This window comes from Ixodes scapularis, unplaced genomic scaffold, assembly GCF_016920785.2.
Source record: "Ixodes scapularis isolate PalLabHiFi unplaced genomic scaffold, ASM1692078v2 PGA_scaffold12__126_contigs__length_90152505, whole genome shotgun sequence".
Classification (NCBI taxonomy): domain Eukaryota; kingdom Metazoa; phylum Arthropoda; class Arachnida; order Ixodida; family Ixodidae; genus Ixodes; species Ixodes scapularis.
The window spans coordinates 62,254,285-62,326,373 of NW_024609838.1; the positions used below are offsets into that span (position 1 = coordinate 62,254,285).

Consider the following 72,089-nt stretch of genomic DNA (forward strand, 5'->3'; position numbering starts at 1 on the left):
TGGAATATGCCGCCCGCGGAGTGACTCGCTGGTTACCAACCAATCTCCATTTTGGTGTTTTGTATTAGGTAATTTGCATAAGTGAGCCTCGAGTGTAATCGTACAGGGGGTATATTTTTTAGGCTTTGCAAAATTTTTCGAAAAAAACCTCGAAAGCTGCACTGAGGCAATCTTGTGCAGGCGAGGTTTATTGCAAAAGAGAAATAATACATGGGGGTTAATCGTTATAAGTAAGATAATTAACCAAAATGTGTCGATTAACTTTTTAGTAAGTGAAAATAAACAAGGTATCAATTAGAAACTTGATAGGCGTCATTGAACACCACTAAAATAGCCAACTGTAGGAAAAGTTTGGGGACGCGTGAAGCGCGGTAATGGCCTCAAGTTACCATTCGTGCAATGGGCACAATGCTGGCAGTGCGAAAACACGAAGAACGATAAGAAATGGACAAACCGCACGGGCGCATCCATGTCACCAGCCTTACGCCCATCGCACAAGACCTTAGGGCACCACCACAATTCCTGCGTGACCCAAGTCTTTCTGAAATTTATTTATTTAGTAGTGCTTTTCGAGGACGTTCAGCAGCTTCTCGTTGGAACCAGATCTTTATCGTCAATGATTAAAAACTTTGTCAACAAACATGAGCTAATTAACCAATTTATCGTGACGATTATTCCCCTAAAGTCTCCCTGGCCGTATGACCCACCTGCATAGCCACATTTGTCTAGCTTTGATGGAATTTTTAAGACAAATCTATGAAGCCCTAGAAAAACACCCCATGTACCATATTATAGTATTATATAATAATATAATATGGTATTCATATTATTATATAGGTAATAACATTACTAACACCCGATATATTATATACCATTACTAACATGTTCCAAACTTGGGAATTCTTCAAATTATACGCTGAGCGCCTGATTTGACTGGACAAGTGCCTATGTCAACATTAATCCAGTTTCCAGTAAAGTAGGATGGGCGGTCCTCTAGTATTTTGCGGTATATATTCTTGTTTCTCACTTAGCGGAGGTGTACATATAAAAAAACCAATGTGGTTGTTTTGGAGAAATTTACATTTACTTATGAGCACTTGCTTTGAGACACATTGTAACACTAACTTGTCCTTGGTTTTGAATAAGCAGTACCCTTCAGCCAGCTTGAATGCCTCCTTATACTTTCGTAATGATGATATTTTTCTAAATGCTGGTGCGTCACTGTTGTGACTATCCTCTGCACTTGCGACACATTCTCGAGTTCTAGTGACTGGAAAATAAATCCATGAAACTTCCATCTGCACCACTTTATCTTCCAACGTATTCGTGCAACAACCATTCTATTTTTGACCGAAAAATATTATTTTCAGAAACAGTACTAATTGCTTTGAAATCAAACTCCACAATTCACAAATGCCTTTCAAAAGGTTTGCCATAACACACCTTGATTACTAGCCATCTAATGTCCTTGATATTGGATTCAAAATATGAAATTAATATTTTGCATACATTTTTCCGCATGTCAACAACTGGCGGTTTTGCCGTCTCATAAAAATGAGGCTCATCACTACATGTTCAGTAACACAAATCAAACAAAACTGTGCACAGGCACAAACATTCTATTCCTTCTGTAACTCATTGGTTCTCAAAAGGGGGTCCACAATGGCATTCTAGGGTTCTGCGAAGCTGTGCTTCATCGGTCAAGCCCGGCAATAAAAGACGTCTTTTTTTCAGATTGACAAGAAACGTTCCAATTTTTGGGTGAAATTTCTCTTCTGCACGTCAATGGGAGAACTCTATTTCACACTAGCCCTTAGTTATAACCATTTATTCAATCATTATCTTAATTAACCTAAACCTCCCACCATCGCCTCCGTCGATCCACAAAAGGTCCGGAAAACAATAACCATTGAGAATCACGGTCATAACTAATTACCCATCCATATCTCTTTCATCTAGATGCATACTAATTGGTCATCTGCTGTTGTCCTTTGCTAGAGCGAACGCAAGCTGCGCATCGTTAGCAACAAGGACTCACGTTGTGCTCGGGGTTCTTCTGGTTGCGCATCATGGAGATGACGCAGTTGTGGATGAAGAAGGACAGGCACAGCACCCCCGTCAGGGCAGGGAAGGTGGTCCTGAACACTGCAGGGAAGGAATACACCCAGGGCCAGGGGTGGATTCATGGGTCAGGCATGGGGTTTGCATGGTAGGCATTCGGCTAGCGGACGGGAGGCAGGAGGAGTCTGCTGAGATGTGACGTTACGGTGGAAACATTGTCCAGATCTATTTTGTTGACCCAATATTTGCTATGTCACCAAAAACTAAACTTTTGGCTGGTGTAATTTTAATAAAACAAAGTTGATCTTCAGGAGCTTAGGGAGGGGCGGTCCGTTGCAGTTTTTCCCACCCAATAAAAAACATTTGGTGACCGCTAGTATTTCATTTTTATCCGTCATTGAAACTGCTCATGGTTGCTCGACTAGAGTGCTTGTCAAAGCTAGGCGTTCTGAGATTTCAATCCGACATTTGTGGTCATCTCATACAAAAAGATTGGCAACACGGTGACAAACATATTTTGGAAAAAAAAAGCTCCCCAACGGCTATTTCGGAAACCATTGAATCTAACATCGTACGTCGTATACCACACATAGTCTACTACAGCCACACCGTTCATGGACAAAGCTAGCGCGTCCATCTCCTACAGAGTATGCAGAGAGCAAATCACAGTGATCAACATCAAGAGGCCAGAGACTTATGGTAGGAGACAACATTCTCATGCGAGACGCAAAGGATTCTTTTTGTTGACCTCAGTACCTGGTGTGCTCTTTATGTGTAATGCCATGACTGGCTGCATGGGTGCTCTGTGGAAGCGTAGGAGCACAAGCTCTGTTTACGCACAGTGTGTCCATTACTCGTGTAAGGAGGGTAGACACGAGAGGAGTTGGAAGAGTTCCCCCCAGTGTTTGTTGGAGGCGTGGGCATCCACCACAGCATTCCTTCCAAACCCCTAAAACCACAGGAATAAACGAGCAATTTACATCACGGAGTTAAAGGCGGAAACAAAACGCGGCAGATACCAAGTAAGCGCCGGCGTTGGTGGCCCCGAGAGAAGGAACGCAAAAGAGAGCACCAGAAGAGCGGAGAAAGGAAGCAGACGACAAGTTAAGCGTGCTCGTTTTGCCACGACGAGCTGAATGTCTTCGAGGGGTTGTCAACTCAATGTATTTTAGAGCGCAGCTCTTAGGTGCCCGTTTCCGGGTTGAGCGACGGTGCTGTTGCTGTCAGCGTCGACGTAACCACAACATAACCCACTAAACATGGAGGGAAAATTTTCCCACTAAATTAAACAAAAAAATGTCGGTAAATTTCCTGATAAGTTTAGCAGGAATATTTCCCTGCTAAATTTAACGGGGAACTTTTTGTTAAATGTAGTGGGAAATTTAGCGAAAATTTCCCACTAAGTGGGAGGGGAGCGGGAGAGGAGGGGCATACCCTCCCCTCCTCAAGAGCTGCGCTCTAATTCGGCATTACAGAGAACTGTAAACGTCTTTCATTTTTATATAATGTTTCAACACCATAGTTTTCCTGCAAAATTGAATGGGAAAACGACTCGATACAGGCCCTATAAGTGATGATTTGTTGCTTCTCTGTGCCTATTAAATCGTCAGCAGCAAAATGAGACACTTGGGACCATCAATTTCCACGCCTATTCCTCACTATTTTGAGGTGGCCGCAACGCATAGGACCTTTCCCCCCTTGCCTACTAATAATGAGCTACTAATAATTGTTTCACAGATAATGATCTACTAATAATTGTTTCACACCCTACGGACCATAAAGCCCGACCACGAGTGACTTGTGTTTTGGTTTCTGCGCTTGTTAAGCGCGCACTCTGGCAGATGGCAAAACCACCCCCGTTGCTCCATTTACCTTGGGTAGTTTGTTCGTTTGCTTTGCCGTTTGACAGAGAGAAGACGCTCCATTTAGCCGAGAAAAAATAAAACCGTCGCTCATAAGCGCGTGCACCAAAACAATGTGGCTTTGACATGGAGGCGGCTTTAACCAAGGAAGAGTTACAAGAGCTTCTTTTTTATAGTGATTAATGCTTGAGCATGTGTGATGACGAATCCTTCAGCCTTTCAAACTTTTTGGAATCAGACGACAGTTTGATAGACGGTGACAGGCGCGATGAAAAGGGTGCGAGTCCTGCGAGCATTCTATCGACTTTGGCGTCTGCACGTCAGTGTGGCTCAGTCCTGACTTAGAGCAAGACACACTGTGCGTGTGAAATTGAGCAAAATAAAAATTTGCTGTACAATCCTTAAACAAAAAAAAAAACAAAAATGAGTAGGCAAGGGGTTAACTCTATGACTTACATGGAACATACGAGGTGCTGGTCTCATCCACAAAGTCCACGTTGATGCCCCAGGTAAAAGCATTGATGAGGATGTAGATGAGGAGGTAGAACACCGAAACCGTCCCTGAGGCATGAGAGAGAAAAATACGGGCATCGGATCACACAGTCGGTCAGGGTGGTCCGTAGGAGCACTCTGGTGCCACACCACAATCAGGGACCGGCTGTTTCATTTCAAGAAGAATTGATGAAGGAAAAGATCAGTCAGATATATCCAAGAGAAAACATATAGATCACATATAAACAAGGGCATCTTTTAGTGACGGCAATCCGCTAGAATTGCAACATCCCTTGTAGTCGGTTACATGTAGGATTCCGTGTTTTCTGAGTTTATTTTCTGTCAAATTCTGAGTGTTCTTCGGAGTTTGTTCTTTTGCCAAAAATTCAGAGTTTATTTTTGTTCAATTCTCAATTTTTCCAAAATTCTAGGCTTAATTTTAGCGTTTGATATTTCTTGAATATAAAAATAAATGATATCCGGGTGTAAATGTGTGCTAGATTCAAAAGAATGCGGTTGTATCAAATGATCTTTGTTCAGCCGGATTCAGCGTTGGCACCATTGCAACAGGCAATACTAATTTGTCCCACGACAACCGTTGCAAACAAGTGTTGCTTCGATAAAAGTCAATAGCTTAAAATCAATAAACTGGTCATAATCAATAGATCAAGTTGCTGGGAAGCCAGTATTCATCCCATCCCATCCATCAACCTACCTACGCGGGGTGAAGTGGTAAAGGGTAAAATATAGAAGCTTAAACTGCTCACCCCTCTTCCCCCTTTTATGCTATCTCTATGGTTCATAGCTTTCACTGCTACAAAAACACAACCTTTCTTTCCTCTAAAAAACAAAAATAGTATGGCCCGAACTGGAAGACAGAACAGTGACTTCTGTCATGACCAGAAAGTACAATGACCTTTTGTCCCGAATGAACCTTGACGAGATAAGCGGGAAGATCCCTTCTGTTAATCGTCTGAAATTTGAAAGAAAGCTGGGTTGGCATTTTCTCAAGACCACCATCGACCCTGTGCGCTGACCAAACTTTAAAATACTGTCATTTTCTTTCGTATTTTTTTTTTTTTTGCATTGATACATTAAAATTTGGAGTTTTATCAGATAAATCCAAATTGATGAAAACTTTACCGGCGGGTGCTGTTCGGATTTATCAGAAAGCATAGAACTCAGGTTATGTGATAGAAACATATGCAGACGTAACAAATATTACATCTTGTGAAAAAGACTTTCAGTTCAGTTTTATTTTCCTCATAGGTACACTCTAGAGGGAGGTAGAAAACCAACAGCATTACAACTTTTTACAAACCATCACCAACTGGAAAAAAAAGAAAAGAAAAGTGTTTAGAAATGTACCAGATGGAAGAAAAGAAAACTGTGTTTTCACCGCAAAGGTAAACAGTACGTTGCCGAACGCATTTTCTCCACCCAACTGTAGCGCTAGTGGACACAATTTCAAAACATTTCTTGTTATCAGGTTTAAAAGTTATAAAAAATTAAAAAAATGTGGAATTAGAAAATGTAGTTTGTCCACAGTGGCAGATGTCATTCATCGCCATGTCCATTGGACCACTGCTGGTCGAAACTTTCCCGTAAAAAAAGTTGCTGAAAATTGCTTGCCGTAAAACATTAAGCATTCAACCATTCCACAATAAGCGCACACCCCTCAATTTTGTAACATCTGGAAAATACACAAAGGACATATCTTTGCACATTCTTGACCTAAGGGGCGCTCGTCATTTTACATGGTTGTCTTTAAATTTTTGAGTGGGCGCTTGCTTGTGATTTTACGGCATAAGTTTGAATCAGAGAAGGGTAAGTTCTGAAACTTTGGCATCTGGTCCTAACCAATAAAACCACATTTAACAGAGAGTAAGCATTCGGCGACGCATAGTTTAACCCTTGCGTGAAAGAAACAAAGCTCTTTTTGCTCCCAAACGGCCGGTACTCGTTGAATACAGCTCAGGATGCCAAATGTAATTTTAAGTAGTTAGTCAAACATAATTAATTAGTCATTTTGATACGCAATGTTGGTTCTACTTCTCTGAGTGGTGAGACTACAGATCTCTTGCAGAACCGGCTCAACTTCAGGTGCCACAGGTTACACTGAGGGACGTTGCCTCACCGAGTGCGTTGAACTTGTAGAAGAAAGAGGGAGACTTGAGGTTGATGACCGGGAAGAGCAACACCACCAGGGCCAGGGGCATGGTGTACTTGCTCTCCAGCACCGAGGAGGGTGACAGTTCGACACCAAGGGTCCCGTTGAATGCGTGCCGGCAGATGAGGTCCTCCCCTGGAATCAGACTCCCTACATTTACTGACCAGACTTCCCTAGTTCGGGACTTTTCGCTAGCCAGAGAAAATTTCACAACATAAGAGTTTTTTCTAACGAGAAACAATACCCGCAAACAGAAAATTTACCCTCATTCCCAAATGAGAGACATCTGTTTTAACAACATTTCCTATGTTTCCTAACTGTCTTCTCTAGTGTGGGACTTTTCTTTGGCAAGAGAAAACTCTCTAATGTTAAGCTACACAACAAGAGAGTACTTCCTCATGAGAAATAATACTGATGACCAGGGAAACGATCCTCGTTCCCAGATGAGCAACGTCTGCTGCAACAACATTCCCTATATTCTCTGATTGTCTTCTCTAGTTGAGTACCATATTTTCCAGTGTATAAGTCGCGTATTTTTTTCCAAATATTTTTCTTGGTGCGTCTTATAGACCATTCCATTTAGCGCTCCCTGGGCGGCACTATTTTGTTCGACCGCAGCGCCCTCTCCACATATCCGGGAAGTTCAGCGGGTTCGGCGGGTAAAACGAGAGAAAGGGCACGCGCCCGACTCCGCTAGCAGACGACAAACTGGGAGGTTGCCGTTCTCCATCTTTGGGCTGTATCGGCGGGCTCTACCGAACATCGAACTCTCGCTCGTGGCTGCCGTTGTGAAGTGGTTCACGTTCTTAGAATAGTTGTGGCTACTCCAAAATCAGCCTACAGCTCTCTGTTGTTCTATTTTGCTAAATGATCAACTAGCATATCTTTTTTCCGTTACTTAAATAGCAGTTGAGTCAGTCGGCAGTACTATCCTCAACTACTGCTTGTATTGCGGCAGGACAGCACGTTTTCTTTATTATTTCAGACTTCCACTCATGGTCGCTAAAGGCCTGCGCCACTACAAACTTTTGTATAGTAAAAAAAGGTTTACTATACAATTTACTTTTTGCCAAAGAGACCGGCCAATCTGACACAGTTTTCCCTATTTCTTTTTTTTTTATTTGCACGCAGGTAACAGCGCAATTGGACCCTGTGAGTCTTTTTATCTAGCATAATATTACACGACAACTGGCATACCAAAATCTGCGCATCTGCGCTTGAAAGTTCCAAAATGACGCGATTTTAAACAGAGTTTGCACGCCAGCCGGACGCTAGCTACAGCCCACTCGGCGGAGCGGACGACATGCGGGGTGAGAGGGGGAGTGCATTTTTTTCTCTTTTACCCTCTCTGCTATGACCCTAATGGAACGGTCTATACAATAATGCAACTTTCTGCATTTTTTTTTTTAAATTCAAGGTGCGACGAAATTTTTTTTATGCGCCGTGTCCCATTTTTTGTGGGGCAACGTGACCACGTAGCCATAGGTGGTGTTGCCCTTTCCAGGAGGCACTGCCGTCAACGCATTCTGCTACACTTTCCACAACTGACTCGGAAAGCGAGAAATTTTACAGTTTCCCCGAAGCGGCTCAGTGTAGATAGGCAAGACAGTGAGAATAAAGCTTTTACAGCGTGTGAGCGACGTTGCCTAATTCAGCCTTGGTTCCGTATTCTTTTGCTTCACTCCAGTAACACTGAAAGGTAAGTGGGCTAGTATACATGCATTGCAGAAAGTTCTTTCGCGTCTGTCTAAGTTTCTATTTGATGAGCAGTTTTTATCTGCCATGCTACAGCTGTGTTGCTACATGTAAAAGGAAGGATTGCGGCTAGCCTTCTTTTAGCAGCACCGAAAGAAGCTTGTCAAGATCTATTTATCTGTCGGCGCATTGATGCTTGCGTCGTCTCCGCGACTTGGCCTAGGCTAGGCCTAGTGGCCCAACGCATGGCTCACGAGTGTCTGGCATGTTAAACTTTCATGCTTTCGGTATGCGAACGCTCGAATAAAGCAGACTACCTTCTTATTTTGGGCGCTTTACATCCTTTTGCTGCGAAAAACTTGATTGCCCCCGTCAGACAGCGCCATGCTACAGGCATTTCTCGCGAGTCGAAACGTCAAAGTTGTGTGCCAAACGGTATGTGCGATCTAGCTGATTGTGTTAAACTCTGATTTCGCAACACCAATGCGCGTAAAACGGAAAAAGCTCATCGCGTGAGCCGTGCAAGGAGAGGCGACTTATACAAAGGTGCGACTTATATCCCAACTTTTCCGCGAAAACGGCTCAATATACGGAAGTGCAACTTATGCAAGGGTGCAACTTATAGTGTGGAAAATACGGTACTTTCTTTTTTTTTGGCGGAAAATATTGTAAAGCAATTCCACAACCAACACACTTTTCCCATTGGGGAAGAATATGTCTTTGAAACAGAGCTGCAAAGCAAGTGATGATGAGGTAGCGCAACAGTCTGATCTTGACAACCATTCAGCGCATGCAAAAACTTGAGCAGGCACTTTTGGGTGCCACCTTCACTTAACGGACATATGCAAAGGAAAGATTTTTTTTTTTTTTTTAATACAGCCTGGATAGGAAAAGGAAGTCATAAAACAAATTGAAAAAAAGCAAGAAAAATTTTTAGAGCTATATTTACAGTGCGAAATGAATTTGTAGTTGGCGCTCGCGGGCACCCGCGAAAAAGTGGCCGCTATTTATCACGTGACTGGCTGCTATTTATCACGTGGTGCTTGCGCTCTTTCGGAAGCTTCCTATGGTTTCTAAAAGTTGCTTATTCATCTTCGTTTGAAGTGCAACAAAAAACAAAGATTAATAAGTAACCTTTAGAGCCCAAAGGAAGCTCCTGAAAAAATGCAAACACCACGTGATAGACCTGCGCGTTGGTCAGAAATTGACGGCGACGGCGCGCTGGAGTGTTTTCTTCCGGTGGCGGCGGCGTACGAGGAACGCCTTGAGCCGGCGGCGCACCATGCTTAGCGTGCGGCGGCGGTGACTTTGCTGTGGCGGCGCACAAGTCCACCACGTGACCAGGGGCGGCTCCCGCGGGCACCAACTACAAATTCGTTTTGCGCCGTAAATATAGCTCTCAAAATTGTTTTCTTTGTTGAAAATAAATTTGTTTTATGACATTCATTTTCCATCTAGGTTGTTTAAAAATAATTAAAAATAATGTTTTTTTTCCTTTGCATGTGCTCCATGGATGCGACGGATGTGGTGGAAGCGTGGAGGTTTCGCGTACACGCAGGTCCAATGCTTAGCTGTCGCCGTCCCCCTGTTGGTGCATGACACTACCACAACAAGCAGAAGTGTTCCGCTCTTTCTCACTCTAAGGAAGTGGGATTATTCTGTCCAACTTTTTTTCGGTCACTGGCATTTGAACCCACTCAAAGGGACACCGGCTTGTCTCGTGCTTTTGCTGAAAAGTTCATTTGCAGTGTATAGGAGGGAATATTGCAGAATGTCACCACGGGTTCATTGAATCCCTTTTTGAGCAACAAATCACGGGTTAATTAGGCCCTTTTTTGAGCCGCGATGCTGTTCAGCGGCACGGATGTTAGTGGCGGGTTTGATCTGCATGTGCGTGTGGTTTTGTATGTAAACATGCTTCAGAAAGGTACAATCGATGTTGCAAAATCATTAGTGCTACACATTCGTCGATGTAACTAGGGATTTCCACCATACTGTTGCTTAAAGATAACTCTAGTGTTTAGTGTAAGCTCTCATAACATAAATACTTGGATGGTTTGCTGACAGACATAAGCAACATTTGCCCGTGTGAACATTCAGATTACGCTTGTTACCATATGTGAATATTGTCGGTTTCGGTTTACGTTAGTTTCAATTTGAAGACAATCATCATCATCATCAACATATGATGAAGGTGCAACAAAAAATGGAGCATCATGAATGGCGGCGACCAACACTTTCTCAGCCTCCTTGCAGCTCGTATCGCAAATGCAGCCGACAAACCAGGCGACGCCGATTGAGCAGTCAAAAACACTCTAAATTCTAGGCCCACTAGTCAGCCCACCCTCACCTCCCATTAAATCTGCACAACAAAACCCCGATGACAAGAGCTCACCATTCTCGTCTCCAACCGTCCCAGCGATGTGACCTGAAACGAAACAATTCACCAAATGGGAAAAAAAAAAGCTCCAGTATGCTGTGAAGTCTGGAAATTCTGTACAGAATAGACTGAGCGTTCATATAATGCCCAAGACCAGAAGGGCAAAGAAACAAGACTCTGCCCATTTTATTCCTCCTAGAAATCGCCTTGTATTTGTTCAAAAGGATTTGTGTTTTTTCTATGAACCGAAATAAACCGATAAAAGTAATCCCAAATTCATTTTGACAAATTCGGTTTTTTGTTAATAAGAATTTTTGAGGAGTACTCTGAAGATGAAGATGATTGCCCATCCGGAAGATATAGCGCAAACAATTTGAATGTCCAAAGCAATGCAAATAGATGCCTGGGCTTCTAAATGTATAGAAATTGAATAAATGTGCAATGTGCTATCCAGTAAATTTCCTTTTTCAACACACCAGTCCATAAAGCTCCGAGTTCCACAATTATGACTTGTCAAAAACCTTCTTGATAACATCTTTCTCTTTATCACACTTGCATATGGTAAGAAGGAAACTCGAAGAACTATTATAACTGATCAGAAATCACAAGAAAGTAAAGAAATTGAATAATGCAAGCACGCAATTGCAATATTCATACTTTTCCAAGTGTTGATTGCGGCAGGTTACCCCGTTGAGACCGCTTTTTACCAAGCGCTCATGTAATACAGAAAGCAATACCCGCAGAGCTCGCTTCCGCAGGTACTGCTTCTTCGCAGTGCATCGGTGCTCGGTAAGAAGCGCTCTCAACGGGGCTAACCCACCGCAATCAACACTTCGAAAAATGCAAATAGTGCAGTTCTTCACGAAGCAAATATCAAATAGCGTATTATTCGAAACTACTATTCGAAATTTCGAATATTCGCACAGCCTTAATGCATAGCCTGTGGTTGTTATGACAGCAGAAGGGTAGGGGCAGACAGTTTTGCCTAATGGGGGCATGTCACACGCTCTCTCCCCTACCCCCTCTCTAACACCACTTTTTCTTGCCTTTTCACTTCCCACCCTCATGCCCTTAGCACTTTAAGGCTAAAAAACCTTGCAGTAAAGGCAACTTTCGAAGCTACCCTTTTGCCAAATCAGGTGCAAGCACCTGTGTTTGAGCACTTCTACAGAAAATAAAACAAAAAGGGGGGGGGGGGGGGGGGGGTAACTGATTAAGCCGACAGAAAGTTAACATTATTGGAGACAGTAAAAAATATGAGAGAAAGAATATGATTTTTTTTAATAAAGCGGGTTCAAATAATGGCTAAATTTATTTTTTGACAAATTTTAAACTTTATTTAAATTATTTCGCAAAAATAAATTAAACTAAAGCGGTACTAGCCTGTAGGACATGTAGAGGCCTACATGTGTATAGTATTTGATAAGCAAAAGCTGTGGTGAATACTGAGATACAAGGCTCAAAATATGTCACCAAAACGTCAAAGAAGCAATGTTTGGCATTTTTTTATTTCTGGCATAAAGCGGTTTAACTTAAAGAGAAAAAAAAAAAGGTCATCCATCATACACTTACAAGAAGAGTTACTGCGAGTGTATTTTTTTTACCTATTTATAACAACCTACAGAACTGGGTAAGAGTAGCATGCAGCCTAAATGTAGCATTTCACCCTGCTAGGGTGACCAGACGTCCTGTTTTGGCCGGGACAGTCACGTTTTTGAGGTCCGTTTCTGCCGTCCCGTCTTTTTGTCCCAATAAAGAATCATGTCCCGTTTTTGCAGGGGTTCACAGTTTCGAAATTGGCACCAAGCGAGCAGAAGCAAACCGAAACTATGCTTACTCGTTACAAGTATCTTTTACAAAAATAATCGCAACTACTTTAAAATATGAGTTAAAGACCGAAGACCAGTTCGCGTTTTCCACTTTTTCCCTGCTCCCTCCTTTCCCCCCTTCTACCCTGCCCAGCGTTGCATGTTTCCTCATCCCCCAGGGTGAGGAGGATCTTCTGCCTTGCAGAATCTTGTGTGTGGTCGTCGGCCTTCAAGCAATACGCACAAACACGTCCACCTCGACTGGAAACTGCTATACGCACGATGCGGAACTTGGTGGGTCTCGTATAAAACTAGTGGTTACCAAAAACTTCAGTTTGCAATACAGAAAAAAAAAAGTTAGCTTAGTGGAAAAGGGCCCGCTTCATACGCAGCGGATCCAGATTCAATCCATAGAGTGTGCCTACTTTTTTTTTTTGTAGGGCATTTGGCGATATTTACAATTCTTGTTTACAATTAACACACACAAAAAAAGAAAACGAATGTTGTTGACGAAACTTTGCTGAACTAAATAGTATGCGACTCCCTTTCCGGCGGCTTGGATTAGCTTGGGTTGCTGGTTGTACGGTGGGGCCAAGTGGATTAATAGTTTCGTAACGAGCAGCTGCATACTGTCGCCGAGAAGCAGTGTGAACGCAGGCGGGAAATATTCACCCAGAGAGTAAAATTTAGTGCAATACGGTGACATTTTAAAATGACAGCAGTTATTTCATTCAATTTTTTCTCCCAATCTCAATCTCTTGTACAAACACTCCCCCCTCCCTTCCCGCTCTGGGATGTCCCGTTTTCTACTTTAAAGGGCAACTCCGGTCCATACTTTCGATTTTGGGATTATGACTGTTTTTAGTGCAGTCAGCATCCCTGAATTGCAAGATGTCATTTTTTTTCTCATTATTGTGCGTAGCCTTAAAGATATCGACGCCTGAAAGTTTTGTTTGGGGCACGGCCAACAAAACCGAAACTAGCCGCTCGAGGCCCCGGCAACACTAGAAATCAGCCACTATGTGAATGCGACGTCAGGATCGTTCTCGTTCGACGAGTACGCAGGCCGAGCGCCACCTACCTCTGTTGCGCTAGCCGTCTAAAGATAGGAAGTAAGCTGATTTTATTTTAATTCTGTATACGTGGTAGTTATCGAGCATATGTAGCAAGAGTTAGTGTGTATACCCAAAAGCTAGCGACTGGAAAACCCGTGAACTCGTTCGGTGCCGTACTCGGTGGCTGTCGCCGTGTGTGTAGTCTTCCGTACTCGTCGCTAGGCCTAAATTGTCACCTGAGCTCCGTGGATGGAGCGGCGTTGCTTTACACCGCGCTGCCAGTGACATACAGTACTGGGGACCCTCTCGCTTTCGCGCTGCGGGTCAGTCCCAGACACGAAGGTTTGAGGCCCCCCGGCGCGGGCCGCGGCGCCCGAACATACGTGTGCTGGGCTGTACTCGACTGCTTTTCGTTCTTTTTTCCTTGGGCGCGTAAATGCCGAAATCCAAAGTCCACTCGTCGAACAGCGTTCACCCACACCTTCTCCAATTTCCGGTCCGTCGGACACTTGTGAAAAAGCACCTCCGTGTTGCGCAGCCCACAGTGCTACGAATTGCACTCGGCATCTTTTGAGGAACAGCTGGGCAGTCTTGGGCGAACCGAGTTGCTCGCTAAAAGGAGTCTTGGAGTCCTCACAAGCAAATAAACGAAAGGCTATACCGAAGCTACACGGGCCACAGATAAAACCAGCGGCTAAACACGCCAATCACAAGCCGAAGTAGCGGTTATAGCGGCTCAAAGAAGCGCACTCTGTGCAACACCCGGACCGGAGGAAAAAAAGAGAATGATACGTACGTCACGGCCCAATGTTGCTTTAGCAATCGGCAATCCGCTGGCCGCCCGCTAAGGAGCAGCAGCTCGCGGCGGGTCGCATTTTTGTTATCGGCATTAGTTGAGAATGCGGCGTCCTACGGACATAATATTTTGGCTGGGGTCGTATTTTATGTCACTACAGCGATACCAGTAATTTATTTCATTTTGAGTTTTGGCTGGAGCTGCCCTTTAAAGGGAAGATGGGGCACTTCTACATTTAAGAAAAAACGCTTGAATTGCATTCATTTGGCCTTTAGAATAACAGATATCAAAATTATATTTCAATGCGACGCGCCGGAGAGCCATACGAGCGATTTCAAAATAGGACTGAAGCCCCGCCTCCCTAGCCTTGGGCAGCCAAAATATCCGTCGATGACGTCACGTACAGCGACTGTCTTCCGCGTTTTTCTCGCGTTTAACAATACTTGCGCAGCAAATGGTTTGGGTATTCGGGTTCAGGGGGTAAAAATACACTAGAATTCACTTCTAACTCATTTTTTCCAAGAAGCTCCGTAGCTTCCCGTTAAGGAATATGGTCACTCTACAGCCTCCTTCATTTCAAAGGTGTTGCCAAGATAAATAATATCTCTACAAAACTTTTAAAATTGGTTTTGTACACTGCAGAAATGAGGCTATATAATGCAATTTTTTGAGACAAATCAAAAAACCCACCCCAACACCCGTGTTTGATTTTAGATGAAACCACCCTATTTTCACTGCCAGGATGAGAACGGCAGGGCTGTTCTCATCCTGTCAGTGACCACTGACGCAAACACGCAATAACTCGCCATATCGTTTTGAAAGGTTCCAGAAGACCAAAAGTAAGCAGAGGCAGAGAAGTCCAGTGAAGATAGGGTTGAACCCTGCCACCAGACTTCTACGCAGAGAAGTCCGGCGATGGGAGCCCTGCCCACCCACTGTGCAAGAAGAGGGCGGTGCCTGAGAGGAAGGTGGCCATGAGGACCCAGAAGACCACGCAGGCCCCCAGCAGGGGCAGGAGGGAGAAGGCCATGGCCAGGCGCTCCCCCCAGGGGCCCAGCAGGTGCCTGCACACGTCCGAGAACTCCACGGGTCCCCCTCCTGGAGGACCTGCGCACGACCCGCCCCCCGTGGGCCCCTCCATCACCACGAGGTTTCCTGGGACCTTAAAAAAACACTGCATTCCCATAAGCTTTTAAAAAACTGTCTTTTATCATCAGATTTTATGAGAACACCATCCCAAAGAACTGTCACAAGGAACCATCTGAAAGAAATGTTTCGAAGAACTGCCACAAACTGTCCTTAAGCACAAAGTACCTTCACTAAAGAACTGTCATGAAAAGGCACCGCAAAGAACAGTCACAAAGAACAATCATCAAGAAATGTCACTAAGAACAGTTGAAGAACCTTCACAAAGAACAGCCATGGAGAACTGTCACTAAATAGTGCGCCGTGACACGACACCATAGCATCCTGTGATATCACGGTTGTGTGACCTCGTGATGTCACATACAGACAAGCATGTGCCCAGTTCATTAAAACACATGCTTTGCTCTTCGCCCTTTGTCAGCATGATCAAGGTAGTGTAATTTTTGTGGCTAAGTGTGGCCATTCCTTTTTTACAAAGCATTGAAAAGAGGCGTCGTTGCACTTTGCGTCCCCACGAACTTCCGGTGAAATGAGAAGATAAACAACCCCCACTGTAGCACCGCTTCTTACGATGTTTGTGAAATGTTTTATGGCGAGTTCTCCAGGTGGTTAGCTGAAGAACCGGTTAGTGAGAGATTTGTTGGAGCTTTTTTTTACTAAACAGTGACAATTTCGACGTCCACTTTCAGAATAATCTGAAGTATTATTTCGATGACTGTGACGCCACATCTTGGAGACGTAAACATATCTTTAAAATCATTTTGACATCTCCCATTAAGATATTTTTTTCATTATTAAGATGTCTCAGACATGAAACTAGGGAGCTTCAGAGTACGAACTGGAAAGTGGTAGAAAATTGCAGCAAAAAATATCATCTTGCTTGCAGTTTGTGTTGCAGTTCAACACGAGTGTTTCGAAAACAAAATTTGTGCAGTCGACTGCAGTTTTGATGCCCTTTTAGGTGATGGGAAATGCAAGAAAAACTGATCAACTATCAGGCTGCACTTAATGTTTGCTGGTTGTGCTTAACATTACAGAATGCAGTACTGTTCCTTTTCACAATAATTATATTTGAAGCATTTTATATAAACAGAAAAGCCGGGCAAAAAAATTTGCACTCGATTGAACGACATTTGCTGTCGGAAAATGAGCGTATCTCGTACAGCCGTGGCGCAGACTGAAATATCGAATTTTTTGCTCAGCGCATCAGAACCTTTGTCGTTTGTTTGCACTGGTCAAGAAACATCAAGGAAGCTGTGTTTGCATTTGCAACATTTTATTTATTACCCCGATTGTTTCGTAGCCCAGCCACTCGTTATATATGAACCGAAAACAAAAGCTAAACTAAAAAACAAACCCACGAAACCTGGTTGGAAACAGGGTGGGAGCCAGATGCAAAGTGAGACTTCGTGACCATACGAACGTGCACTCGCATGGTAGTGAAGGCGTGGAGGCACAAAAAGTGTGCCAAACTCCCAGTGTTACGTGGTGCATGCACTTGTGTTTGCTACGTCCAGGCAAGATAGAGGGACATCCAGCTCACCTTTGAATTCAACATTTTAAGCGCAACGTTTACCGAAATTACAAGCCAGAGCTCAGAACATCACTGCCAGGCATGTCATGCTTGAAAGAATTACCCACCGAGCCAGTCGAGCACACGCACACCGAATAGGACTTTCCCAAAGCTGAGTAGGACAGGAACTTCTTAGGCATGCAATACAGCGACCCACGACTCCATCAATACAACACCGACAACACAATCGGAAACTAAACAGAATGAAACCACAAACGGCTGCTGCAGTAACGGGGAATGCCGAAATAATAAAGCTACTATTCTTATGTTTTACAAGTGACGTCATAGATGTAAAAATAATTTTTGAGAAACGTCAAAATAGTTGCTGCCTTTTTACTATTCCCGTAAGACGACTGATCCTCTCTCATCTGTTGAATGGCACAGCACAAGGACCACACTAAATCCCAACTTCATGATTTCTGTAGAACTTCCATGTTCTAGGAGTTACGGCATCAACAGGCTCGGAAGGCCTGCAGAAATGGGGCGACCGGAAGTCTCTCGGGAGCCAAGAGACGGCTTGTGTTTGTGAAGAGAAATTAGGTCAATTGTATTTGACTGCCACTGTACCAACCAAGATGCGAACATCGCTGAGGTGTCATATCAATTTTACGCGGGTCTTTGTACGCTTTACGTTTCACCTCAACGTTACATAATCCTCCCAGTGCGCCACTCGTCCACATTGGTCGTTCCCAACAACTGTTCCTTACGCTCGTTCGCAATGATTTTTCGTAAAGCACACTCTGCATTAGCAAGTTATCCGAAAGTCGAGCGTCCCTAGTGCACCCACCTGCCAGCCGGGTGCTGTCCAGCACCCTGAAGGCGGTGTACAGGCAGAGCCCCCCGATGGCCAGGATCAGAAGGGTCCCTGTGGCAAAGCCGGCCTGCAACACAGACAACCGCCCGGTTTGCCCCTTTCCTGCACTATCGCCTGGAGCACATCTCCGACCGCTGCACTTGTCGCGCCCTTAAACGTCGCCCCTTGGATTCCACTGGGTGATGTCGCTCGAGCGTCACGCTGCTGCCTGCCAGAATCTTGGCAGTGGCATAGCAACAGAGTTGAACCCAACGGACGCTCCTCGTCTTGCCATAGGCCGCTCTCAGCTCAACGCTCCGCAGAATTATAAAATGAAAAGCGCTAATGATAGACAAGGACAAAGGATAAAGGCGAACACGACGATCGCTTATTCTCAACTGAACATTCATTTTAAGAACAGCTAAAGCAAACAAGCTCCAATAAACGGAATGCACCGAATCACCCAATGACGTCACCCATCACCACGTGTCAATAAAATCTCTCTTTTTGACGCATAAAATTTGATGGCTGGCTGACGCAGCCTTCAGTGCCCTCTTTCCTTATAGCATGCGCTTCTAGCACCTTCCGCACAACTTTTTTACAGGCCCTCCCCGCAGTCGTGGTACTTTGAAAGTTGGGCAAGCGCAGACAATCTCTGCAACGAAGAAGGCGGTGTCAGCCAGCCGTCAATTTTTTTGCATCAAAAAGAGATTGATTTTATTAACACGTGGTGATGGGCGACGTCATTGGGTGATTTGACGAGTTTTGTTTTAACAGTGGTTGTTTGCTTTAGTTATTTTTAAATAAATGCCCAGTTCAGAGTAAGCGGTTATCCTGTTTGTCTTTCTTTTTTTGTCCTTGTCCCATGCTAGCGCTTTTATGTTATAAGTCACGAACCAACTTGAGTGCTTCACCACTTTACTCCGTGAAAGCTTCTGCGGCGACGGGTTGTGGAGCGGCACCGACGGCGGCCTCGGGGTTTCCGCGCACTTTATCGAAGGGACTTCCGCAAAAACTGCCAGGGCCGCAACGTCCGACCGTGTGACATGTCAGTCGCAATGGCATTGTACAGTGCAATCCACTTATAATGATACCAGATATAACAATGTGCTGCTTATAACAATCAGTTTCTAGAGTTTCAAGACTAGAAACGCCCAGCTTCTAGTCCAGATACAATGATAATCAGTTATAAACGATTTGATTTTTCGGATTTTCTCATTATCGTTATAAGTGGATTGCACTGTTTGTCTTCGGGACCTTTTTCGACCCCCAGCTGGTGTGGACACCGGGCATGCCAGTCCGAGACGTGTTTCGGTCTCTGCTGACGTGGCAAGGGCGGGGGCGACGTGCAACCCGAAACTGCCTGCAGCGCATCTGCAGACGGTGCAGTTGGCGTCTTGTTCCGTCCGCACATCGTAAGCGGTCCGAATAAACTTGGTACGCACATCATGTTAACGCGCATACCCAACTTGGCACGCACGTTGCCCCACGACAATGGAAACTTCGTCGCACGCGGCGTCTTTGAGAGAAATTCCCACCGAGGCTGGCCCTCCGCTAAGAGCAGAACATGAAGCTTGTGCCTCCCACGATCCGCTTAGACGCCGGTGTTTCGCGTGTCCTTGAAAAGCACCTGTCAGTCCTCTTCGCCCGCCATGCCTCCTGCGCACTCTCCCACTGTATATGTGAGCCCGCTCGCTTCTATGTAACGCGGCCATGGTGCTGAATCTTCTGTCCCCTGGGAGAAGGCCAGCGCGGGAGCAACGGATTGGACACTGGCGCTGCGTTGGCGTTCGGCTCGGACTTCCGTTCCATCCAAGGCAGGGCGGGTTCTGGACAAACGTTGACGCAGCGCTGGTGTCCAAACTGTATCCCCTGCAAAGCTCCTCCGTTACGGAAGTGCGTTACGTAACGTAATTGGGATGTTATACTTTGGCGTATCTTTTACTTGAAAAACGATAGTTGAAGCATGAATGTAAATTCAAAATGAGCATTAATGAATACATCGACACGCTGGATTTCATCGAGCTATGTGCATAAACAACTAGCCGAGGAGGCACACGAGGGTTTAAGCTCGTCGAGTTATGTGCGTAGGTCGCGTCTAGCAGGAGGCCCCCAGAGGGCTTTGGGACTCCACTGACCTGCGAGATGGCCCAAGGCATGCTCAGTAGAGAGGTGCCCATCATTGTGTTCCAGATGGCGAATCTGCAAAGGAAGAGTGCTCAAACACTGCTCTTGAAAAATAATCTCGACTTTTCAACCTCTCAAATGAGCAAACCTGCTTCATGTGGTTTAATTATATTTACCATGTCTCCTGGCGTATAAGTTACACCTTTGTATAAGTCGCACCCCCCACTCGGCGCAGTGAAACTATATTGAAAATTCCACGTGTGTACTACTATGATTGCAATATACAGTGCAATCCACTTATGACGATACTACATATTACGATGCACTGCTCTTAACGGTCAGTTTCTAGAGCTTCTAGACTATAAACACTCAGTATCTAGTTCAGATACAACGATAATCAGTTATAACAATTAAATTTTCGGGTTTACTCATTACCGTTAAAAGTGGATTGCACTGTATGCTCAAATGGGAGCAGGTTTCAATATTGTCGTGAATGGATTATTCGAGAAAAATTGCTACTCTGTTGCATATTTCTGCAGCAAAAGTCCATATTGTGAGAGCCACTGATTTCCCTCCCCGAGAAGGCATAAGCCACGGACGTTCTGGCCAGAGTCCTCTGCCTTCGAGCCTGCTTGCTCCGTATCGTGTCGGGGAGAGTATGCTACCATGTTGGAATACTCTCGCACTCCTCCGTGCATTTCCCGTTTTCAGGAGACCAGCGAGATCGCGCTGGACAGTCGGGCATTCCATCCTTCGAGTGGACGACCGTCTGGTCGAGGAGTCTCGGGCGACAAGTCGAGTCGCGGCGTACAAGCTCGTCCGACCAGCGATGACTCGATGCCAGCATCTCCTCTGGCTCCAACAGTCGGCGTCCCCCCCTCCAAGTGGACTTCCGTCTGCGGAAAGCTCCGGCCCGAACTCCTACTACGACGGTTAGTGGCGTGAGCTCGGACCACCGGCGATGACTCCGCTCGCAATGCCCCTTTGGCTCTCAGGTCAGCGGGTGCTGCGGCTTGCTTGACTGCAGTGTCTTGTTGGGGAGCCCTGTTTACCAATAAACGCTGTTGGATACCGGGATTGTCGTTGCTGGCACGGCGTTGGCAAACCTGGTGCAGCGACCGCCCTCGCTGGTAACCGTCGGCCTCGCGGTGGGACAGGCATCGGGTTCCCCTTTGAGGACCGGTCCCCGGACGTTATTCTCCCCCCAATACTTACACGAAAAACTATACAAAATGCACTATTAAAAATTTTAAAGAATTCTGAAAATTTTTTTATTTTTTTACATTTTCCATGCCACCTAGGTAGCCTATTCAACAAGAAAGCTACAGTGGGTTTCAACAAGTCGTGTTTCGTGCACAGAGGGTGTTTTAGATGGACACTCGGCGAGAAACTCAGCAAGATTGCTGACTTTCTCGCTGAGCGTCGGGACCCGCCGAGACCAAAGTTAACGCGAGTGTGCCGCAAGTTCCCCGGTCGTCCCGCGACACCCACTCACATCGTCACGAGGCTGCTCTGCTCTCCTCCCACCTCAGTGTTGAAGAAGGGAACCAGGAAGTAGGCCGGCACCACATGGTCGGGAATAGCCTGCCACAAAGGTCACCAGGAAATCCGCGCGTCAGGACTGTCAATGGAGATTTTCAATCTGGCATTTCTAACGTAACTTCGGGAGTCCCTCAAGGCACCGTCTTAGGGCCTCTTCTGTTTCTTATCTATATTAAAGACCTTCCTAATTTGCTGTCCTCTAACATACGTTTGTTTGCAGATGACTGTGTGCTATACCGAAAAATTAATCATTCAAATGACCATCTAATCCTTCAGCGAGATCTCGACAATATTCATAATTGGTGTGACAAATGGTTAATGCCCCTAAACACGTCAAAATGCAAATTACTTAATTTTACTTGCAAAAAAGCCTTTCCTCATTCCCCCATTCTCTTGGTAACACGCCTGTTAGTGTTGCTTCTTCTGACAAATATCTGGGAGTTCACCTCACTTCTAACCTCTCATGGATCACCCACAATAACAACGTAACTGCTAATGCTTCTCGAACCCTCGGATACCTTAAGCGTAACCTCAAGGCAGCACATCCTCAACTCCGTAAACTAGCCTACGAAACTTACGTTCGCCCAAAACTTGATTATGCTTCACCAATCTGGAACCCCCATCAAGTCTACTTAACCAAACGTATCGAAGCCGTCCAAAATCGAGAGGGACGTTTTATAACACTGAGTTATTCCTATAATATAAGTGTTTCTACTCCCAAAAGTCAGTTATTCTCTCCCTCTGCTCGAAAACCGCCGTAAAATTGCTCTTCTGTGCCTCATCCATAAGCTCTACTATCACGATAATAATATACCTTTTCTTGAGCCTCCTAACAGATCTTCCCATCGAACCACTAATAGCAAAAGTTTCAAGCACCTAACCTGTAAAACTAATGCATTTATTAACTCCGCTGTCCCGCGAGGCATCCGCGATTCGAACAACCTTCCCAACGCCAGAGTCGACATTAGTGACACCGGCCTGTTCCGTGAGGCGATTTCTACATTGTTTTCATAGTTGGCTACCTTATTTTTATATTTTATTATATATGTATTATTCTATTTTATTTTTTTAATATTATTATTTATATATTTTTTTTTTGTCGAGTGCTTACATAGACGATATGTTGGTGATTTTTGACCTCATTTGTTTCTGTGTGGATTTTCCCTGCTATTTTTATAGCGTGTACAAATGTATAATTGATGTTTTTTTGTTTGTTTTTTTCGCTTCGTGCGGTGTTCTGTAATTTCGATTTTATATTCCTCGCCCCCCCTTATGTAATGCCCATTGGGCCTTTAAGGGTTGAATAAATGAAATGAAAGGAGATTGGCCAGGTTCGAACTGGCTCCACGCTCGGAAGCATCGGCAGCCAGCGTTCGGGGCGCCGCAACAACAGTAACAATCACTTTCGCTCATACTTTTTTACTGAAACGTCTACGGCGAACTGCCGTGATCGCGGCATCCGATAGCACGACACTTCGGCTTCTGTGTCGTCATTCGTTGCCAGTTTGAGACCACTTTCCATGCGTCGGCGGAATAGGAGGCTACTATACGCGTCGGTGGGAGACACGTTTCAGACATCGTGCTAAAGTGGCACAAGTGCGCGGGTCAGAATGTCGACACCATGCGCTTGTGTTAAAGAAGCCCTTTCTAAAGGCTGGCACCCGCGTCTGTCGTAGCCCCGTTTAAGTCTCTAGACGGCCCTCAGCGTATCCGACAAAAAAAGACTGACCAGCAACTGTGTGGCTGGATGCACGAGCTTGTTGTAGTAGCGATAGCGACTGTAGGTAGCCGCAGCGTTCAAGTCTGGATCCGACAGCACCCGGCCCTGCTCCCCGACCGGGTAGTGGAAGGGCTTCCTGCGGGAGACCACAGATAACAATGCCAATTTCAGACGAATCATACCTATCCACATTTCGAACACGTCTTGGGATGTCTTTGGTACGATGTATAAGCAGTACTAATGTGGCTTTAGGTACGCTCCAGAAGGTTGAAAGAATGAATGAATATAATTATGCTTATTTTCAGGCAATCGTGTGGGAGGGTGAAGCAAGAGGCAGCTCAAGCCACCCGACGAGGCTTCATCCTTGTTACAACACTGTGACAGTTCCAACAGCAAATATAAGTGAAGGTTGCATCCGAATGAATACATTACTTTTCCCTACACAACTGAAAGAATAAAAAGGACAGAGTGATCACCTAAATTAAACACAAAGTGGGATGATACAATGACAGATGTGAACCATGATAGAAGAGTTCATTCCTAGATCCTCGCGCTGCAACACGAATTCCTCGGATAGGGTCCGGCTTGAAACAGGCGAGTATTTTTATGTCAAACCCTCGAGGTCTTCATGCGAGACCTCGACGAGAGATCGGCCAGAAGGCTATCTGCCTTTGGATAATACGGCTATCAGCGAGCTTTATCTGCGACATGTCGCAACTTGGTTGCCGTGGAAAACTTGTAGCGCTGGTCACTCGGTGAATGAGCGAACGGCGCCAAAAAACTTTCCGCGCAGTGGCACGAGGACTGACCTGACAGACTGGCTGGATAGCGCCTCGCTGGTCGAACTGCACGCACTGCGGTTGCTGCGCAGTGACTCGCTCGCGGCCTGGTTGACGGGAGTCTGGAGCAGCGGTGCCCGTTCATCGTCGTCCATGAGTCTGTGTCACTGCCACGACCAGACAGAATCGAGTGAGAGCTGCCCTCTGCAGCATGCACACCGCACGCGAACTATCCACCACTTTTCTAGTAATTTTTTTAAAGTAAGGCTCATCAGGCAGACGACGCCGATTGACGCCTCCGTAGCTCCGATACCTTCAGCCCCTTCAGCAGATGCCAGAGGCAGCAGGCTAGGAAAAGGACATCATGACGATGATGATGACAAACAAAAGTTTTGGTGGCGCCACCTCGCGGGCGCTTTTCTGCGACGAAGCGTTGGTTGTAGGGCTGGGTGTCGATTGAAACACTTAACCCGATTAAACGCTACACTTTAAGGATTAATTAATCAATTAATCGGTCTCGTTCATTTTTTTATGCATAATATTTCTTTAAAGTCAAACTAAACCATAGGTAGATAGATAGATAGATAGATATTTATTTGTACATTTAAGTACAGGTCGCATAGAAGGCGTTTCCGCCCGTACACATATGTGCCTATGTGGCCAGCAGCTAGACGATGATGGCGATGCGAGGCTTCTTGGCTTGAGAAGTGTGGGACGATGATGATGGGATGGTGAAGAGGGTGAAAAGTGAGGTGGGTGACGTATGATGAGGTATGCAAGACATCGTGGGTGTTTAGAGGTGTTTGGCTGCTGCCTTGCAGAACTGTGTCACCTCGTCTCTGTCTGTGATGGGCAAGCTAGTGATGGCGTCAGGCAGGGACCTCCAAAGTCTCACAGCCCGGAGGAGACATGAGTTGTCGTGCCGTTGGGTCCGAGCGAAGAGAGGGTCTATGCGCCCGGTTCGTTCGTTGCGACGGGTAGTGATGGGACGAATCTTTATCCGAATCGAGATTCGGAGCCGAATCTGCAGATTCGGAAAGATTCGGAAGAGTAGCCGAATCTCAAGCGATTCGGAAAAGTTCGGAAAGATTCGGAGCGTTGCCATGGTTGCCAAATCACGTTGATGTGTGTTTCAACTTTTTGTGATATTAAATTCACTAAATTCTACAAAGTACACAAAAGATTATTGTAATATAATATCACAGTAATAAATAAAATGTTCCACTTTGTTTATATTATTTTGTATGTTTATCGAGAACGGTAGCCAGACATCGCGGGAAAGTTGGTTTCGGTTCTGGATTACGACCCAAATAGGCATGCTTGATGCACGCACGTGGAAATACAAGCGCATGTTTTCATCGCCGCAAGAGATCGATGCCGTAAGTGCTGTTCGGTGGAGACACATTTCGTGCCGATAATTACTGTCAGTGTGGCACACACCACACAAGTGAGTATGTTCGATTCGATTATCTCCGACGATCGAGTATCCACTTAAGTAGTGCTATCGGAACACGGGAAACAATCTGAAACTTCGTTAATGCATGCTATCCGATTTAGTTAGTGTCTGTTTCCGAACAATGAAGTTGCGTTTGACACACCCATATTGTGTTTCTTTTTCATCAAATAAAGTTCACGTATACAAAACTTGCTGCCGGGAATGGAGAAACGACAGTGCGACGTTTTTCTTTGCCACCGGTATGTCGCTCTCGCGCCTCACAGGTACAGACATACGCAGCTCTAGAGAAGGAGACGAATCATTTCCTTGGCTGAATATATATTTATTTTTCGTTGCGCCACATTACGTATAATAAACAGCGTTTCGCTACATTTTACCGATCACCGCACAGAAAACGAGACCGTGCATTGGTTAGGCCTACGACAACCACACCGATCAGCTCAGCTGGACCTGGGCGCGTGCCAGGGTCTAGAATGACAGTACAGTACATACCATACGTTGAAATAAACAAGACGAAATCTGGTTATATGCAGTAACAGTAGCTAGAAAGGCACAACTGACCGCATTCGCGAGGTTTACGACAAGGTTCATGCTGCCGCCCGCAACCAGCGACGATTCGGACGAATCTCCGAATCTGCCGAATATTCGTCGCGGGAAGTTCGGAAATTTCCGAATCTGTCCGAATCCGAATCTCGGGTGATTCGTCCCATCACTAGCGACGGGGCACAGAGCGAAGGTAGTCGTCCTGCGAAATCCCAGGACCAATCACCTGAGCCAGCAACCGTATAGGTGGCTACATCTCGCCGGCGGGACAGAGTACTCCACTTGGCTGCTCTCAAGAGCTGGGTTGTCGAGATGTCCCGTGGCAAAAAGCGAGGACTTGGAGAGGTTCGGCAGTAGACGCCACTGATCTCAATGACAATTGCTGGATCGCGCTTCCCCGCTTGTTCGCTGCAGCGCAAGTGAAGCCACCGGACTTCACTCGCTTGGGATACGATTTGCCGTTTTTGCTAGCCTTTGCTGCGGTTTTCCAGCGTGCTGTGGACACGTTTTCTACTCGTTCGTCGTCATTCGCCGAAGAAGTTTTTTGAAGACTCTGTGTATTGTTGAGACTTGCCGTTGTGAACACGTGGAAAATTTTACGGAAGTGCAGTGTCGCAGGAAAAAGGCACAACGCATCGAAAGGAAGGGCTGGCGGCGTGTTCAAAGCTTCCTTGGCACGCCGAAGTGCCGTGTCTCTGTGCCTTCGCACGCTTGGATACTGACCAAGAACCGACGCCGTGTGTATGTGTCTAGCGAGTGCAATATGCGTGAAGCTGTTCGTGCCTCTGGATCAGCGTCTTTTCCCCTCGCGGTTTAGGAACGAGCTTAATCCAGCGTCCAGGGGAAGGTACGTCTTTTTTTCGTCCTTAGACGATTTACACAATACCGTGCACAACAGCTCCTCATCACTGATCAGTGCTGGCTTATTATCAACCTACTTAATTGCACTTGACGTTTGAGCGCGGCTCGCCTAATTGTAATTGGTCAGCAGGTTGCACGCGACCATATCGGCCGCGCTTCAAAGATTTTCATTCTCGCCGTCTTGTACTTTTGCTTTCGAAAACCCCCCTGGCTCCACAACGTTGCCCTATTCGTGCTCCCACGGAATCTATTAGAGTAGATTTGGGACATAGCCATGGTTAATATAGTACATAAGAACACGTACAGATCTCTCCCTTTTATTGATAGCAACTCACCGGAACAGCTGGACGATCCAGAACTCCGTGGCCGATATATATAAATGATCTAAAGGCTTCTACGCGCGACACACGTTCAGAACTTTGGCGCGGCGTCAATTCTTGACCGGTATCCAAGCGTGCGAAGGCACAAAGATGCATCACTCGGCGTGCCAAGGAAGCTTTGATCACGCCGCGACACCGGCGACACTTGTTTTCGACGAGTTGTACCTTTTGATACGGCTTCACGCACATTGCACTCGCAAAACACATCCACACGGCGTCGATTCTTGGTCGGTATCCAAGCGTGCGAAGGCACAGAGACACGGCACTTTGGCGTGCCAAGGAAGCTTTGAACACGCCGCCAGCCCTTCCTTTCGACGCGTTGTGCCTTTTTCCTGCGACACTGCACTTTCGTAAAATTTTCCACGTGTTCACAACGGCAAGTCTCAACAATACACAGAGTCTTCAAAAAACTTCTTCGGCGAATGACGACGAACGAGTAGAAAAAGGGTCCACAGCACGCTGGAAAACCGCAGCAAAGGCTAGCAAAACGGGAAATCGTATCCCAAGCGAGTGAAGTCCGGTGGCTTCACTTGCGGGAGCGGCAAGCGCGATCCAGCAATTGTCATTGAGATCAGTGGTAGACGCCGTAAGCTGCTCGCCGCTGGATGGTCTCTAGTGTCGCCTGAGCTGAGGCTCCCTGTGGCGACCAGATAGGCGAGCAATACTCTAATAGGGGCAGGACCAGTGCAGTGTACAGCTGCGCCAGCACAGCAGGCCCCAGACCCTTACTGATAGTTTGCACGAATCCCAGCATCCGCCGTGCACGTGAGGCGACGGAGTGGACGTGTGCAGTAAAGTGGATAAATCCGGCTGAGTCCTTTGGATCGGGCGGTAGCTTACGTCACCTAGCCATTTTGTTGTGAAATGTAAAAACTGGGACAGGCCTGTGACGGGAACGCCTTTTTTCATAGAGATCATACATAGTAACTCTAGAGGAAAAGGTCCGCCATTTTCCCATGCATTCTGGCTGCCGCGGCTGCCGCAAGCATGGAGAATAGAAGGGTAGGAGATGGCATGACGTCGGCCGCGTAGCCTCCACAAGCCATGCTCCCTTGACGCCTCGCCTCTTTCTCATTTCCCTCCTTACTCTCCTCACTCACCATGCCAACGTGACCACATCACGTGACCGTAGCTAGGCTTCGTCCAACGTTACTAAAACACTCAGTTGGGAAACTCCCATAGAGACAGCCCAAAAAATATGGCCCCAATCTGTCTCCGAGCACCGAGCTAATGACGAACACAACGCCACCATTTCTCCCGCAGCGGCCTTTCGCTGAACTGCACGTGACTTCTATTTTGGCTTAAGAACAGATGCAGCGGTAGAGGTTACAGGGTTTAAAGAAAAGTTTATTGACACTGTAAACTGCAAGACGTAAATCACACCGGTATACAATAGGAACATGTACGCTACAAAGATCCAGGGACGGAGGTAGCGAAAAAACATAACTTAGCGAACCAAATATGGCCGCTGTTTACATCTCATCAGCACACACGAGGAGGGTTCTCTCCTTTACCTAAGAAATGTCAGTGTAAGCCAGGCGTAGCGTTCGGCTGGCTAACGTCATATCCCCCCCCCCCCCCCCCCCCCCTTTCACCCCACCCCACGCCTCTCACACCTGTGCGAGAGGCGCGAAAAGCAAGTGGATGTGACCACCGACCAGCCGGACGTAGCGGCAAGACCACCGCCTGAGGAACTCTTCCTCGCCCAACCAAAAGAGTTCGGAGTCTAGGTGACGGAGCAGGGTACCCCGCAGTCGAGAGAGGACTGGCCACATTGCACGAGATCGTCGTTGCTGGCCAACCGCCGCACAACGATTCTGCCAGAGGACCAGTTGGCCGACTGCCAACAGGAGCAGGGCGAAGCCCCCGCGGGGGCACCTACCGCCTGACACAAAGTTCCAGATGCCGATACCCCGGAAGCCATGGTGCACCAAACGCCAAAATGAGCGCGCAACGGGACAATCAAAGAAAACATGGGTGTTTGTTTCTACCTGTCCACAGTTGGGGCACTTAGGGTCGGGAACAATGCCCCAGCGGTGGAGTCGTTGTCTTGTTGGAAGGACACCCCAGCCCCGACGCCACTCAAAATCCTCCACAGGTCCGGGAAGGCGGCGAGAAACCAACCAGGTCCACGGAAAGGCGTTCGCCCGATCCCTCTGCTCACGAGTGATCCGGGTCACGCAGAGCTCTTCGACGACACGAGCCGGTGGCACTTCGCGCACTTCGAGGTCTGGTAACGCCCGCCTCAACTCTTCTTGGCAAGCCACCACCGCTTGGTAAAACGGTGGCGTTGCTTCTGCGCTCGGGTAAAGGTTGCCCAACGCGCGAGGAACAAGCACTCGGCGCGAGGGCCCTAGAAAATAAAGAGCCAGGGACCGTGCCGGGTGATCCGTGTCATCTAACACCCCTAGAACAGTGCGGAGGGAGAGCAGGCGGCACACCGTGCTGACGCAGGGCATGCCCCTTCCGCCCAGTGACGTGGGAAGGCGGAGCACCGACCTTGTCACTAGCTCAGTGCCCCTGCTCCAGTAAAACCGAAAGAGACATGAGGTGATGCGGCTAGCGAATCGAGAAGGGGGAAGTGCAATGTGGGCAACATAGAAAAGTTGCCCACAAAAAACAGCTCTTACTAGGTAAGCTCTGTCGCGGAGGGAGAGCGTAAAGGTCCCTGCAACAGCCACCTGACGTTCAACGGCGGATGCTACAACCTCCCACGTGCGGGGTGCCACTCCACGAGAGTCAAAAAACACGCCGAGAACTCGGAGCTCGTTCACAATCTGGATATCCGCAGGTAGAGCGGGAGGGGAGCCTCCAAACTCCAAAGCCTGGCTCTTGGTAGTGTTTAAACAAGCCCCAGAGAGTGCGCCATACTCCAAGAACAGCTGTCCAGCAGCCTCAAAACTGTCAGAGTTGCGGACAAACAAACTGACGTCGTCTGCGTAGGCGCTAACCACGACTGAGTCCCGGCCGGGCAGCGGAAAGCCACAAATCCGGGAGCAGGATGCAAGACGTCGGAGAAGCGGATCAAGACTAAGAACGTAGAGTAAGGGAGACAACGGGCAGCCCTGTCGTACTCCCCTACTTACTGGAAAAGGCGGAAGAAGACACCCGTTGACTTGCAAATGGCCAGTCAGTCCGCTGTATAGGGACTGAAGTAACGAAATGAAAGTCTCGGGGAAGCGAAAGGCTCTCAGGACCCCGAACAGATAACTATGCTCAACCCTATCAAACGCTTTCGCTTGATCGAGGGAGACACAGGCCCCCGACAGATAGGTAAAATTCGCGTACGAAAAGAGGTCTCGTGTGAGCGACAGGGACGAAAAAATGTTTCTCCCAGGCACCGAACACGTTTGAACTGGGCTCACCACATGGGGCATGACCGTACGGAGGCGCGAGACGAGTAGAGACGCGACTATCTTATAGTCTGCGTTTAACAAAGTGATAGGTCGCCAAGCCGCAGGATCCGATGAAGAGCCACCCTCCTTTGGGAGGAGGATGACGCGACCTCTTCTGAAGGATGGTGGAACTTCGCCTGTCTCCAGAAAGCCGTTCACAAGCTGGACTAGGGGATTCGCGAGGACTTCCCAAAAAGTGACGTAAAATTCGGCTGGTAAGCCGTCGGGGCCTGGGGCAGACCCAACTTTCATAGCCCGGAGGACGTTAAAGAGTTCCTCGCGTGTTGTAAGACGGAACAGAGAGGAGCCGAGATCATCAGGGCAGGCCGGGAGATCTCCGCAAAAAAGGCGAACCCGCTCGGCGAAATTCGAGATGTTTACGGCGGGGTTCGAGCAAAATAGGGACGAAAAGAAATTTCGGAACACCGCGCCAATTTCACGGGGGTCCTCCGAAAGGCTACCGTCCGCGAGATGTACACTGGGAACGTACGAGTACCCGTCCCCACCGGCGCGTGTGGCACGGAGGCACCGGAGCACCTCCGGGTCTTCCACCGGCTGGTCACGCAGCCGCTGCGCCACAGCACTTCGAGAGGACATGCTCAACAGACGTTGATGGCGATCGCGAAGAACCGTGAGGTACTCAAACATCAAGGAGGTGCGCACAACACCACGCTGCACAATGCGAATGCGACGGACAACCTCATTGAGGGCCTCCGTCGTGCGGCGCCGAAGCGACTTCCCAGCTGCCGTCGCGAAAAACCGGCAGTCAGACTTCAGCGCGTCCCACTGGGCGGGGGACAAGGCAACGGCCGTCAGTGACGCCCGAATCGATTGTCGTAAGCTAGAGATGGACGGTTCGTCCCGCAGTAGCGAGATATCTAGGCGCCATGTGTCGCCGCGTGGGTACAAAAAACCCGTCACATCAAAAACCGCTGAAACCGGGCGATGATCTGAAACATAGCCTGCAGCTGATGGAAAGGAAAGCACCTCGCAGCTGAGGAGACGCGATGCAAGATGTTTCTGGACATAGACGCGGTCCAGCCGGCTCGACGACGTGCCCCGCGACCACGTGGAGTCGTACGCAGCGCCGTGTAGTTCGACCCAGGCATCGCGCAGGTCGTGCAGCCCGAGAAGCCGAACCAGCTCCTGAGCGTCAGAGGTATTCCGCCCGCGACCAGGCCCGCGAACGTCTCGAGAGGAGTCTATTACACAGTTGAAGTCCCCGCAGAGGAAGAAAAAACCGTCCTCGGGCACATACTGCAGAAGGCTTCTAAAAAAATCCCTCGCCGGCGTGTGGCCGCCACGAACTGGAGCGTAAACGCTTATAGCCCGAAACTTGGCATGACCGATAAAAAAACTGTACACAAGGATGCGACCGTCCGGGTCGCACAGTGAAAAAGCACCTCGCAAAAACGAAGTGCGGAATATTAAAACGCCAACACCACGCGCGCAAGAAGGTGCGAGAGAAAAATAACAAGGAATCGAAAAACGGGCCTTAAATTCTGCCACATCCCGGGCAGAAAAAAAATTAGTTTCTTGCAAAAAGAGCAGATCGCAGTGATTAGACTGGGCAAAGTGTATCACCTCGCGCTGCTTGTTCGGATTCCGAAAACCCTGCACATTTAACGTCAGAATGTGTAGGCCCATGAAAAAAAAGTAAAAGAAAAACATGGCGGACAGTCGATTAGAATTCCAGCGATTCCGCGTAGTCAAAATTGTCCGCGCCGAGCCGCTTCTTTTTAGCTGACGAGGCGGGAGACGCGTCCGAGCCGCCGCTAGCAGGCGAGAAAACGCGTTTGGCATCGGAGCGGTCGTCCGGCATGTCGGCGTCGGGAGATGCCGACTCTGCGGACGACTCACGTGACGTCGTTGTCGTCGAAACCTCTGGCGTGGGTGGCGGATGTCCCTGGCCTGGGGTCACGTCGCCTTCCTCAGCGATGAAAAGGCGGTCGGAATACTTTTTATCTCATTCCATGCAAGTAAAAGTATGATCTCTTTTAGTTCAGTTTGACTACTTTCTCAGACGTTTGACCTGCTGCCTTGCCTGTAGGATTTCGCTCAATCAATGTATCCACAGTAGCTAGTCTTTTTTTTTTTGCTTGTTTTATTTATTTATTTTTTTAATTGCTACAACTGCAGTTTGTATTAGTCCTAAATAGGCGTCTCTTGTTATTGAAAGGAATCGCAGCAAGAGCGTTATTTGAAAACAGATAAAATTGTAAACGCTGGGGAAAGGATGCTTGTCTCGGCTCCGCTTGTGTGAAAGCCATACTGATGCTGTTAGCTTGGTTTCCTTTTAATGAACATTACGAAATGATTGCATTAGCGCGTTAACTTGCGTTGATCTTTTTTTTTCTTCTTCCCGGTGTTTCGATTGAACAGGTGGGACTAACAGTAAAAGCGTGTAAGGCGCAGTAGTGCAAGTGGATGATTTCCAAAAAAGGATCACAGTTCAAAAGTAAGACACGCGCAAAATACAAAAAAAAAAAAAAAAAAAAAAGTTCTTAGCGCGATTTGAACCCGGAACTTCCACGCCGCGACGGCAAGTACCGGCGCTTTAACCTCTCGACCACAACAGAAGGCGCGAGGCGCGGCGCCGGTGGAGGTATATAAAAATACTGCTACCGCTTTTATCTCGTGTGGTTTTTTCTTTATTTTTGCTCCCATTTGTCCTCCCTGGCCGTAACTTTACCTGCCGCTCCTACATTATAAAGGGGCGGTCAATTAGATTCCAGTTGAAAGTCCCTCCAATCAGTTTCTGCGAGCGAAATTAGGCTTTTGTGCATGAAGCGATGCGGATCTCTCCGCCATTAGGCAGGGACGCTAGGTACTTCCTTGTCCCCATGGAGCTGGTCACGTGACGTACAAATCCCTCCTGGCCGCGGCCGCGTCCGCAGCCGCAAGATGAGCAAACCGGCCCAGGTTAGCAGTCGTACTGCACTGGCAAAATTGCTCATCTACAGTGTAAACCAGTGTCGCCCCTACTGGCAGACCAACCTTACGCTGTATAAATCACTAAAACGTCCAATTTGATTTTTGGGAGAGCACGCTGGTTTATTTTACACTTGAATACTGGCGAGACTAAAACCTCACATCCACAAAGTTTTCAGTCACCGAGAGCTAAACCTTTTCACTCTAGCGACGCTAAAACGGCTCAAATTAGTTGTGTCACAAACTTAGAGCATACGACCACCGCTAGGGCCTGTTTCGCGGCCTCTGGTTGGCCCCGAGATGCCCGCCTATTCAAACCAATGGACGCGTTCAGTAGCGGCCCCGGAGTCAAGGAGTCACTAACTCCTTCCACTGGACGGCCAAAAGTCACTTCCGGTGCACGTAGCTCCGGGGCATCGAAGTCAAGCTCCGAAGCACCAAGTCCGGAGACGGTGCACGTAGAGTCAAAGGAGCTAAAATGACGTAATTTCCTGACTGGTGACGATTTCCGGTGCTAAAAGAGGAAAAAACAAACAATATGGCGGGATAAGCTGCTTCGGTTCAATCGCGGGTGCGCGGTTTGCTCGCTTTTGTTAATGAAAAGTGCTCAAGGTAAGACGAATAACGCGTTCGAATGTCTTTTTCAGGTAAGGCTCTTTCGGAAAATGCATTGGACCGTATTTTGTTTGGTTTGAATATGCTAATAAACAACGCAAACGTTCATTTGACGCCGTGTCTTGATCACCGTTGCACGGGAACTCGGTGAATATCGACGATAGTCCTGTCCGCGCTGAACAGAGCAAGGCAGGGTATGAATGCGACTTTGGAAGCCGGTTGGACAGTCACGCAGAGCATGATACCGATTAATAGACAGTTTTAGTAGAGCGTTGCTGGCTCCTGCGTACGCAATACGCAATAGTATAGCGTACGCTAAAAATGACCTGCTCGGACCGAATTTAGTTGTGCGTTACGTTTTCGAGTGAACACCGCGCATGATCTTGGTTAGACTTGCTAGAGCTGCAGAATTCCGCGTGCTTATAGCCCAAACATGCTCCTGGAAAGAAATATTGAAAATGAAAACGTGTCCAATCATTTTATTTCAAATTAAACCAAGCCGCAGCTGCCTCGTCAAGCGCGCTTTTCTGCGGGGTACAGAGGCTACGAGTAAAGGCCGGTTCAGACACTTGCGTTTGAGTGCGTTTGACTGCGTTGCATCGAGAACCGAAAGCGAGTCACCGGCACATCTGTGCTTCGTATGAAGCGTGCAATCCACTTCAAAGAATCATCTTAGCACACGATATAAGTAGCAGGGATGTCCTGGTTTCTCGCTGCCGCAACGCAGTCAAACGCAGTCAAACGCAACTGTCTGAACCAGGCTTAAGAGTGCGTAGCCAAATTCGAACACGGAGCCTCCGTCAATCGTCCCGTTGAAACGGCACCTTTTATCAGTGCTATCGCGGAATGAAATTCATGACCCTGATGTCCAGTGCATAGCGAGATCTTCGGCGATTTTTTTTAGAGTCGCTCGTCCGTCGGCGATGAACTCTGCGAATAGGCTTAGCGTTGAGCAGATCGCAGCGTTGACGCATATTCCGAGCGGCGAACATTTTCACTGTGCACTCCTTCAGCTGCACGACGATCTGATTTGACCGCGGTAGGTCCCAGAAAGAATTGCCGAGCTGAACACTACGAAATTTTACGTAACACAGAACTTCGAAAACACCACGTCGCCCTTGCTGCGCCAGTCGAGGTAACCGCCATCTTGAAACTGGCGCTCTCGTTGGGTCCGAGATCTCTCGAGAGCGTCCCGCAAAGCCCGCTAGCCCGCCTCGCAAAATCCCCAGCGTTGCGTGCGTACGCAATACGCTAGCCCTTCTATTGCGTTCTGCGCAAGCGCACTCACGACCCGCAATTTTATTGCGTACGCAAGGCTTTAGCGTACGATCCACTAAAACTGTCTAATGTTTTGTTGGCGTAGCTAAATCGGGGTGCACGTTGGCTGAGGCTCGCTTCGGCCGACAAAACCTTGATCGCCGAGCGCGGCCGAACTTCCCGTGTGTATACGAATACATTTTATAGGAAGTTCGTTACGAAGGGCAGAAGAAACTTATGGCCGTATGAAAGTATCGCAACCGGCGGGGTAGATTCGCTGAGCTTTGTATTTTGCGTGTGCTGACGACGTTTTTTATCGGCTTTTATAACAGCAGCTGCCTTTGCACCGCCAAGCGAAGGACTCGATCGCGTTGCATCGCTTCGAACAGCAGCGCTGATGTGTACAATCACCCGCTTCTTCTTCAACGACCTTGTAAAGACTTCTTCAATACCGGCGTCAAATAAAAGCGATCGTGCTCGCCATCGTCTGCTTCCAGTTTATTCGGAGACTGTCTGGCACAGGGGAGGAAGCGGAAGTTGCGTAGAAGCAGGTTTGGAGCCGCGGGTTTTTTTGCCGTTCAGTAGGCGCTCCGATGACTCCAACTCGAGGCACTCCGTTCGGAGGCAAGGGAGGCGCTACTGAACGCGCCCAATGTATGGCCAAACTCTCTCAATAAACGGCTCTGTGACGCCGGAGTCGGACGGACGCGGTAGAGAAGGGTCGCCATCGCCCAAGTTGGCGTCGTTATGAAAATGTCAAAACTACAGCTGCGCTTCTTTGAACCTAACTATAAACACACCATGGTGGCGGCGGTGAACTTCGAGGACGGAAAGATGCAGTTCAGCGATCGGAGGGCACCCAGGAAAGACCGGACGGAAGAAAACGCCGCGGAGAGCACAATGGCGAAAATGGCGGGAGGTCTACCTCGAAAATGTTCGACTGTTGTGACAGAGATTCCAAGGTGGGACCGCTACCGCATCCTATCAGGACTTCACCTGCGCAACGCGGGATCACGGGTGAGCACCTTTCTTCACGCGATGGGAGAAAAGCTGAGGACGTCTTCACTAACAGACGCCAGCGGCCGATCTTCCTTCATCTCACGAATACTACCTCTAAAAAAGCGATTCAACCGTCGCAAGCAAGTGGCTAAACCCGGAGCGTGTACGTCACTGAACCTATTATTTAGTCTCATTCTCCAAGTTTTTGACAATAAAGTCTTGTCAACCTTCCATGGATATGGATATGGATATATGGATATGGATATGGATATGGTGGCTTAACCCTTTGTATCGGGCGATCACAGTTTTAACAAAACTGGATCTAGCCAAAAAGAAAAAAAAAAAAAACCTAAATTTGATTGCCATTGCCCCCCACCCTCCTCACAGTTTTCCCCCACCAGTCCTCCAGTCTTCGCTTTGTGATTTCAACCACCCCGAGGCCGCCGACATCCCCCCGCTGACTGCGCTGGCCACCATGGTCTCGACTTCCCACTTCATTGATGCACGTCGTCTGCGTCGTCTGCCCCTGCCCTGTCGATGGTGTCGGTCCCAAGTCCAACCTTTTCAGACCCAGTGCAACCGCATAATCCATTTTGAGCCGTGTTTCATTGTTGCTGGAGTTGGTACCAGCGGTAACTGAGACCAACTCCAACTGGGATCAGTTGTAACTGGGACCAATTCCAGCTGGGACCAACTCGAACTGGGACCAGTTGGGCAACCCCAACTGGGACCAGTTGCAACTGGGAATTGTTCCATAAACCAGTTGCAACTGGGACCAATTGGTCTCAGTTGAAAATTTTCGCCTGGGTTGGGGTCCTGGCATACCACACAATTTTTTCTAGAACGTTGTGACTCTTATTTTTGTACCTGCAAATAAATTTGCAAAACCGAAACAAACATTCAGATTTCTGCCCTTTTTCGCCTCTGGAAAGAGAAGTGACGCCAGGGAGCACTGTCGGCATCGGTAGGATTTAGTGCACACTCAGTGTGGTTCCCGTGGTTCGCTCTAGTGCGCGGCGGTCTGTGAAGAAAACCTGGAAGAAATGGACGACAACGACGCGCTCGCAAACGAGTTTGAGCTCCCGTTCAGCGACCTCACGCCGACATAACGGGGGATGCTATTAAGGACGCAGAACTCTGGATTGGCGCTTTACGAGGGCGCCCCATACCTACCACCAACTCCTCGGTCGCCGCCTCAAAGCGACTCCCCGCCCCACTTTTACCCAGACTTCGGCAATGACTTTTTGACTGGTTCTTAATTTGCACTGAACCTGAGCGTACTGATCGTAGTAACTTAATCCAACTTTCCTTTTCTCAAATTTCGCTTTATTTTGAAAGTTATAGGCAAATTAGAATTACAAAAACAAGCAAAAAATAACCTCCTTCATGACGTCGTAGGTCCTGCCTTGAGCGGCCTTGAACTCATAGAGATCATACATACTAACTCTAGAGGAAAAGGTCCGCCATTTTCCCATACATTCTGGCTGCCGCAAGCGGCGGATCATGCAGGCAGACCTTCTGGGTCCCAAACACGGTTACATCATCAGAGCAGTTTAGTGAACTTCAACAATTCACGAACTTACCGGTGGAAAGATATTCACGTTCCTTTCGAAGCTTTCTTTTTGAAAAGCGCGCAGATGTACGGCCTCGCGTTAACGCTAAACTAAACCATATACCCGGCTTCGCCAGTGGGGCGCGGGTGGGCGCGGTTGAGGAATACGAAACTGCGCAACCACCAGATTTCCCAGATTTCGACAGAAGGGAAGTTAATGTATCGTAATGAGCTTATTGCTTTTTATAAGCGTTAGAATAGCTCATAATTTAGTTTACAACGTTAAATTATCACTGTTTATATTGCTAAGAGTTTTCACCCTTCGCGTTACCATGGCAACGTTGCTTTCTTTCTCTCGTGTTCTGTCGCTCTCTTTTGCGTTCGTTCACTCGGGACCCAGGATGTCGGCGCACGGGATTTGCCACTCCTCCTCACCCACCTTTACCCCCCTGCTTGAACTAGAGGAGGAGTAGTGAGCTCATCGAGCGCATACGGCTGCCGCACTCCGTGTCGACGGCTCGAGAGGGCGCCACTAAAGCACGTGTTGGATAAGCTGTATGAAGCGGGCGGCCAGGGCAGCTCGTATTGCATTTGCAGCGCGACTAAGCACTAATTCGGCATAACATTTCATTGGCCACAAACGACAGCAAACACGGGGTAAAGATCAGTTCAGAACGGGAGCCACTTCGCGCTGACACACCGCCAAATGGCCAAATCGCCAACAGGGCCCGCGCCGAAGGCCTTCGGAACGCTCGGAACCGGTCGGAATCTTGAGGCGGTATACGACCACAGCGCCGCCGCGTACATCCGGGACCTTTCTACTCTCCTCGTTTGTCGTAGCCTCATCCCACTAGCCTTTTCTAGTATGCGCCGTTTTTTTCCGCCGCTTGGTGGCGGGTATGTCGACGGGTCATTTCTCGTTTCCGTACTTTCTAAACTGCATTTGTTTCTTTTCTGATTTAAAATAGTGAACAAAAACTACTTTCATACAAAATTGAAACGGTTCGCGACACTTCTATTTTGTATCTCGACTAAAAAAAAGCTCTTAGCGGCTTTGACCAGTGACAAGCCCAGGACCAAAGACGTCACATTTTGCGCGCTTTCGGTACCGCGGGTCGCCCTCGTCGGTGGAGGAGGTTTGCGCGTCGTCCGGTTAAAATATGACGCACTGATATTTAGTTACTCTCTCCGTGCCCGCTGGCTTGCTCCAATCCCAAGAGACTCTGTGTATTGTTGAGACTTGCCGTTGTGAACACGTGGAAAATTTTACGAAAGTGCAGTGTCGCAGGAAAAAGGCACAACGCGTCGAAAGGAAGGGCTGGCGGCGTGTTCAAAGCTTCCTTGGCACGCCGAAGTGCCGTGTCTCTGTGCCTTCGCACGCTTGGATACCGACCAAGAACCGACGCCGTGTGTATGTGTTTAGCGAGTGCAATGTGCGTGAAGCTGTTCGTGCCTCTGGATCAGCGTCTTTTCCCCTCGCGGTTTAGGAACGAGCTTAATCCAGCGTCCACTAGCGACGGAAGATGGGGGGAAGGTACGTCTTTTTTTCGTCCTTAGACGATTTACACAATACCGTGCTCAACAGCTCCTCATCACTGATCAGTGCTGGCTTATTATCAACCTACTTAATTGCACTTGACGTTTGAGCGCAGCTCGCCTAATTGTAATTGGTCAACAGATTGCACACGACCATATCGGCCGCGCTTCAAAGATTTTCATTCTCGCCGTCTTGTAGTTTTGCTTTCGAAAACCCCCCTGCCTCCACAACGTTGCCCTATTCTTGCTCCCACGGAATCTATTAGAGCAGATTTGGGACATAGCCATGGTTAATATAGTACATAAGAACACGTACAGATCTCCCCCTTTTATTGATAGCAACTCACCGGAACAGTTGGACGATCCAGAACTCCGTGGCCGATATATATAAATGATCTAAAGGCATCTGCGCGCGACACACGTTCAGAACTTTGGCGCGGCGTCAATTCTTGACCGGTATCCAAGCGTGCGAAGGCACAAAGATGCATCACTCGGCGTGCCAAGGAAGCTTTGATCACGCCGCGACACCGGCGACACGTTTTCGACGAGTTGTACCTTTTGATACGGCTTCACGCACATTGCACTCGCTAAACACATTCACACGGCGTCGGTTCTTGGTCGGTATCCAAGCGCGCGAAGGCACAGAGACACGGCACTTCGGCGTGCCAAGGAAACTTTGAACACGCCGCCAGCCTTTCCTTTCGACGCGTTGTGCCTTTTTCCTGCGACACTGCACTTTCGTAAAATTTTCCACGTGTTCACAACGGCAAGTCTCAACAATACACAGAGTCTCAAAAAAATTCCTCGGCGAATGACGACGAACGAGTAGAAAACGTGTCTACAGCACGCTGGAAAACCTCAGCAAAAGGCTAGCAGAACGGGAAATCGTATCCCAGCGGGGTTGCGTCCGGTGGCTTCACTTGCGGGAGCGGCAAGCGCGATCCAGCAATTGTCATTGAGATCAGTGGGCGCTATTATTACTAGGGGTGTCGCGAACTTTTATCGAACCAGATTTTTAGGTCGAACTTTCGGGGTTCGACTGGGTCGAACCGGTTCGACGAACCTTCGACCTTTTCACCAGATTCGACCGGTTCGACTTTGTGGACAGTGTGGCCAGACCTTGATACAAGCATGTCTAGGTTTGGAGAATTTTTTTAAAGAAAAGGGTTATTTTATTTTATAAACAGTTGCAATTAAAAGAAACTAATTTTAATCATTGAAGAAGTTAATAACTTATTTTTTTTTGTACTGTATTAAGTGAAATAACCGATCAGCGCTGCCCTTAATTTATCCCTTAGCCATCACCATCCAATCCGAAGCCAACTGGCCAGCCTGTCGCGCATGCGCACACGAGTCGAACCTCAATACAAGGTTCGTCGAATTTTCCACTAAAAGTTCGAAAAAGTCGAACCTGGTCGAACTCGACCCTCGGCCGGTTCGCGACACCCCTAATTATTACCGAGTCTGTTTGCTCGATTGGTGCGGCACCCAAACTTCTGTTCGGGCTAGAACTTGGTCAACAGTATCTGAGACGTGCCTGACATCCATTTCAATCGTCGAATAAAACTTCGAAACTGCCTTCATGGTCCCTTTAACCACTCGGCCACAAGTGCGGAACGAGTAAGGGGCTCTGAGATGTGGTAGCAACTCAAGAGCTGGGATGTTATGAATGAAACGTTGCATAAAACGAGCAAAAAATAATATCAGCACCATTAGCACTACCTACCCGTACGAAAATGTCACATCGAAGCGGTTCCAGTATGTAACCGCGGGATTTTAAACTCGGGGACAGTTCCGATCCGCGCGATTCTGGGTGTGACCCGTCGGATCCAGTGAGACGCAACGCACTGGAATCGCACGGTGATCGGTGAATCCGATCCGCTCCCCTTGTTCCAGTACGGACTGCTCCCAGCATAGAGATCATACATACTAGGGTGGCTAGAGAGTTGGGTGTGTCGAGCGCGCCGGCTCTCCCATGCATCGCCGCGGCCGGTTTGGAAAATCACCGTCAGGGGCGCTCTAATCAGCCTGTATGCTAGGCGCGTGCAGCTGGCGCACTGATTTCCGTGCGGCAAGGCGGGTAGCGACGAGTTCACGCCCGCTTTCATCTGTTCTTTAGCGCTCGTGTGAATTTATTGCAACCGTTCCTGCATGCCCGTCAGTCAGGTGACACGCGGAGACCACGGACATTGCCCCGTCAACGTCCGGCGTAAAGAAAAAGCAGAGAGCGAAGCACTGCTTCGTTCCAGGATGCACGACAGGCTACAGGTCTGCAAAAGAAAAACACACGTTGTTCACCGTCCCGAAGGGCCCAGTCCTCTTCTCTCACTGGGACAGGAATATTTCGAGGGGAGACACGCATCCTCAGGAAAACTCTGTGGTGTGCGCACTTCATTTTGGGGCTCGTAGCGTCCTGCTGAACACGTCTGCGGCAAGCGTTGGGAAGTACTTTTAAGTACATTGTACTTAAAGTACAATGCACTTAAGTACATTGTACTTAAATTACTACTTAAATTAGATTTAGGAAACTTGTACTTTACTTGAAGTACATTCTCTGAGTGTGTACTGTACTTTTTTTTCTGCTGCTTTCCGAGGAAAGTACAATTCCCGACTTCAAAGCACATTCCCCGAATTTGGTTTTGTTAAATTTGTATCACGAAATGACGCTTTGTCAACTCCGAAGAAATACTGGGAGGGATATTCTACTCTCACCAGAAACGTGAGCAGGGGTGCTATTCTGGTCACAAACGGTCACGTTCGTGTTTCTCGAAAACTCCTTGCCCCTACGAACCGCGCGCTCCTATTGGCCACAGCCCGCGTGATAATTCCACGCGGTTCCCATGGGAACGTTCGCGAAACACGAAAGCAACTGTTTGCCGTAACTGTCACTCTTCGAGCTCGGACCGTGACGACAAAGTGACGTATGACCACGTCCGACCTACGTAGCACATAGCGGAAGTCGCGTAACTTGATTAACTGCGGTATTACTCGACACACCCTACTCTCTGTTTCACTATGAGTGCGAGCTAGTGCGGGTGTAGGAGCTAGAAGAACGTGCTCCGGGATTTCAAGGTTCCTGTCGAGCAGGCGCGCTTGCGCAGTGCAAACCAACGTTCGTGCAAGCATCGTTTGGGGTGATGTGCTCGTGCTTTTAACTTCTGTTTCTATTGCACGAAAGGGAACAAGCTTTGGGCAGGATTCTAGAGCGTAGAAAATGGCGGCGATGCCTATTGCGCAACGATGGCTCGATTAACGCGTAGCATGACGGGTTTTCCGCGAGCACCCGGTAGCCTTCGCGATGCACGACGACTGTTTCTGACGACAATACCGCTTGTCGAAAAGCACCGTGTGATCGCAGTGTGACCAGCTGCGCGACGAAAGACGGCGACGATGAGAGATGATGATCGTCGAGCAGCAGCTACTAATTGAATCGCACTGAGATTTTTCGCAGCGGGGAACTACAAGAGCGCGGTTGCCACCGATGATCACACTAATGCCCAGTGGATGGTGATCAGAGCCGTGACGGCTGTCGCGAGTGTCGCTGTCAACCGAATGGGAAGAGACGGCTGGGTCGACGAAACCCCGAACCGAGGCAGCTGGGGCATGTGCGAAAGAAGGCTTTTGTCACCACCACGACGAGCACTCGACGTCGTGGGGTGCGTTGACGGAACCTAGAATCTAACAGAACCTTCGTCACCATCATCATCGGTCTGAAGGAGATCGTCACCGTTCTGAAGGACTCCAACACTTTTCCGCAAACACCACTCTGTCATTAACAACTTGGTGGTAAGTTTGCGTTAAAATTTCAGGGTTTCTACCGCTTCAAAGTTAGTGCACGCTTAGTACCTATGTCTTCAGTTGACCATTTGTTGCGGTTTGTAGCTACTGTCAATCACGCAATAAAATCTGAATGGGTTGCTGATGGCATTTTATTGTATCAACTAGATATTTTACCTTCTCACGCCAAGCTTCTGGAATTGCATGTCAGTCATCGGACAGTCCTAAGAAACACTTTTCGATGCCCTGCAATGAACTACGAACAGTGTGTCCTAAAATGAATCGTTAGTTGTTTAGACAGCAGGAGTTTAGTCTGACGGAGCATGGTAACATTGTTACCCACTCTAGGCGAGAAATTTAGCCAGTGCAATCTTGTGGATGGTCGTCATCTCCATGACCAAGAAAAATAATAAAGATACAATTGTCCTCCATTCAACACCCGTGTGTTTAATGTAAAGGTTATCATAGAAATTAAAAAGATTGTCGTTTCAAAAGTGACAGTAACTCGTTGAAATTATAGAGTAGTGTGAGCTGGAATTTTCTAAAAATTTGCCTGTAATGCAGAGCAAATACGCGCTGTTGAAGCAAAGCAGATGTGTGAAGGAAAAGCGAGCATATGCACTAAAGAAAGAACCGCTACGTAACGTGAAAAATGTCAGCAACTATCTTGCCATTGTGGTACGAGTTCAGTGGCTCTGCACATGCTTATGGCAGCCTGTGAATGTAGGATGCTCCCCTTATGGTATCATCCAGTGGCAAAGCTAGGGGGGGGGGGGGGGGGGGGGGGGGGGGGGGTTATCTTCGCCCCCCCCCTCCCCAAATCCGGCGAGCCCTAGAATATACACACAAATTTCGACAACACCCCCCCCCCCCCCCCCCCCCGCTCCCCAAGTCATAAACATCCCAGCCACCTCAAACCCCCTCCACCCTCACCCCCTTAAAAGTTCCTGGCTACGCCCCTACTATCAACAGCACTCAATTGATAGTCAACATTATCAAGATAAGCGAAATTTTCTTTATTTTATGCACCATATAGGCAGTGTTTCTGTCTTTATATGCGTGCAGGCAAAGCACACACTTTAGAAAACACTTGTGTGAAGCCTGCGTTCACAATGCAGTCCCCGTCAAACGTTCAAGGCGTTAACGAATTCCACAAATTAAAATTTTCAACGAAACGCATTAGTTTCGCAAAACGCTGGCCAACTTACGTTGCGTTTCACATCATTCACCTTTGTCGTCCGATGAATCAGCAGTCAGCACTACACAAACCTCAATGAGCTTGTGGTTTGTTTTCTTGCCGTTGGGGCGATCGCTGGCGGTCGTGGCGGCGGCACAATTCTTTCTCAGACCGTTGGCTGCTTCCTCCGTGCTCGCGGAAACGTGGTTTCCTTTGTGCAAAAAGGGAGGTTTTGAATCTTGATGCATGGCAACGCTGAATGAAGGTATATTACTGTCTTCATAATCTCAGCAAGGCTACCGTACGAGCCACAGCACCACCACCACTTTCAGGCTTCATAACACCGGCACAAATAGAAGCCAAGTCTTGCATCTCGCCAAGTGTTATATTGGAGACGTTAAACGCCAGCTCACTGTGCTCTTCGACCCGGTTTTGCCGCCGAATGGGCTCATCCAACAGATTTTGAGTCGGGGCTCTTGTAAAAAATTTAAGAAAAACTTGTCCCCTGCCCGCCAACAGCACGAAAGCATTCGTGTGCGCGTTGATCAAGTGACCGATCGCATGTCAAACCCCAGCCGCGGTCGATCCGACGAGCATCGCGGCCATGTTCTTTCGAGTTTAACTCGCCAAGGGCACGGTTGTCGAGTTAAAACAATGCAAATAGTCCCGTGAATTCTTGTTCTTACGTCATTTTGTCGTCACAACCCGAACTCGAAAAATGACTGTTAGCGGCAAACAGAGGCTTTCTAGTTTCACGAACGTTTCCATGGCAAAGAGCGTTGAATCGTCACGCGCAATGAAGCCAATGGGATAGCGAGGTACCTATGTAGGGACGTGTAAAAATGTAGAAGACGTTTTCTTTTTTTTTTTTTTTTTGCACGAGCTTTTTTGCAAATATAAAAATAAGTAAAAAAGACTGCCCGAGATTATGCGGTCGCGTCCATTTCTTCAGCGCCGAAAGAGAAAAACATGGCTTATGGGGACTACCGTCGTAATAACTGCGGTGAGCAAAGCGAGCAAAGCATTATTAAAACTGCACGAAGAAACTTTCCTGCATTATCCACAGCATGTTCACGACCGGTGCACTCTGCGTCGATCTTATGACTTGTCATATATTACCACAGAGTCGTCGTCAGCTCTGTACCCATTTGGAGTCTCCTTCACAGGCGAACAGGAAATTTCATTTGCAGCTTATGTTCACGGCGGCTTCACAAAGGATGGTCGGTGTCGCAGCGTACCTTCACATAATATTTTCTTCTTGTAATGCCATCCGTATCGTGCAGAAACAGGGAAAGCAACCACGCAAGCGAGACACAAACACCACAAGGTCGTTACCGCGGTTTTCGCCATGTTTGTTTTCAAAGACCGTAGCGAAAGACTTCGAGAAAAAAAGCTGAGATATCTTAGCTAAATTTTCTTTACGTCATAATTATTGAAATAATCTCTCGTATTTTATAAAAGGATACTATTATTTTTCTCTGTCTCCTTCCATATTCCGGAAGATAGCCTTTTCTCCGTTATTCGCTTGTTCTAAGTCCCGGAGGAAAGGAAGAAGATAACAAAAAGAACAGAGGGAAATGCAGGGATTTCTTCGCCCCAACTGGTTGGGCACGTCACCGCGACGTAGGGCATCGTCAGATTCTAGCTGCCCGCGTGCGTGAACCCGAACGTTGGGGTGGAGCCTCAAACAAGAATCATTCTAGTTTGAGGCTCCGCCCCTTCTTTCTCTATACGTCACAACTCGAAAGGTACCCGTTTGCGACCAGAATAGCACCCCAGGCGACGCATCGCTCCGTTTGTTTTGGGGGCGGCGTTCCCGTAGCTTTTTGAACTCTCGCTACTTCTCTGTCGGTCAGCGCAAGCAACGAGGTTTAAGATATCAGGAGAGCAAAATAATCATAATGTAGCACCTGAGACTGTGGTGCGGAAAAATTAAATTTTCAAGTCGAAGTAAAGGACAATAGAGGAGGACGTCACAATGTTTTAAGACATTCTCTTTTGTCTTTTCCTTCTACTTGAAAGTTCCTTAACTTTTTTCGCGCCCAAATATCAGGTGTCACGTTATGATTAATTATCACCAGCTCGCATGCACACGCATTTTTTTTTCTTTTTATTAAGGAAAGGACATTTTTTTATGAGAGCTATGGGGCAGACGTCATGCTCCGTCCTATTACATTTAACCCCCTTGGGTGCTACAATCCAGTGCAAAGGGTGCCAAATTCAGAAGAGGGGCTTCTGAATTCGGCTCCATTCCTGAAAAAAAAAAAAAAAAAAAAAAGCTATTCTGTGGCCACTTGACTTTATCAAATATTCGCCGCTGTTTTTGAGGCATTGCACCCTTGGTTACCCCTGGGCAATTCATACCAATTTAAGAAAATCACTGTATAGGAGAATGAAAGGGCATCATGAAAGATTGTGTTAAAATAGTTGTACTTTACATTGAAAGTACATTGTACTTATAGTTCTTTACTTCAAGTACGTTGTTCCCAGTGTATTTCATACAAATTTACTTAAAGTACATCACGACTCATTTACTTTGTACTTTAATTACCTGAAGTATCTTTTAGATGTATTTTACCCAACGCTGACCTTTCGCGTCGTCAACAGGAAGTAGCGGGCGTCAGTGACAGACACGAGCCTGGGAATGTATGCATGCATATACAACAATAATCCTGTGTGAAAGAGGTTGTGTAAAAGACGTAAATAAAATTTGGAATGTTTTTCGTCTTCAGCTGTGGCTTGCATTCGCAATCTCCTCCCCTCCCTCCCCGCCCCCGATGATCCCCGTTTTTAGCGTCTGCATGAGAGAATTCACCAAAAAGCACCAGTATTGGTGAAATAAATAAAGGCCGATAAACATCCGCCGATTTTTGTTATAAATAAACACCCTATAATGTATATTATGTTACTTCGCTCACTCTCTTTTAAAATCGATTTTGTATTTCATTGCTAGTTTTCCACGTTGCATAAACATGTAAAGTGCCAAAAATGTATTGTTTGCTTTGTGTCATGACAACTTTTCGCGTTGTTTCTCGCCAGTCATGTCTGCTCTTGAATCACAGGGGAATCGCTCCAGAAGTATACAGCGTCCTCGCACATATTTTAATGTTAAAATGCCTGAGCCGTTCAGCGTCGATTCATTTGATAGACTTAACACAGCGGCTTGAAACGCGAAATTTCGTCACGGCTGCTGACACCTCGGCGGACGTTTCACGTATTTTGAAAACATAATACACGAGAGAAAATTAAAAACAAAAAAAAATTGCCCCATTTTTTATATTACCCCGAGAGCGTTGCGGTGAGAAGAGAACGACTTCAAGCGCGGAGTTACCTTCGTCGACGCTCCAAAATCGGGTCGACTATGGAATCCAGGTTTATCAGACTTTCATTATGCCACACCAATTAATTTTGTAAAAAAAATACAGCCGACAAGTGGCCGGGAAAAGGTCCGCACGCAGCGCATTTCGGCCCCAGCGCAGCCAAAATGCCGCTGACGCCGCGGTCGGTTAGCATACAGGGCTTCCGAGGCGCCTCCTGGCGACAGATTTCCTTTTGGTGCCGCCATAGAGTTATTATAATGTACGCTAGAGGTTCAACTGGCGCTAGTGTGCTGCTGCAAATTGAAGCAGACAGCAACCAGTCCGAAATTGACTTCCGGTCATGCATTTCTATGGGAAAAAGCGAGTGCATTTTCTCTCTGCGCTCGATTATAAGAGCAGATATCACGAATATTTTGTACGTACAAGGCACATTGGAACATTTCTCAGTCACGCAGACGAAATAACTGGTCAGCTCAGCATTTTTATTTGAAATTCGTGGCATGAAAAACGGTGTTAAAACCGCTTCGTACGTGTATTTATGTGCACTGTCGGACACTGTTAGCGCGAACACGGCGTCGGCGCTTTACGCCATGGGGGATATACGTGCCCAAACGAACGAATTACATGTGAAAAACCAAGAGAGACGGCAAGAACTACGCAGTAACACTGGATAAATAACTCCTTATGCATGCAGACGATCAAAATAAATTGAAAGCCACGTAAAATACTAGTAGTCAGATATGCAATAAATAAGTACTGCTTTATTCTTTCTGCTCGTGAATATGTGCGAAGATGCTTGTTCTGGGTTCAAATCATCAGCCGCACGCTCCAAATCTTTGCAAATAGGGAGCAGTCAGAGAATAGGTGCCCGATAAAAACTGCCCGACATAGGAAATAATAAAAAAGCACACCTTTCGTAGTCCACGTACTTTATTTCTTACATTCAAATGTTTTTTAACCGTCTTAAAGAAGCACGATGGAGTCATTTTCATAGAGTGACAGGACGGGCATATTAGCAAATTCAATATATAAGCGCCCCCGCAATGCTAGCGAACCTTGAATACACTCTGCATTCTTTTCGATCGTTAGTTTGCTTAGAATCGTCGCTCGTTTTTACATACCTGCCATGGAACATAGGTTTGGGCCTGAAATATAGCGAAGCTTAACATCGTTCAGTGATAAAGAAAAATGCTGTAATTAAAGCAATTACTCTTTTTACAATATTAATAAAGGTACATACTATCCGGTACAACCGAAATGATAAAAGTTATTCATGTTATTTTCCGGCGAGGAGACAAATTTCACGCGCGTTTTCCCATAGGAATGCACAGGAGCACCGCAAAAGTAGACTGGTTGCTGTCTGCCAGAGCCGTATATGTAGAGAGTTTGGCCATTCGTTGGGAAGTATAGGAGGCAAATGAAGCGGCGCCATTGGCCGAAAGCGGGCTGGGCGTGTTCCAGGGCGTCTTCAGAAATTCGAATGTGACCAACCAGAAGCCGGAAATAATACCCTGGCGGTGGTCGCGAGAAACAAACCTGATAACTGCATTGGAGTAACTCTCGATGGCTGAAAATATGGTACACGTGATGTTTCAATCACGCTCATCTGAAATGATGGTGGAAGAGTGCGACTAGCGGAAAGATCGACATAATCCGTACGCCAAACGCCGAGCGCCGGGAATCTGCCGTCAGAGCGGTCACACTCTGTTCGCGCAAAACAGAGTTGAGCGGCGCATTCGTTTCTTACATCTTTCTGCATGATCATGATGAAACAACACATGCACCCTATTTTCAACCACAAAGAGTTACTACGCTTCACTCTTACGCACTTATTAAAACCATATACGAACATAGACCTTCGATGATCGATCAGCTCAGAATTGTTTCTCGCTACCACCGCTAGGGGATTCTTTTCGGCTTCTGGTTGGTCAAGAGAGCATGCCAAGCCCTCTTTCCGAGTCTGCCGCACGCCCTGGCTCTGCCCGCGCCTCCCATTGACCAAACTCTCTACATATACGGCTCTGCTGTCTGCTTCAATTTGCCTCCCGGAAGTCGCATAGACACTAGCGCCAGTTGAACCTCTAGCGTACATTATAATAACTCTATGGGTGCCGCGCGCCGGCCGCCGCTCGACACACCCAACTCTCTAGCCACAATATACATACTAACTCTAGAGAAAAAGGTCCGCCATTTTCCCATACATTCTGGCTGCCGCAAGCGGCGGATCATGCAGGCAGACCCTCGGGGTCCCAAACACGGTTACATCATCAGAGCAGTTTCGTGAACTTCAACAATCCACGAACTTACCGGTGGAAAGATATTCGCGTTCCTTTCGAAGCTTTCTTTTTGCATAGCGCGCAGATGTACGGCCTCGCGTTAACGCTAAACTAAACAATATACCCGGCTTCGCCGGTGTAGGACGCCGATCTCACTACCCCTCCGCTCCGACTACGGTAGTGGTTTTGGCGTACGCCAAAATCAATACCGTAGTCATTTCGGCGTACGCCATAGTCAATACCGTAGTCTTTTTCGCATACCCCAAACACACTACCCTGACGCCAAATTCAATACCTTGAATAACGTCGGCTGAGCAGGGGTTGAGCTCCGCATTTCGCTAAAACTGGCGGAAGTAACTTTCTGCAGCATAACACCCTGATTGTTTGTTGTTGTTTGTATGTGCGACGGAACGCGCGCGGCAGGCGTTAATTAATTGTGATTAGCGTTGATACGGCTGACGGCGCGCAGAGCTGAAGGGCACAAGCAAGGAAGCTTGGAGTGATTCTGTGTCGATGTGATTTGACATCGCTTCTTTCTGGTTCTTCGATCATGGTGCAAATGCAGGTGCCCGACTCCCGAGCGATTCGAAGGCAAGAGTGGTAGCCTGTCCGCTGGTCTTTCAATCGCATGCACTGTCGTCATTTTGGGCACATCGGAAGAAAATAAGACGCTCACTATTTTAAATAGCGTGCGATCGGCCTGTCTACGTTCTGGCGACACCGTTTCAGGCTGTAGACGAGAAAATTTAGCCACTACAGTACGACTGCTAGCCTGGGGTCTGTGCCTCACAACAGATCGAAACGGGTAGGGGTGGGGATCCCTGGCAGCGGGACCTTTCGCCGTACGAGCTGCGGTGCGCTAACACACTCGATTTCCGATACCCCCTTGGGTCACAGCGCTTGCTGAAAGAAGTTTGGATCGTTTTACGCAGATTTTGCAGTGCGTACGAGACGCGCAACAGCTACGTACTACGTCCTAGATGCCCAAACTGAGGCTCGCTACTTGTGCGCGGCTGTCGTGATCTGCAGCTGGGAACAGTATGCTCGCCATGAAAACGTTGCGGTGAGAAGTACGGAAAAGTAATACTATAAAAGTATAGTATCTAAAACTGGCTTACATTGTCACTGAACATATGGAAATAAAACTGATTAGGAATGCCGATCAGATGGGTGTTATGTGTGGCGTCACGTCGGCACAGGAATTCAAACTGGTTGCCCCCACCCCCGCTCCTAAATTCTTCCAATGCTGCTGGCAGCTTTTTATATATATATATATATATATATATATATATATATATATATATATATATATATATATATATATATATATATATATATATATATTTATTGTAACTTTAAAGGCCCCAACAGGAGCATTACATAAGGAGTGCGTGTGTGTGTGGGGGGGGGGGGGGGGGAAGTACTTGAAAAATACAAAAGATCAACATATGAACAGACAGGTGGCTGATACCTACAGGGCCGGTGAGTAATATAAACAGTGAGAACAAGTGTGTGTGAAATAAAACTGGTACATAAATACACTTGCTAAAAGAGTAATCGAAGGATTGCGGAACAAGACAGGGTCACCTATGGCCAGGCACAACCAGGGTAATCACCGACTCACACGAAGCATACCGGAGCTTCCAGTCGAGCTTGGTGTCCTGAAAAGCGCTGCAGGTGCTCAAAAACAAAAGACCCCCAAAGGAGCCCATAGAATTTGAATGGGTACCTGCCCCCTCCGTTGTAGAGGGCAACAAACTTCCTCACCAGCAGGCCCGTGCACTGACTTACCGGGCCACAGCCGTGGAAGAGGTGCAGGACCAACCCATGGTCACCTAATAGGAAATACTAGTCGCATTCTACTGCAAAGAAAGGCGAAGACTGCCAGCCCCGCATCCTAAGTTAACGCTGGAGGAACAGGTAGCGTATAGGAAAATTCAGTCGGGGTCCTTCCCCCACCCCCTTTTACTCAGTCGCATATGTTCCCCACTCAATACAGTGGGAACTGCCCAGTGTGCCAAGAGATAGGAGCCCTCCGTCACAAAATAGGCGAGTGTAGATTCAATCAAGACCACCCACTACCCCCACCCTTTCCCCTGTAGAGCGATGGGAGAACTTGCTGTCCAGCCCCGCCCTGGAGGATCAGCTTTAATTGGTCAACAGGGGCCAGGCAGATAAGGCAGCATATAGTATCTCGTGAAAAGGGAAGCCCTTCCTTCCGGCACAGACCACCGTGCTGAAATGCTCAGAATAAAAGTATTCTCTCTCTCTCTCCGATTGGTTGAAGTAGTTTGTGATCCGAGATACGTGACATGGGTGATTTAGTCGAGACGATGCTCTTCAAGGAGGAAGTACGAGTGAGTTATGAAGCATTGGATTATAATAGAAAATTTTATGAAATGGGGTTAAGCATGATGTATCTTGTGGCGCGACTTATACAGCGGGCATTTCAGTGCAGAGACACTAGTTCTTCGGTAATGGTCATTAAGAATCGACCTGGCCGTGCGATTTTGAACTGACTCAAGATGGTTAATGGGATAAATTTGATGAGCATTCCAAATTGCTGCTGCATACTCCAACTTTGGTGCAACGTAAGTCTCGTATGCCATTTTCCGGAGATGAGATGGTGGCACCTTCAGATTTCTTTTGATGTACCCAAGAGTGCGCAAAGCCTCTGCTGAGTCTGTTTCAATGTGGTTATTCCAGGTTAAGTCATTAGGTAGTGTTGCACCAAAATATTTATAGATGGAGGCAGGCAGAGATGATTAGTCCAGAGTCAATGGAATACGAAAAATATGATGTTACATGTTTCCAAGTAAAGCGAAGTAATTTACATTTTGACATGTTTAATGACATTAGTCATTTGGAGCACCAGGCATGAATCAGGTCAAGGTCACTCGGAAGATTCAAATGGTCATCAGACAAAGTAATTTTGCAATATAGGACACAATCGTAAGCGAAGAGACAGACTACAATTGATAAGTCGTTAATAAAAATAAGAAACAGTAGTGGACCTAGTAATGCCCCCTGTGGAACCCCAGATATAACGTTAGTAATATCTGACATATGGTTGTTAGCCACAGTGAACTGAGTGCGAGAAAAGAGAAAGTCACGAATCCAAGAAAGGACCAAAGGGTCAATACCCAGGATAGAAAGTTTTGAGATTAGATGACGATAGGGAACTCTTTCGAATACCTTCGAGAAGTCAAGGAATACAGCATCGGTTTGGCCCTGCGAGTCAAGGTTAGTGATTAACTTGTGTTTGAGTTCAAAGAGTTGCGTCTCTCATGAAAAACCTCTACGAAATCCATGTTGATGATTGTAAAAAATATGATTGGCTTCTAAATATGATATGAGATGGTAGTTTTTGGCCAGCACACGATCACCGCTTTTAAAGACCGGAATGACCTTCCCCAGCTTCCAGTCCAATGGTATACTCCGTTCCACCTTCAGTCCGACTGGACGTCGGGAAAAAATCGCATGACCTTTCGGTTGGCCAGAGCGACGCAGGGAGCTCAAGGTCACATGACACTCTCTCAACGCTAAATTGGCTGGGATAGCTCCTAGCGTTTGCTGCGCTCGGACTGAAGGTGAAACGGAGTATAGGCAATCCTGCTGTGATGACTAAGAAAATATTAATCTGAGGAATTCACAGATATTACTTTGGTGTTGCTAAGAACTTTGGGGCTAATATTGTTTGGACCAGAAGATGATGAGAGTTTTAACCCTTCTATAAGTCAAAGCATTCTGGAAGCAGAAATGTTACTGTCAATGGGGGCCATGGGCTCAAAACCAGAGCAAGGCAAACTTGGTATATGATCAATGCTTTCGTTTGATAGTATGGAAGAGAAATACTTATTTAAAGCGGTAGTGCAATGTGGCTCACACGGCGTTTACATTTTCATTCTTTAGTCGGATAGAGTCAGTATTATCTCTGGGTGAAAATACCCTCCAGAACATCTGGGGGTTACTTAGCAGAATTCTTGCAGGTTCAAAGAAAATAACTCCTTTTTCGTCAACTTTACGCTCTGTACAAGATTTGAGACATGAAAAATAATCGTCCCAGACTTTGTTATTATTTACTCTTTTAGCTCTTTTATACATGCGCTTCTTTTTGTTATTTATAATGATCGTAAAGTTTTATTGTACCAGGGGTTATGCCCGTCGCTGTTTACAATAACATTCGGAACAAACTGCTGAGTTAGATTATTAAGTTTGTTTTTAAATAGTAACCAGTATTCTTCCACCGATCTTGAACGAAGGTTTTCGACATACGACTGATAGAACGATGACACATTCCGATTTATGGTGACGTAGTAATCACCTTTGTTATAGCTCACGAATTGTTTGAACAGTTGGGCTCAGCGTCGGCACAGGGATAGATAACTCGATGATCAAGATGCCGTGGTCACTTAAGCCAGCAACACAGTTGACAGTTTTTATTATTTCTGGTCTGCTTGTAAGGGTACGGTCAAGAATATTGTCGCCACAGGTGGGTTGTTCAACAACTGGGGTGAGGTTAAAATTCAAACATGAAAAACTCTCGCGCAGCATTCGAGCTGCTCGTGGTAAGATGAACCCAGTCAATGTTTGGAAAATTTAAGACGTCAAAGATAGCAAAGTCTCCTTTTGGGTAAAGACTCTAAATGTCGAGCAGTATGGTGCGCAAAGTGTCGCAGTGCTCAGAACCATTGTTCGGTGCCCGATAATACGATGGGCAGGAGATCAAACTGTAAGGGGTACTTTATTTGAACTTGTTCCCACGGCCCGGTGTTTACTACCACAGCATAACAAAGAAATTGAACCTAGTCATCAGTCGTGGGCACGTTAACAGCAAAAAGTAACAGTGTTACAGTTACAGTTACCTAGGGGGGAAAAGTAACACTGTTACAGTGACAGTTACCGGCTTCAAAAAGTAAAATGCTACAGTTACTGCAAAAAGAATAACGCCGTTACCTTCTCGTTACAGTACAAAAATTGGACTTAAGAAATCACAAACCAAAACAATATTATTTTATTTGTTACACGATACAGTAAGAAGAAAGGTAAACTGAGAAATTAGAAAAATTTAAACCCAAAGGGTGTTTCTTTTTTTTGTGTGATTCGCCATTTCAGCATTTTGATGTGCATAATTTATTTGCAATAATTGATAAGCCAATGCTTTTGATGAGCGACATCGAAGATAACGCTCCAAAGGCCACTTTTTATACGACCAAAGCGCTGGTAAGAGCGAAGCGAAGCACTCGTATCCAGACCGTGCATGACAAGCAGTCTTGGGCAGTAACTTGCTACTACTAATGCGTTACTGGTAACTAGAGTTACTTTTTGGTAACGAGTTATTCTTTACTGCTGGTAACTTGTAACTGTAAGACTGTTTCTTTTGTATTGGGTAACTGTAACTGTAACTCCACGCATTAAACAAACAAAAAATTGTCTGGTTTAGCACACGACTGAGAACCGAGTCAGCACGAAACCGGGGGATAAAGGAAGCAGCACCCACAGTGGTAGGGGCGGCGAACAATGTCCGTTTCATCAACTCTGTCTCACTCTTCTCATGTGGGGACCATCTGCAGGTGTCGGTGCTCGTGCAATATGTCTCTGAGTGTTCCCCCTCTCTCTTCGCCTTTGTAGGATGTGCGCTGTCATTCTTACACCCAGCGGGTCACCGTCTCCTCTTCCCTATTAGTTTTCAAGGAAGCCGTCCCCACATTGTGCAGAAAGCCGGCGCTTGTTTCACTTATTTGTTCTCTTCAGAGCCGCTCGAGTAAACACGAAGGCAGGTTCAAATGAAATATCCTTTTTCGTTGATAATCTCAAGAAACACCTCAATGGTTGGACACTTTGCTGTGGAACCACAGATGGCTTTTTGGACAGAGACCCCGCAGTGGTCGTCGTACATTCTCGTTGAGCACCAGAAGGCCTCACTTTGTCTCCTTTCCTGTATATTCTTTCGAAACTGTTTGACCCGCTACGTTCAGGCCCGCTTCCGAGTATACCCCGTGAGGTAATTATGCGATCATCCGTGTCCTCAGTCGTTTCGGGGTCAAAAATAAACAAAATCATTAACTGATGTGGGTTGATGACAATTTTGAAAAACAGTTTATTCTAAGTTATAGTCATATGCAAATAGTGGATTTTGAGTTTGAAGCGAAAAATTTTGGCCAAATATTTTCAATTTGAACATTAAAAAGTTTTCCCATGATTTTCACTGCATTATATGCTTAGACGAAAACGCAGCTAAAATCGTGAAGGTTGTTCTACTTGTTCATTTATAAGGTAAGTTTAACTATCAAATATTTATGAACTGTGACCTCAGAAGGTCTGATGTCATGGGATGGCAGGTAAACGACAGATCTGATATAAAATGAATCCTATAGAGACAGCCAATCATATCTAATTGAGTGAATTTACAAATCTTGCCATATAAAATATTCTTTCTTTAATCTCGAGTTAAAAAGTGAAAGACGTTTACAACTCCCTGTAATGCCGAATTAGAGTGCAGCTCTTGAGGAGGAGGAGGGAAGTAGTGAAGGGAAGGTATACCCCTCCTCCCCCCTCACCTCCTTAGCCTCCTCCTCTCCTCATTCTTGAATCTCCTCCGGGGGGGGAGGGGGGGGGGGTATGTGACCTTGGGGGGGGGGGGTCTATGAGGGGGTCACGTGACCTCGGGGAGGTGGGGGGGGGTCACGTGACCTCGGGGGGGGGGGGGGGTGGGGGGGGGTCACATGCAGCCCTAGTGGTTAGTCCATGCTAAGTGTGAGGAAATCTAACATGCTGGGAGCTTGTATCCATTTAGCCAAAAAACCAATTACTTTTATCTAATTGGAGACGTTTGGCTAACAGCTAGGAGGGAGAGAGACAAATTTTTTTACAATGATGCTTCGTCCGCATTATCTGCATCTCATTAGCGGTCAAAAAGATGCTGGTAGTGAGGGCGGCAGCACGGTCTCTGCGACGTTGAGATTGTGTGACACTAATTGGGGCCATAGTGTCAGTTGTACTTCCCGGGGTGGGGTGGTCCAGCTCTTCCAACTGACAGATGTGGAAGGCATGAGGAGGAAGGGGGTGAAGTATTATGAAGATGATTGTGCACGGGTACAGATCGGTTAGGGTAGGCATGCACTAGTTATTAGGCACATATTCCAAAAGCGCCGCAAAGCAATATTTAGTTGACATTTAAGCGTTTGCACGGTGCAGCTAGGCACATAGCCAGGATTTTGTTTCGGGTGGCGCCCGCCCATGACTAAATTCTGTATGAGGGGGAGGGGTGAGAGGTGGTCCCAGCAAAATGGAAGATTTCGGGGGGAGCGGGCACCATGGGTCTCTCTCCTGGCTACGTGCCACGGTGTATGCATGAGTAAATCCTAGTGCTGCAGGGGGGAGGGGGTATTATTGTGTTGCGAGACTTGAAAAGTTTAAATTTGGTATACAAATCACTCCTTTTTATTATTCCGTATACACTGTGAAAACATTTCCTTGCCATTTGCATACTGTTTGGTATACACATCTAATGCATTTGGTTAGAATATTTCTTAGTATAGTAGATCCCCAGCTAAAATTCTCATTAGATCCAATTGGAATTTTAACTGGTTTTAACCGGAATCGATTGGTTTTAGTGGGTTCCAATCAGCACATTGGCCAATGGGTCTCATCAATTGTAATTTAATAATTCGGAGGCATCCGGTTTAGAGAAGCTCGTTTTAGCGAACGCCGTTTTACCGACCCCGGTTTATCGAATCCCTTGAGAACCCAGTTTAGAGAAGATGGCGATGAGCTTCCCCTTAGCGAATTCGGCTGCCATTTGGCACGGATAAATTGGTTGTCTGAAAACCCAACTGGTACCAATTTTAAATTCCAATTGGAATCTAATGGGAATTGGGATGTCATATGCAAATTAACCTTCAGCACCTGCATCTTCTTTGCCAAGCATATTTTGTCTTTTCATCAGGGAAAGCAACCTACTGGTGCGATAGTTTTGTTTAACCGTGTCTTTCATCTATTCTGGGTTCGGGGCAGCCGAATTGAAAACAACCTGGGTCCGAACATTTCGTCGAACGCCGTTCCATCGAACGCCGTTTCATCGAAGCCGTTTCATCGAACACCGTTTCATTGAACGCCGTTTCATCGAACACCGTTTCATCGAAGCCGTTTCATCGAACGCCCTTTCATTGAGCGCCGTTACAGCCTGTAATATTTTTGTAATTTATTTTAATTTTTATACACAACGTCATCTAATTCTCCCTCTTTTAAATCACAGGGTGCAGTGACGAGATAAGTTCCATTGTGAACATATCCTGCTTCGGGAAGAAAGCCTCCATAAAACAATGGCCCCACTCCATGTCACATAAAACAATTAAAAATGAGACAAAAAAAACAACAACAAAAAGCATGATGTGCTTTCTGGGAAGCGGGTAGTGTTTTATTGTCTGACAGCGTGTACGTGAAACCTTGGGTTATGTGAGGATCCGAAAGGGTTCTTGTCTTCTTCGGTGACAGAGTACAGCCAGAGCTTTACTATTGTCTGGTGCGGGTTGGCCTTCATAAGAAAGCGCCCTCAATATCATTCATAGGCAAAAGGGCCGTTGATAAAGTTAACAGTGAAGGGGAGGTGATTCCAGTCCAGGTTATAGCCCGGAACAATGTTGGCTGAAACTTTGTGCAGCTTTTGTCTCTGTATAGTTTGAAAACTAAAAAAAAAAAAAAAAAGCAGAAACGTTCAATTTGAGCATAAAGCTGATAATCAGAGTATCGTTATGTTTTATTTTGTGTGCTCTCCTGGCAGAGTATCGTTATGTTATAAGCGTGCTGCCCTGGCAGTTAAATGCTTTCCGTGAATAAACATTCAACTAAACGTAAATGTGCAAACGAGCTGGTGTGAATTGCACATTACTGAAACCCCCAGACTGCCGGTAAAAAAATGACACAGAAACCTAAAAGTGTTTGAAGTTTCAATCCTTTACCTCGAGTGTCATGTTTTCTGTCGTGTACACGAGTAAAACTTTTCAGTAAGTCGCATACCCATTTGTTTTTATTTCTTTTTATACCAATGGTTTTTATTTTTAGTAGTTTGACTCCACCTTAAACACAGTTTCACAAGTGACTACTTTTGTCTTAACAAATGTAAGGTAAAACATCTATAAAGCACTGTTATGCCCCAAAACTCGATACAGAGAAATTCGATGAAACGGCCCTTAGCGATTCGATGAAACGGCGTTCGATGAAATGGCGTTCAATGAAATGTCCATTCATTCGATGAAACGGCGTTCGATGAAATGTCCGCTACCCAAAACAACCGCATCTCCACGTGGTGAATGATGTTGATTGGGGCGAAGCTCTGGCGGTGCTTGTCTGCGTAGACGCTGAGCCGCAGCATGCCGAGACTTTCGTTAGTTTTCATCCATGTCACGCTGCGGTCAAATGCTCAAATGATATAACCACGTTCCATACCACACATTCTCTTTCTGACATGGATGAAAACAAACGAAAGGCTCGGCATGCTGCGGCTCAGCGTCTACGCAGACAAGCACCACCAGAGCTTCGCCCCATCAACATCATTCACCACGTGGAGATGCGGTTGTTTTTTGCCCTACACGAGCACGGGAGCACGTGCTCACGTGCTCGTGAGCACGAGCACCCGACGCCGGACATCGGATGGACATACGGACATGGCTAGCTTCGCCCGTAAAAAAAAAAGAAAAAGCGCGCTGTTCCCACAAGCCCGCTGGCGGGACAGCGACCTTGGTCGGAAAAGCGTTATCTGTCCCCGCCTAAATGGAGACATCTGGTCACTTTATTGAAGGCTAAACATAAAACAGCGCAAAACAACGAGGACTAGCTCCACAGTACTAACTAGTGCATCGTTCGTCCTGTGGTGTTTGTTCCTTTCCTTAGACCTCTTTGTTTTGCGCTGTTGTACCTACATGACGTTTAACCAATCATAAACCTGAAATTTTTTGATCTACTGTAGTTGCCCTTGCAATTGTTGCTTGAGCTCCTGCACCATCTGCTCAGCCTGTGAGTTGCCGATGATGAGGTGCGCTGGTGACTCAGATGATATTCATGCAATAAATCATGGTAACTTAAAGCAGCTCCGTTGCCCAAACAAACCTTTATTAACACTTCAATTGTGTCTAACAAAGACCATAAATCCTTTGATTACTACGCTCGACGACATGCTGCTATCTCAGCCATTAGGTGTATAACAACCTGAAATACTTTTCAACACTGAACCAGTAAAGCCTATGTGAATTTCATTCCAGGATGTTAGCCATTCTCAATGTAAGTGTTTTTAGCTTGGCTTTCTGGTTGTTTGGCATTGAGTATGGGATCCAGACATAATGGTCCCGGACCTTATGATCCCAGACAATATGGTCCCGGACAAAATGGTTCCCAAGTGCCAGGCCACACAAAATGGTCCCATGTTGTTTTCACTGCATTTTTTTTTCTTGCTTTTCACAGGTTTGTAGATTGCACGTATTTATTTTTGGTAAACATTTGTGACATGAGCCATTGGTTATTTTAAAGTTACTTTTTAATTGCTTGGTCTTCACAGGTTTATGTTATTAAATGTATTCGCAAAATACTTATATTGCGAGCCGTTTGTCAATCTAGAGTTTATATTTTTCACGCATAATTTTCGCCATTTGTTCTACTTTTCGTGTGTTCAACTTGAGTTTCAACCAGTCTACCGAGAAATGCAACAGAAACTTCAAACAATCTGCATACAGTACAAACAATTGAGCCGTATCATGAATGACGTACGTACCCTCTGAAAGGCGTGGGCCAAGTGCCGTTTCAAGATCGTAGACCTTTTGGACTGGATTGGGTTTTTATGGCGCAAGGGCTGCTGAGGCCAAACAGCATCAAAGAAGGGTAGACTTTTTGTGGGAACATAATAAAACATGTCATGTGTTCAAAAGCATGTTTATTATTTTCCATTCATATTTTCTAACATTGCATCAAAACATGCGGTATCTGCACGGTAGATTGCCTTTATTCCCCCTATGACGAATCGACATGTGACGAATAGACCGTTAAAAGTAATCGCTGCAGATATCAGTGACATTTTAGACAGTGCATCAAATGTGTGGGAAATTTTACTCGGGACCATTTTGTCCAGGTTTGCGCTTGGGACCATATTGTTTGGGATCATATTGTCCGGGATGATATTGTCCGGGACCATTTTGTCTGGGACCATATTGTCCGGGACCATTTCGCCCGGGACCATTTTGTCTGGGACCATTTTGTCTGGGACCATATTGTGCTACACCCATATATGCTATTTTCCCCAATTCCTGGCCATTAGATATATAGCTTCTGGCACAGGCTTTCATGGCGATGATTCTGAGGTATACGGAGTGCACCAGAGTCAGCGACCCAGACCGTGGATCCATTGGTATCACAACACATGATCCCTGCATTAAACAACATCATGTCACCAACACACTGATCTCACCAGCTATTGTGCACATGCTTGGTGACGTCATAACTGCTCACAGGGGACAGACGGCTGTGCACAAGACAGGTGGTGTCGTTTCGTGTACTGCACGCACAGGCCCACAGCAGGGTTATCGCGCGTGCAGGGGACTGCAGTTCTCAGAATGAATAGCGGCAGCAGCAGCGTAACAAAACCCTTGAATAGGTCAAAAATATCCTCTCTGGGGCCTCCGACATTTCTACTCTGAACTGCTTCAGACACGTGCGAAAGGGTGAAATTCTATGTGGTCTTTTCTGCCAGCTTCTGGAACATAATTAGAGTCTCCTGCAGGTCAAGAATAGCAGGAGAAGTCACTGTCCCTCTCTCTCGGCATTGGCGGAGCGAACACTGGAGAGAAGCAAACCACCTATCATGACAAGTAGAGGTGGTTTCCTCTTCTCCACTCTCATGCTATTCTTGACCTGCAACAGACTATAGCGCCCTTGTCAACGCTTGCAACATGAGCAGAACTGTGGGAGGGTTGGGCTCATCCTTGCCCGCAGGAAAGGCAGTCTGCTCAAAATGTCTGCGTTCAGATTCTTCAACGCACAGCTACAGGCAACACTGAATTTGCCTGCTGGCACCTGTCAGCATCATGGATCGTCTTGATCAGCTCGAGGCAAGGATGCCGAAAACCTCGTCCTCGGAGTTTTCGTGCAGCATGGACTCTGACAAACACTGTTCCAAGAGTCCGCAAAGAAAAAAAGGTCCAAAGCACCTAGGAAGAGGGTTCCTGTTCAAGCTGAGTCAGCCGCAGACACTGCAGTCGCTGACCAACGTGACTGTCAGCTCGGTTTCTCAGCTGCGCACGGACATCATCGCCTGGTTTCACCAGATAAATTTCAGGTTCCAGACGTTTAAAGTTGCACCAGGTGAGGCCATCCCATTGATTGTATCCAAGCTCCCATCTAAGGACTCCATGTAGATAATGTACCACCTCAAGACGGCCAAGCTAACAATGTAGGAGCAAATGAAGAAAGCCTTCCGTCGTCCTTACAACCTGGACAACGAAGCTGAGGCAAAACAAAAGATGTTCAGCACAAATCAGCACTCGGGAGAGTCCTGCACCGACTCCGCCTTCCATTTACTGGAGCTCATCCATGAGTGCAGCTGCCCAGAGACGAAGGCGGAGAAATGCAAGGTTATCCTGGCCACACTCTTCCACAAAGCACGAAAGCATGCTTCGACAGGCGCTTCGCTTCGTTGAATGAGTTGCTGGACTCTTTCCTTTGCTTTGAGCAGGTTGTCTTCGGCCAACCAAAGACACCGGTTTTGGCTCTCGCTGCAGAGCGAGTGCAAGCTGCGCAGGGACAAAGAAAGCGCACTCCTTCCTGCTCTTGAAGCAGGGCCGGCCACCGCCTCATCGGAACGCTGACGACAGCAATCGTCACCAGCACCCTTCTGCAACAGGGAAGCAAAAGAAGCATTATGTGTCGCTTCAGCATGTGTCAAAAACTTCGCGGGACTTTCAATGTTCTTCGTCCCAATACCCTGAAGTTCGTCCGCTCCGTCTCATTTGTAAGAGACGCGGCCACTTTGTCACGTGATGCCGGCAAGAGCTGACCCAAGAATTTCTGGAATGGCAACGGCACTTTGAGTCTGTTGCATTGTTGACGGAGAAAAGTGAAAACCTGATGCCCCTACCGCCTGGAAGGTGTCATTAGTAGTTTGTTACATCACCTCTGGTGCTGCAGTGGGCATCAAGACAATTAAGCTCAGCAATGCGAACACTGACCACATTTTCCGTTGATTAAGCCTTTTTTTGCCGGGGGACTTCTGTCTCAGAACCTTGGAAAGTTGTCAACCCTCAGCACCAACGTTGGTGACACATTTGACAGCGGTACGCAGCTCGGAAGGTGACCTCCAGACAAATCAAGCTTGCTCAAGAAAAGCAAGAAAGCGACTTTGACAGTGGCACATGTATGTTCTTTTTAAGGACTAGCTCGAGTTGTAGGAGAGCCCACTAATCAGAGTCAAGGCAACACTATGATTTACTGGCCCTCGCCAAATCGTGAGCCGGCTCTCTCCCGTAAACTACGAGCTTGAACTCGTGGACGATACTGGCCGCAATGTAGTGCATGTGGAGAAACTGAAGCCGGTCGTCAAATTTGTGCAGCCTCTACCTGGGGACTGAATTTTGTAAACTTGATAAGTTTTTTTTCTCATTTATCACGTCGTATGTATATCATTATTTAATCATGTGCATATTGCTCAATGCAGTATTTGTTTAATGTTTGTTGCATGGCAGCGTGATATCAGGTCGACACTTAAAACCCTTGGCACGTGACGAGCTGCAAGAGATATCGCTCTGAAGCGGCTCGTGCGAGCGCTCATGATCGAAATAAAAGAAGTAGTTTTGGCATGGTAGTTGATGACGTTGACACGTCTTTCCTGAGCACGGTGCCCATTTATCTTGATGACCGATCCAGATCGTCACAACAACATTACCCAGGTAGAATTCCATGATGGGTTTTCCTGCTAGGACTGTCTCCTTGCAGAGCTGAAAAATTGCCGCGGCAGCCAAAATTTTCAAGAGCATCCTTTTCACTCTGTGTCGTCCTTTGATGGTGTTTATGGTGAGCATATCTGCTGTCTCCACTGTCACACACAGCTAGTGGAATGCCTTGTGGCTGGGGCCTCTGCCGTGGTCTGCGTGGGGGTGGGTTGGGGCACAGCGAGTTTTCTTATCTTCCCCTCTGATTATTCATTGTTTCCATACGTGTATATATGTTATCTTGTACTTACGACTACAGTTTGTTTATGTTTATACCTACTCAGCGGCGGGCTAGCAGGCGCACATGCGTAAGGGTATTAACCTTTCTGTCTAGCCTCGCACGCCGCTGAGTGGGCAAACTTTCTCGTGCAAATAAAAATTATTATTATTATTATTATTAGTGAGGTCCACTGTTGAAAAAATAGTGCCTCCAAGCACGCTCACCACAAAATTTGTTACAGCCCGCATCAGATTTACTGCCAGTTTTTCAACAGCGTTCAGTGTTGTGTTGGCTCGATTATGCCTTAGCTTTGGAGCATCCGGAGTTCTGCCTCCACTGTGGTACACATTGCAAACGGAACAGGGCTAGCCTTCAAAAAACGCAGTGCTGCATCTTTTTTCAGATCCAGGTTCACCGAGGGTTCTTTGTGCCTGCTCATCCCTGGGTGAAGAACTTCCTCATGTGTCAGCAACGCGTCATCTAGGGTCTTGCAGTAGAGTGCGACTAGTATTTCCTTTTAGGTCACCATAGGTTGGTCCTGCACCTCTTCCATGGCTGTGGCCCGGTAAGTCAGCACGCAGGCCTGCTGGTGAGCAAGTTTGTTGCCCTCTACCACGGAGTGGGCAGGTACCCATTTAAATTCTAAGGGCTCGATCCTTTGGGGGTCTTTTGTTTTTGAGCACCTGCAGCGCTTTTCAGGGCACCGAGCCCGACTGGAAGCTCCGGTATGCTTGGTGTGAGTCGGTGATTACCCTGGTTTTGCCCGGCAATAGGTAACCCCGTCTTGTTCCGCAATGCTTCGATTACTCTTTTAGCAAGTGTATTTATGTACCAGTTTTATTTCACACACACTTGTTCTCACTGTTTATATTATACTCACCAGCCCTGTAGGTATCAGCCACCTGTCTGTTCATATGTTGATCTTTTGTATTTTTCATGTACTTCCCCCCCCCCCCTCCCACCCACCCACACCCACAAACACCCACACCCACACACCCACACACACACACACACACACACACACACTCACTCACTCACTCCTTATGTAATGCTCCTGTTGGGGGCTTTAAAGTTACAATAAATATATATATATATATATAAAAAAAAGCTGCCAGCAGCATTGGAAGAATTTAGGAGCGGGGGTGGGGGCAACCAGTTTGAATTCCTGTGCCGACGTGACGCCACACATAACTTGAGCACATTATATAACATTCCCACCCATCTGATCGGCATTCCTAATCAGTTTTATTTCCATATGTTCAGTGACAATGTAAGCCAGTTTTAGATACTATACTTTTATAGTATTACTTTTCCGTACTTCTCACTGCAACGTTTTCATGGCGAGCATACTGTTCCCAGCTGCAGATCACGACAGCCGCGCACAAGTAGCGAGCCTCAGTTTGGGCATCTAGGACGTAGTACGTAGCTGTTGCGCGTCTCGTACGCACTGCAAAATCTGCGTAAAACGATCCAAACTTCTTTCAGCAGCGCTGTGACCCAAGGGGGTATCGGAAGTCGAGTGTGTTAGCGCACCGCAGCTCGTACGGCGAAAGGTCCCGCTGCCAGGGATCCCCACCCCTACCCGTTTCGATCTGTTGTGAGGCACAGACCCCAGGCTAGCAGTCGTACTGTAGTGGCTAAATTTTCTCATCTACAGCCTGAAACGCTGTCGCCAGAACCTAGACAGGCCGATCGCACGCTATTTAAAATAGTGAACGTCTTATTTTCTTCCGCTGTGCCCAAAATGACGACAGTGCATGCGATTGAAAGACCAGCGGACAGGCTACCACTCTTGCCTTCGAATCGCTCGGGAGTCGGGCACCTGCATTTGCACCATGATCGAAGAACCAGAAAGAAGCGATGTCAAATCACATCGACACAGAATCACTCCAAGCTTCCTTGCTTGTGCCCTTCAGCTCTGCGCGCCGTCAGCCGTATCAACGCTAATCACAATTAATTAACGCCTGCCGCGCGCGTTCGGCCGCTCATACAAACAACAACAAACAATCAGGGTGTTATGCTGCAGAAAGTTACTTCCGCCAGTTTTAGCGAAATGCGGAGCTCAACTGGCTCAACCCCTGCTCAGCCGACGTTATTCAAGGTATTGAATTTGGCGTAAGGGTAGTGTGTTTGGGGTATGCGAAAAAGACTACGGTATTGACTATGGCGTACGCCGAAATGACTACGGTATTGATTTTGGCGTACGCCAAAACCACTACCGTAGTCGGAGCGGAGGGGTAGTGAGATCGGCGTCCTACACCCGGTGGGGCGCGGGTGGGCGCGGTTGAGGAATACGAAACTGCGCAACCACCAGATTTCCCAGATTTCGACAGAAGGGAAGTTAATGCAGCGTAATGACTTTATTGCTTTTTATAAGCGTTAGAATAGCTCAGAATTTAGTTTACAACGTTAAATTATCACTCTTTATATTGCTGAGAGTTTTCACTCTTCGCGTTTACCATGGCAACGTTGCTTTCTTTCTCTCCTGTTCTGTCGCTCTCTCTTGCGATCGTTCACTCGGGACCCTGGGTGCCCTGGGTGTCGGCGCACGGGATTTGCCACTCCTCCTCACCCACCTTTACCCCCCTGGCTCCCAGCTAGGAGGTGTTGCTCCCAGCCAGCGGGCGCGCATATGCGTGACTGGAAAAGGGGGGTGGGGGGTCGGCGGAGAACATCCGCGGCTCCGCGGTCTCTCGCATGTCACGTGTTAGGGACAGGCGCCTCCGCTACGCAGGCGCTGCGAGCGGGCGTTCTCCGCGCGCGCGCCTGGCTTTGTCTCCGAGTCAGTTTAGTTTGTTCTTCGCTCTCGTCGCACGGTCGGTTGGCGCTCGACCGGATGCGACGTTCGCGCTGCGGGCGCGCGGATACTGACGCGCCCATCGTTGCCTTGGATGGATACCCACTGACCTCGGCTTTGAATCTTTATTTAGTGTGAAGCTGCCGACTCATTGCACTTTGGCTCGGCATCTGGATGCGCTTGGCGCTGGTGTGCTTGGTGATAATACTTGGACAACTCGGATACCGCTTGCCCGCCGGAACTTCCCGATGCACTCTAACACTGGATACTGTGCTTGTGCGTGCTGTGTGTGTGTGTTCCGTGCATCGTGTTTGGTGACGACGCGCGCCTTGCTTTCATTGTCTGTTGCAGTCAGCGGCAGTGCTTCGAGAGTTTCGGTTCTTCTCCGCTCCCGTCGGACTGTGGCCGGCGGCGACGTTCGCGCTGCGGGCGCGCGGATACTGACGCGCCCATCGTTGCCCTGGATGGATACCCACTGACCTCGGCTTTGAATCTTTATTTAGTGTGAAGCTGCCGACTCATTGCACTTTGGCTCGGCATCTGGATGCGCTTGGCGCTGGTGTGCTTGGTGATAATACTTGGACAACTCGGATACCGCTTGCCCGCCGGAACTTCCCGATGCACTCTAACACTGGATACTGTGCTTGTGCGTGCTGTGTGTGTGTGTTCCGTGCATCGTGTTTGGTGACGACGCGCGCCTTGCTTTCATTGTCTGTTGCAGTCAGCGGCAGTGCTTCGAGAGTTTCGGTTCTTCTCCGCTCCCGTCGGACTGTGGCCGGCGGCGACGTTCGCGCTGCGGGCGCGCGGATACTGACGCGCCCATCGTTGCCCTGGATGGATACCCACTGACCTCGGCTTTGAATCTTTATTTAGTGTGAAGCTGCCGACTCATTGCACTTTGGCTCGGCATCTGGATGCGCTTGGCGCTGGTGTGCTTGGTGATAATACTTGGACAACTCGGATACCGCTTGCCCGCCGGAACTTCCCGATGCACTCTAACACTGGATACTGTGCTTGTGCGTGCTGTGTGTGTGTGTTCCGTGCATCGTGTTTGGTGACGACGCGCGCCTTGCTTTCATTGTCTGTTGCAGTCAGCGGTAGTGCTTCGAGAGTTTGGTTCTTCTCCGCTCCCGTCGGACTGTGGCCGGCGGCGACGTTCGCGCTGCGGGCGCGCGGATACTGACGCGCCCATCGTTGCCCTGGATGGATACCCACTGACCTCGGCTTTGAATCTTTATTTAGTGTGAAGCTGCCGACTCATTGCACTTTGGCTCGGCATCTGGATGCGCTTGGCGCTGGTGTGCTTGGTGATAATACTTGGACAACTCGGATACCGCTTGCCCGCCGGAACTTCCCGATGCACTCTAACACTGGATACTGTGCTTGTGCGTGCTGTGTGTGTGTGTTCCGTGCATCGTGTTTGGTGACGACGCGCGCCTTGCTTTCATTGTCTGTTGCAGTCAGCGGTAGTGCTTCGAGAGTTTGGTTCTTCTCCGCTCCCGTCGGACTGTGGCCGGCGGCGACGTTCGCGCTGCGGGCGCACGGATACTGACGCGCCCATCGTTGCCCTGGATGGATACCCACTGACCTCGGCTTTGAATCTTTATATAGTGTGAAGCTGCCGACCCATTGCAGTTTGGCTCGGCATCTGGATGCGCTGGTGTGCTTGGTGACAATCAGGGATGGGCAGTATTTCAGATACAAGTATTGAAATACGTATTTCAAATGAGTAAAGCTATACGCACTCCGGAGTGCGCTTCGGACGGAAATGGCTATACGCACTCCGCTTTTCTCGTATAAAAAGAGTGGACACAACGAGTTTCCTAAGCAGTGCTATGGCATAGGGCAATAAAGAAAAAAAAAAAAAAGTGCTATGGCATAGGGGGTAGGGTGTCCGCTTCATACGCAAGTGGACGCGGGTTCGAACCGCGGTGGGCGTACTTTTTTTTTTTTTTCTCAAACATTTTGTTTTGTCGAGGCATTTGGCGATATTTGCGACATTTCCTTTTTTGCGATGAACAGTAAAAAAAAAAAAAAAGAAAATCGAATGTTGTCGAGAAACTTCGCAGAACTAAATGGTATCGGACTCCCTTTCCGGAGGTGCGATCGGGGACAGCGGGGCTTGGATAGCCGGCTGGACGCCGCGAAGCGGCGTGTACTGGTTACGCTACGTGAACGCAGGGGGGGGGGGGGCTGTGTTAACGAGCGCCCCAGTGATTCACGCGCCGTTCGAAAAGGGTGGCCCGAGCGGCATGATCTCTCGGTGGAGTGCGTATAGCCATTTCCGCGCGAAGTGCACTCCGGAGTGCGTATAGCTTTACTCATTTCAAATACTTTGTGTATTTTGCATTTGTATTTAATTACAAATTGCGTAATGTATTTGACGTGTGTATTTAAATACGAAAACGTGGGTACTTCAAATACAATTGTAATTAAATACAATTATGTGGGCGAAAATACATCCCTCAAATTTATTGTCACTGTCCTGAGCAGGAAGAAAACGACGTTCTGCACCGAATGCAGTGTCTCTCAATCAAGCACAAGCGTTTTGTGACTTTGTGATTACGGCGCTAGTCCAGGGCAAGAATAGTGACGAAATTGACGTTCACAGGCAGACTGGCTAAATAAGGTCCTGTGACAACTTGTGATGCTTTCCAGCCTGATTTCCATCCATATTTTTGCCTGGAACATTCTAAATGCGCGGGTCGTCCAGATTTTCGTAACTGGTTCGAGCTGCAACAATAAAAAATTCTCTAGCTAGTGCTGCGCGTCTTGGTCGTCTCAGTTCTTTGTTGGTCTATACCAAAATATTATCGTCAAAAAAAATCTGCTTGGAGCTCTGCACTTCTTTCACCTGTTACGTCCAAGCTGATTACCTTTTTTTGTGATTATATTTCTATTACGTTACTAGAGCCTCGCGCACTAACTCCCGAGTGTACGATGCAAAATTAAAATGAGATACCCAGAAACCCGTTGCAGGTGCCCTGAAGCCGCTGACGCAAATTTTGAGGAATGTATTTGGAAAAGTATTTGGAGTGTGAGCAAGTGTCGCCGTCTATCGTTGCATAGAACAAATATTTATACTACTGCCACCTGTTGTACATTTTGATAAATAAATAGTTGTTATACCCAACATGGCGCAGTCGACATAGCGAGCCTTTGTTCATCGCAAAATAATTCGGCGAAAACTGCGAAAACAAAAGTAAGGCACCTCAACGAAACCAGAACAACGAAGCGCCGAAGTAACCCGCCTCCCGAAAATCACGCAAGTCGCCATCGCAAAGTGAGCGAACGCTCCACATCGTCGCATCTTCGCCAGCCGCCGTCGAAGTGTATTTTCTGGCCAGAGTCGCCGCAACCCAGGGGTTTCCCCAGGATTCTAATCAAGGGGGGGTGTCCCAATGGCTCGGGGGGGAGGGGAGGCGATGCGAGGCGAGGCTAGATAAAATATAAAACTGTTTCTTTTTTAGTCCACTAGCTAAATTACAGACGTCTATTAACCAAATGCTCATACCCGTAATGTATGTTTCCCTTTCTCTACATATATACACCTGAGAGGTGGTGTTTTCTACTTAATCTGAAAAAAAGAATTTTATTTTATTATTTTCTTTTTTTTTAGATTCAAGGGGGGTTGTCCAGGAAAACTAGGGGGGGGGGGGGGGGTCTAGGGAAATCCCTGCCGCAACCGTTACGCTAATCCTTCAAGCTCCCGCTCGCAAGAAGGACTTAGTGCCCGGACATCGAAGACTCGACAAACGACCCCGCAAACACTCGCCAAGACGTCAGATGACTTCGTGAAACTGCAAGTACGTGACACCTTTTCTGCTAGTCGTCAACCACATTAAGCCTAGCCGACGTATCCGCCAAAAAAAAAAAAAAAATGAAATCGACGGACATCTAAAGTTTGACCAACATCGTCGCTCAACTCGCTCTAACAGTACAACAGCTGGCCGAAAGCCAAAGACAGCCGGTACAAAGCAAAATGATTTGTTGGCCTAGATGCGCTTGTCCTGTGTTGTCTCCCTCTTGTCCTTGTCTTTTGCGCTTTTTTTAATTTTCGTAACAGCCGGTACAAATTACATCAACGGCGGATACCGCGAATGCGATCCCCAAATTTACCGGTGATCCGTTGGACGACGCTAAACAGTGGACCCAAGATGTGGAACGGATCGCAGCTCAAGCGTTATGGACCCCCGCACTGACGCTCCTGAACGCTACGTCTCGACTCTCAGGCCTTGCAGCCAACTGGCAAAAGACGAATGGAAAACACCACCACGAGTGGGAAGAGTGGAAACTAGTTCTCATTGAACGATTTCGACGACGACTTTTGATGAAGGACTTCATCGAGCTACAGGCAAAGAGGACGCTAAGGAGGAACGAGACCCTGGTCCAGTACATTTTCGAGAAGGACACCCTCCTCGAGAAGTCTCCACATCCCCTGACCCCCGAGGAACGCATATCGAGGATCATCGGCGACATCAAGGATACAAAGTGGTCGATCCCGCTTGCTTCTCACCTCTACTCCCCCGTGACAGAATTAGTCGACAGAGCATGCAACACTCGACTCGCTGCGACAACTGGAAAAAGAAGGAAGCAACGACAATAAAGACGCAGGAACAAGAGAGAAGCCATTCCTCCACAAGTTCAACCCAAAGTCAGGTGACAAGACCGAAAATCTGCACTGCTGGAGATGCGGAAAGAAGGGGCACATCTCGCATCAGTGTCATCTTCCACCTCCAGAAGCAGGTAGTGCACTCGCAGCACCAGCCGACGGTGAAACTGCTACACCGACACACGAAAGGAACGCACACCAACGACGCAGTAATGAAGCTGCATGTACAGCCCAACACAACCATGCCAGCAACACACGTCTTCCTTTTTCTCCAAGTGAGAATGCCCAATGGTTCAACCCAGGACGCGAAGAAACCAAATGCCCGCTACTCTGTGAACTGCTTGTGCACCGAAGGTCCTCGCGCACCGATCGTCAACGCCATCATTAATGGCACAACAACAGTGGACGCTCTCTGT

The 72,089-nt window shown here is 47.3% G+C and overlaps 1 protein-coding gene across 1 annotated transcript; it reads right to left on the minus strand.

The window, feature by feature from the left end:
* Positions 1-2,020: 2,020 nt before the first annotated feature.
* On the minus strand, positions 2,021-24,326 carry LOC8040900 (sodium-coupled neutral amino acid transporter 9). The gene is made up of 10 exons (XM_042289215.1): positions 24,030-24,326; positions 23,230-23,356; positions 21,454-21,542; positions 19,970-20,033; positions 17,826-17,919; positions 15,256-15,426; positions 10,676-10,708; positions 6,553-6,720; positions 4,380-4,484; positions 2,021-2,145 (listed from the first exon to the last, which is right to left on the minus strand). Exons 1-10 carry the CDS (start codon positions 24,152-24,154, stop codon positions 2,021-2,023), a joined length of 1,101 nt encoding a protein of 366 aa, XP_042145149.1. The 5' UTR covers positions 24,155-24,326.
* Positions 24,327-72,089: the final 47,763 nt, after the last annotated feature.

Coding starts and splice junctions, on each gene's coding strand:
- LOC8040900 (XM_042289215.1), bottom strand. CDS start 24,154: ATGGACGACGATGAACGGGCACCGCTGCTCCAGACTCCCGTCAACCAG. Junction 23,357..24,029: donor CTATCCAGCCAGTCTGTCAG/GTCAGTCCTCGT, acceptor GGTCTCCCGCAG/GAAGCCCTTCCACTACCCGG. Junction 2,146..4,379: donor CAGCACCTCGTATGTTCCAT/GTAAGTCATAGA, acceptor CCTTCCCTGCAG/TGTTCAGGACCACCTTCCCT.